This window comes from Equus asinus, chromosome 2 (assembly GCF_041296235.1).
Source record: "Equus asinus isolate D_3611 breed Donkey chromosome 2, EquAss-T2T_v2, whole genome shotgun sequence".
NCBI lineage: Eukaryota > Metazoa > Chordata > Mammalia > Perissodactyla > Equidae > Equus > Equus asinus.
Window position 1 is genome coordinate 162,927,543 of NC_091791.1, and position 72,089 is coordinate 162,999,631.

Genomic DNA, 72,089 nt, shown 5'->3' on the forward strand with positions numbered 1-72,089 from the left:
TCATTTACACATTCAAGAATCAAGAAATGAAGACGGCAATGAGGAGATTATGCAGACAGCTGGTGAATTATATGAAGATCTCTTAAGACATACCTTTATTGTGAAGAGCCTTCATTTATTATTGATGTTCATTATTGATGAAGCTCTTGTTTGTCACCTTGATTTGATTATACACACTGATACTGAGTCGATTTTGACTTTCACTGGCGAGGAAGGGACATTCACTACCGAAAAGAGATAAATTAGATTTAAAACAAAAGATTATAATAATCTTGTGCCTCAATTCCTAAGGAATAATATCTATAAGTAATTTTTAGAAATTTGTAAGAAAGCAGGCTGTTTTAAGGCAATCAGAAGAGAGAGAAGTATCTCCCAATTCACCCTATTCAGTATGACTTCATCTTGACTACAACTGCAAGCACTCTATTTCCAAAGATGGTCACATTCACAGGTACTGTGGATGAGGATTTCAACTTATCTGTTCTGTGGACACAAATAACCCCACAACAGTACTGTATGTAGAATATGTGTCTAAGTAAAAGAATGGTTGTTGTGTAGTTACCTATTAACTGGAGTGAAAATATATTTAAAATAAACAGTAGAAGGAACTTTAACTCTATCATGGTCAATGAACTGTATGTTTAAAATAACAGAGCAGATAAAGTTAGTATAAGTCACAAAAAATTATTCTTGTGAGCTAGAGAATCTCTGCCTAGTAGGAAGATTATAGAAGGTAAAGAGTAGAATGTAGGGGTGGGCACAGGGGGTGAAGGGGAGCACTGATGCGGTGACAGTCAAGAAATAATGTACAACTGAAATCTCACATTCATGTAAACTATCACACACTCAGTAAAAAAATACTGAGGCTCTTGGCCCATCTCTCAGAGATTTTAATTCAGTTGGTCTGGGGTGGGCATGGTATTTTTTAAAAGCTCTCTGTCTCTTCTCCTAAAATTTTTTACCCTGCACTTAATGTTCCATTAGTATTAAATGACTTTAGCTTCTCAAACATGCCAGACATGCCATATCTCATGCTGCTTGCTGTTAATTCCTGAAATGTCTTCCCAGGCACCCTCATCCCCAACTCTCAAGTTCTTAAGTCTCTATTAAAATGCTATTTCTCCTGGGAAGTCTGTCCAGATCTCTCCAGATAGTTTGATGAGTTCTTTCTTCTAAGTTCCTACTCATTGCATTGAACATGCATTAATACAACTATTATCCAGATTTGATTAAAATGCTTTGTTTGCATGCATATGTCTCCTCACTAGAGCCCAAAGCTCCTTGTCTAGGGACTGGCACATGGGTAATAGTAAAAAAAAATGTGTTGAATGAAAAAACTACATATCTAAATCCTAGCTTCCGATGGACTTACAATCCAAAGAGCATTTTTTTTCCAAGTGATTTTAGGTCTTATTGTAGAGATTGTATATAATATGCCATTTTAAAAATAGAATATCATTTTATTAGACATGTTTCTTCTTTCCTCCTGCAAAATTTTATTTTGAAAGCATTTCAAACACACTGCCACGATGAAGGAATCTTATGGCGAATACCTGCATACCCACCTCTTAGTTTCCACCATTAAATAACTGGATATTTCTATCATTCTAAAGACAGTCTCTGCAATAAATGGTCCTGGGAAAGTTGGGTATTTGCATGAAAAAGAATGAAATTAGGCCCCTATCTTACACCACTCACAGAAATTAACTTGAAATGGATTAAAGACTTAAAAATAAGATCTGAAACTATAAAACACTTGAAGAAATCATAGGGAAGAAGCTTCTTGACATTGTTTTGGCAATGATTTTTTGGATATGACATCTAAAACACAAGCAACAAAAGAAAAGTAAACAAGTTGAACTACATCAAACTAAAAAGCTTCTTCACAGCAAAGAAAACCATCAACAAATTGAAGTGTCAGCTGACAGAATAAGAGAAAATATTTTCAAATCACGTATCTGATAAGGGGTTAATATCCAAAATATATAAGGAACTCATACAATTCAATAGCAAAAACCCAAATAATACAATTAAAAAATGGGCAAAGGACCTGAATATACATTTTTCCAAAGATACTCAAATAGCCAACAGTTACATGAAAAGATGCTCAACATCACTAATTATCCAGCAAAACCACGAGATAACACCTCATACCTGTTAGGATGGCTGCTGTCAAAAAGACAAGAAGTTATATGCTTGTGCACTGTTGGTGAGAATGTAAATTGGTGTAGCCACTATGAAAACACATATGAAGTTTTCTTCAAAAAATTAAAACTAGAACTGCCATATGATCCAGCAACTTCACTTTTTGGTGTATATCTGAAGAAAATGAAATCACCATCTCAGAGAGATATCTGTAACCCCATGTTCATTGCTGCGTAATTCACAATAGCCAAGACAGGGAAACAACCTAAGAGTGCATTGACAGATTAATAGAGGAAGAAGATGTGGTATATACACACAATGAAACATTATTTATCCGTGAAAAAGGGAATCCTGGCATTTACAACAGGATTTATGAAATTTCAGGGCATTGGACTAAATGAAATAAGTCATAGAAAGACAAATAGTGTATTATCTCAATTCTATTTGGAGTCTAAAAAATACTCCAAGCTCATAGAAACAGAGAACAGATTGGTGGTTATCTGAAGTGAGGGATGGCAAGTGGGCAAAATGGATGAAGGTGCTCAAAAAGGAACAAATTTCCAGTTATAAGATATATAAGTTATGGAAATTAAATCACAGGCATGGTGACTATATTCAACAATATTGTATATTTGAAAGTTGTGAAGAGAGTAGATTTTAAAATTTCTCATCACAAGAAAAAAATTGTATGTGAAGCAATAGGTGTTATTTAAACTTAAGGTGGTAATTATTTTGCAGTATATGCATATACCAAATAATTTTGTTGTACCTTAAAGTTATACAATTTTATGTGTCAATTAAATCTCAAAACAACTGGAAAAAATTTTTCTATACTTGCTTTATCACACATATATCCAGCTAATCATGTATCAATAAATTTTGATGCATTTCAAAGTGAACTGTGGACATCTGTTTCCTGAATTTTAATAAATATAATCATCCATTCTTATCAGACATTTATCGTGCATCTACTCTGTGCTGGACATTATTTCATATGTACAGAAGGAGTCCCTTTTAAAAAGGGAATATTCGATGGAATCATTCTTTTATATAGTAAATCTTTCATTGACTTTATTTTTATGCACATTTTATTGCTGGGTTTGCTTGAGTTGAGGCCCTGAAAGTGTTAAAAAGCTATGGAATAATTGATATGTGCTGAGAGTGAACCCTGGGAGACTTCAGGAAAGGAGAACTTTGAGCAGAATTTGGGGGCAAAAGAGGCATGGCTCTCTCCTGCCTCCAGACTTTGTCTGCTGTTGCTCCTGCTAGAAATCTTGTCCATGCCCCTCTGTACCCCTGCTGGATCCTCCTAACCCTTCAGATCTCAGTTACCTTGACCACATACACGAATAATGGCCCATCCTGTTAATTTCTCCCATGCCACTTTTCGTAAGGTGAAGGAGATTCAAGCAATTTATCCTGCCTATTCAGCATTATGTGTGCTTAAGCTGATTGAAATTTATAGTGAAATGCATGCAACTTTGATTAAATGCTTTCACATGCCCCAGGTATTCTGCCTCATTTGAAATCACCAAATAAGTGAGACACAATTGACAGGTAAAATTGCCAAAGGTGGTACTCTTAAAACATCCAGACTCAGTTTTGTATCCTCTCCAGGACTTATTACAAAATTTTTTTTTTTTTGGTTGTTCTTACCAAACCAACTGGTTTCCAGGGACAATGCCCCAGACATCATGAGCTGGTTGTAAATCCTGGTCTCTGCAGCAGCATCTGGTCAATATTCTCCAATGCTGCCAATTCATTATCATTTTAAAATTCTTTCAGCTTTTTATATAGTATTAGTGGCACAAGCAGAAGGTCAATTGTCAAGGTATTCTACTTCCTTGAAGATGCTGTGGTCTGGGATCATATAAGTGGAAAGAAAAAAAGTCAAGCAACAGTAGGAAAAAAATAGACGTATTAAATTTGGTTTCAGAAAAATAGTCTTACTTGAAGAATCTCCATTTGCAGATATCAAATAAATTTTTGTGGTTACATAGGTTATAATGTAGGGAAGAAGGAACAGATCACATTAGGGAGTATATAAGGGCCTATAGATTGTAGAGAAAGACAAATAACTGACCTTGACTTTTACCTGGTGCTAGACATGAGCCTTAGGTTTTCAGGGTGAAGCTAAAGCTATGGATAAGGGTAAGGCTCAGTGCAATGTAATGTCTTTAGCAGAGGCAAGGGATTTGGGGATTCAAGTGATAATTTAGAAAAAATTGATTTACTTTTTATCTCATTAACCTTTTTGATTGGAGGGAAGGGAAATTAATAACCCATAGAAGTTAGAACTCAAGACAACTTGCTGTTTTATTTCTGTATTCACATAAAAGTTAAAAAAGGAAGAAATCTGCTAGAGACCAGTTCTCTATGGTATTAATTGGGACCAAAATAAAATGGTGCACACAGAATTTGGAGAAGGATTGACTGGTAAACTGTCTTTCTGAGAATTTACTTGACTTCATCTGTATGTCTAATTATACACCTACTATTATTTTTTACTATGATGTAGAAAAACACATATAATGGTACTAAAGGGGAAGTAATCCTTCTACTATGATGTATATTTGTTTGGAATTTAGTTGTTTTTTTTTTTTCTACCTCTCTAATTTTCACCACTACAATGTCAAATAAATGTAGTAAGGTTCAGAGACAATAACAAATTTAGGAATCCAGGGGTATGGAAACTGATCTTAAGAGGAAAGGTGAAAGGAAGGAACAACTTAAGTTGGTTACTTAATTCAACTATAATAAAAATTTATTTAAAACAGTTCTTGATAACATCTTTATTTCACTTTCACAGAGCAACATACAAGTGGATCCAGGCTTAAAATAAAGAACTAGAAAGTTCAGGTGGAAGCAAGGAAGATGTTTTGGACTGTTAAATTAATACAGCAAAGGAGTGGCCAAACAAGAGACATACTGAATTCTCGAATAGTATGTCTTAGATGATTTAGATAAGCCACCGAGGTATTTCATGTGCTGAACCAGAAATTTACTTTATATACTCACTGGTTTATTTCTATGGGTTTATTAGTAGGACATTCGTTCTATTTTCTTCAATTATAAACTTTAAAGTAGGTGAGGATGTCTTCTGGGAGACTAACCAAATCCTTGTAAATCCACAAAACAAATGATGGTGTTCAGAAAGCAAATGGTCAAGGATCATTGTAACTTTAATGGACTCTAGGTAAGAAGAGTATGGTGGTAGGTGAAAGTCCTGGAGAACAAAAGATTCAAAGTGTTCTTTTAGAATAAGCTCAGTTTACTCAGAGAAAAAATGGCTCAGAACCACTCTTTCAGGGTCAGTTGGGTGCCTTACTCTAGTTTGTATTCAACCAGGAGGAAATCTTGTCTTTGAAAGTCTGAAGACACAGCCATATACATGTTCATGGCTTCTGGTATTCAGTTATTTGCTTGCTTCCTTTTCGCTTTTAGATTGTCAGAATCCTATCCAGACTCCCTATTTTTCCTGTTTCTTTGTCCAATTGTTCCTTCCAATGTCTCTCATTTAGGTTCATTATACTTGGATAGTGCCAGAGTTTCCAAATTTATTTGGCGTTTTATGCTATCAAAACTCCTGGTTGCTTAAATACCTACCTTTGACTTAACTGCTGCTCCCAAAAAGTGATCAGAAAAAATAATTTACATAAGTATGTGAAAGACTGATCATTTCTTATTTTCTAACCCTTGGGGACATTAGTATACTATTTCCCATATTTATTGCTTGGGTGTCCAGGAAAATTCCATCTACAAAATTAGGGAATACAGTAGGTGTATTGCCAAGATTTTTGTGTAGAGAAAATTAATTCTTCCACAGAGTTTACCTTTTCATGGACTGTGGTCATTGTAGGCTCCTAGTGTGTCTAAAAATGGCTAGTTAGCAAGTGTTTAGAGATCTTTCTTCTTTTGCTCCTCTCGCATCCATCTATTTGTCCATTTATTCATCATCATTTCCTCCCTCCACCCATCCATACACTTACTCATTCACCCCTTCGACAAACACTAATTAGAAGTATTCCATGTGATGGGAATAGTCCTTGGGGACCTGAGGGAAGAGAATAATGTACTAGACTCTGAATTTTCCCTAGAGAAAGATGGTTTAATGCAGGGTTTCTCAACTTTGGCATTATTGACATTTGGGGCTGGGCAGTTCTTTGTTGTGGGAGGCTATATCCTGTGCATTATGGGTCCTGAACGACATCCCTGGCCTCTATCCACTGTGTGTCAATAACAGCTCTGCTCTCCCTCACCTTCACCCCATTTGTGACAACCAAAAATGTTTCTAGATATTGCCAAATATCCCTTGTGGGGAAGTAAGGCATTCATGGCAAGAACACTGGTTTAATGAAAGGGACTTAAAAGGGCATATTTCCCCACATTTGATAAGTCTTACAGTAAAGATGCACACATTGGGGATGTATTTTGAATATATTGTGAATTTTCTTCCCACCTCTGATCATTACTATTATACTCCTTCAAGGTAGTTCTTACTTCAATTCCAAAAAGAGATCTTATATTTCAGGAAATTACTTATCATGACTCCGGGTTGACTTCTTTTGCACTACAGTGACTTGTTATTCCATGTAATAGATCCTCATCCAGGTAAATTATTCAGCCAAATAGCTAATTAGAATTTATTGTTGCTTTTCCTACCACGCCACAGGGCTGGCCCCAATTTTTGTTGATTTTAAATGCACAATGAGAAAGTTATCTGTAAGTTTATCTTGTTAAGTAAGTCTTGTCTGGTTAGAGGCCAAATGATGACTTACCTGGTAATGTACTTTTACCTTTTTTGATTTCACTCATGCCAGTTATTACTTTCTATATTTTCAGTATACTTAAATATAGGTTTCTCTATATTACTTGGATTTTTATCTTATTTCCGTGTTTTATCTGTATAAGCCATAAATACTGGCTGCACTCCCACTGGATTTTAACTTTCTATAGTTCACTAATTATGAATGGGAAGGAATAACCCTCAAGTAAGACATTCATTACTTGTGATTTGCTAGGCTATTGGGAAAGCAAGAGGATAGAACATTGAGATTTTAAACAGTTACTCTTATAGCTGCAGCTAGCTACAAAGACAGAGAATTCAGTTATTTCTTCTAGCAAGTGGAGAAAAAATAAACTTTCACCTTCTCACATTACATTTTTATAATTTGTTCTACAGCTTTTCTGATCGGATTCTTATATTCTCGTCATGCAATTTTTTGAGATTCTTTTGGTGAGGAAGATTGACCCTGAGTCAATATCTGTTGCCAATCAGCCTCTTTTTGCTTGAGGATGAGTTGGCATCTGTGCCAATCTTCCTCTATTTTGTGTAGGATGCTGCCACAGTATGGCTTGACAACCTCTGCTAGGTCTGTGCTTAGGACCCAAACCTGTGAACCTGGCACTGCAAAAGTGGGGCACACAAACTTAACCAGTACACCACCAGGCCAGCCCTCAAGCACTGGATTTTTAATGAGTTTTAATGTGATTATATTTTTCTTGATAATCTGGCAATGTTACATAAATGCATTGTTTTATGAATAATAATATCCATGTCTGGAGCACAACAATTCCACCTTTCAAGAATTTGTGACTTGACAATTCTTTGTAGGGATAGATCTTTCTAGACCACCTCCTCCTCTGACTGCAAAATCTGCTTCTGCTTGTACAGCAAGAGCGTTTGAAGTGAAGACACTGCAAAACACATTGACAATATTTCTGTTTATCTCTATTATATCAATGTCAAATAGAGAAACTTGATTCACATTGGACCAACCTCAGGACTCAAATGAGTATTTATAACTTTATGTATTGTGGGATGCACTCAAACCAAATTACCTTGAGACAACACTTTCTGTATTCTTGCAGACCAATCTCTTTGCAGTGAGGCAGTTAGATTTGGCCAGGGGAGGTCCCAGAGGAGAATTTCCCTCTCCTTTCAACATCATTTCACAGCACTGGAGGAAAAACTGGTTACTCTACTTCAATTTAATCAGGTCTTGGGCAGGGTAATGGGGAAATACTTTCTGATCCAAAAGACTGAGAATGACTTGGAAGTGGGCAAAGAGATTATTGGATGACCTTTCAATGGGATACTGGATCTTGTCTAGGGGATCCTCTGTGATTATGTGGTTCTATAGGAATGTGGGCTTTTGTCTTTGAGTAGGCTATTTTACAACCGCGTAGAGATAGAAGTTTAGTTGTAGAAATCTGATAATAATGTACATGTTTCCTGTTCAGAGGAATGGAAGTGATTTCTGTTCATGGCAGTGCAAAGACATTTTGTCCAATAGACAGTATAAGTCTCTGTAAGTCAAGTCCACATTTGAACTGGTTTTAACATCTTACTAGTTCCCTCATTAATTAATGAATTTGTACGAGTATCATGATTTTAGTTTTTGAAAATTATCCTTTGACCTCTCTCTCCTGGCCAACTAGCCCTGCAGAACCCCGTGCAGACCTGAATGTGTGACACCACCTAGACTCTGGCACCTCACCGGAAATAGACCACCAACAGCTAGTCTAGTGGGTTTGTGCTTACTTAACCTATCTACCTGGATACTGCCAACCAATCAGCAAAATTCAGAGACTTCGTCTTCCCCAAAGGGGATGGAGTTAGATCGTGATCCCTTGGCTTTAACAGACTTACTCCTTTTTTCCACTTTTCCTCCAAACTACCGACCTTCGATTTTTCAGTCTGTTGCTGGATTGGATTTAATAAAACGTTTCCATTCAACACTTTTTTCAGTCTCTTAATTTTTATTTATTTTTTTGCCACACTAACAAAATGGAAATTGAGACTAGACAAAGGCAAAGGCAAGTGCTTTATTCAAGACTACTGCAGCAGTTCCTCCTTGAACAATTTTAGTTGAGGTTTTCATTGAGGCATGGCTTAGGAAATGTTTGTTAACTTAGAGTGGGGTAGTGCTATAGCTTGTCCATTTTCAACGTTCCTGTAATTATTTTCTTGACTGGCTACCTATGGTTCATTGTGGTCATTGCTTGTGATTTGGTTTTGCTCTTCAGAATTTATTATGCCTCATTGTTCCTATTTCCTTTTCCAATTCCTAAAACTGCTTTTACATACTGAAAGTCTGATAAAAGTTCATGAGTGGAAAAGTACAACTTTCACAGCATCATATGACCTTGTATCCTTGCCCAGTAATTGCAGGAATTTTCTTTTCCCTAGCTCATTAATGTTTCCAGCAAACTTACAGGGAAAAGAAAAAAAAAGAACACAACAAAACAGTTTGGCTCTATCCCAAATTAGAGATTGTCTGCAGAGACAGGCATCTCTTGCTGAAAGCCCTATATAAATGGTTCTAGCTTTAAGTTTTTGGCTTACCTGTGATTCAGTGCTAAACTAGTTTGTTCTATTACTCTGTGTTGGAAGTTGCTATCTGAGATGCAGATGCCATGTTCTGAAAGAAAAGGGCTTTGTGACGTTTGAATTGAATTTATTTGTTGTTTGTTACGCTGCAAACAAAAAAGTAGATTTGGGCAGAAGTTTTCTGACTAGCAAGAAAACTCAAAAAACTTAATGCTGATGGATTTACTTATCACAGAGGTAGTGAGTATTTTTATAGCTTTAGTGAACAAATTCTGCTTCTACGAACAAACACGTTTTATTACATCTGAAGTGAACAACTGCAATTCTCTGTTTCAAGTATGGTTTTCAAGTTGAACTGGTTAAACGATGACATTTATAGGTCTCTCTTCATTTCAACAAATATCAATAAAGAGAAAGAATCTTAAAATTAAGAAAGGTTATACATATATATGTATTTTTTCAGCTTTATTGAGATATTATTGATATATAACGTATGTAAGTTTAAAGTATACAATGTGATGATTTGCTGCCCATAGACAAATCAATAAGTGTGATGAACCACATTAATGGAATGAAAGGAAAGGATCATATGATAATCTCAATAGATACAAAAAAATTTTGATAAAGTTCAATGTTTTTTTCGTGATAAAAACTTTCACCAAATTTGATATAGAAGGAATGTGCCTGAACATAATAAAGGCCATATGTGACAAAACCACAGTGAACATCATACTCAATGTTGAAAGGTTGAGAGCTTTTCTACTAAGGTAAGAAACAAGACAAGGATGCCAACTCTCACCACTCCAACTCAACATCATACTGGAAGTCCTAGCCAGAGCAATTAGGCTAGAAAAGACTCCAAAGACTCCACCAAAACATTGTAAGAAACTAATAAACAAATTCAGTAAAGTTGCAGAATACAAAACTAACATACAAAAACCAATTGTGTTTCTATACACTAACAACAAACTATCTGAAAAGAAAGAAAGAAACAGTCTCATTTACAATAACATAAAATAACATAATAAAACACTTAGGAATAAATTTAACCAAGGAGATGAAAGATCTGTATACTGAAAATTACAAGATATTGATGAAAGAAATTGAAGAAGACACAAATAAATGGAAATATATCAGATGTTCATGTATTAGAAGAATTAATATTAGAAAATGTCTATACTACCCAAAGCCATCTTTAAATTCAAGGCAATCCCTATCAAAATTCCAATGACATTTTTCATAGAAATTAAAAAACAATCCTAAAATTCATATAGGACCACAGAAGACTCCAAATAGCCAATACAATCCTGAGAAAGATGAACAAAGCTGGAAACATCACAGTTCCTGATTTCAAACTTTATTATAAAGCTATAGGAATCAAAAACAGAGTGGTACTGGCATAAAAACAGACTCATAGACCAATAAGAAAGATTCAAGAGCCCAGAAATAAACCCAAGAATATACAGTCAACTAGTATTTGAAAAGGGAGCCCAAGAATACGTTATGGGGAAAGAATAGCCCCTTCAATAAATGATGTTGGGGGAACTGGATATTCACATGCAAAAGGATGTAATTGGACCCCTAGCTTACACCACCACAAAAACTAACTTGAAATAGATTAAAACTTAAATGTAAGACCCAAAACTGTAAAACAACTAGAATAAAAAATAGGGAAAAATACTCCTTGATCTTAGTCTTGGTAACAATATTTTGGGTATGACACCAAAGCACAAGCAACCTAAGCAAAAATAGAAAAGTAGGACCACAGCAAAAGAAAAAATCAACAAGATGAAAAAACAACTTAACAGAATTTAAGAAAATATTTGCAAACTGCCTATCAGATAAAGAGTTCATATCCAAAATATATAGAGAACACATATGACTCAATAGCAAAACAAACCATCGAATAAAAAAGTGGGCAAAGGACTTGAATAGACATTTCCCCAATGAAGAAATACAAATGGCCAACAGGTACATGTAAAGATTCTCGATATCACTAATCATCAGGGAAAGGCAAATAAAAACCACAATAAGATATCAACTCACACTTATTAGAATGGCTACTATCAAAAAGACATGAGGTAACAAGTGTTGGTGTAGATGTGGAAAAAAGAGAACCCTTGTGCTGATGGAAATGTAAATTGGTGCTGCCATTATGGAAAACAATATGGAGAGCCCTCCAAAAATTAAAAATAGAACAACCATGTGATCCAGAAATTCCACTTCTGGGTATTTATCCAAATAACACAAAAACACTAATTTGAAAAGATATATGCATCCCTATGTTCATTGCAGCATTGTTTACAATAGCCAAGAGTTGGAAACAGTGTAAGTGCCCATTGATGGATGGATATACACACAATGGAATACTATTCAGCCATAGAAAAGACAAAATTGTTCCATTTGCAACAGCATGCATGGGCCTTGATGATATCACACTAAGCAAAATAAATCACACGGAGAAAGACAAATATCATATGACTTCACTCATATGTGGAATATAAATAAACAAATAAACAAACATACGCAGAGATACGGAGAACAGATTAGTGGTTACCAGAGTCAAAATGGGGTGAGGAGAGGGCAAAAAGGGTAAAAGGACACATTTATATGGTGGCAATGGCAACGAGGCTTTTGGTAGTGAACATGAACTAGTCTATATAGAAGTCAAAATATAATAATGTATACTTGAAATTTGTGTAATGTTATAAACCAGTGTTGTTTCAATAAAAAAGGTGAATAATTTCTGGGGATCTAATGTATAGCACTAGGTTAACAATACTGTATTATGTATTTGAAAGTTATTAAGGGAGTAAGTCTTAAAGATTACCATCACATGCACAAAAATAGTAATTATTGAGGTAATGGAGGTGTTAACTAACATTATTGTAGCAATCATTTTACAATATATATTCAAATCTTCATGTCGCACACTTTAAACTTACATAGTATTGTACGACCATTATGTATCAAAAAAATTGGAAAAAGAGTTAAGGTATTTATAGGCACTATTTCAAAGAAATTTTAGCAAAATTGCTTAATTAGATATTAAACTGGTTAATCTTCAACAGGCCATCAGTCTCTGGATTATCTGCTTCTCTGAACAGAAATAACGAGCATTTCTACTGAGGAAAAAATTTACGAGTGAAAAAGAAAATTTACTGCATTTAATCAACACTTAGTGGGATGAATTAAGTACACTGTCCATGATAATCCTTGGGAGGCCCATGTCCTTACATAATGTTGAAAGGATGTACCCCAAACTTTTGTCTCAAAGTTTTGTACTTTTTACATATTTATTAACCTTTTAATATTCATCCTTTATGAATTGCCAATTCATTCTCTTTTTTTCTTTCTACTGGTTCTACTATATTTGAATTACTAGAGTAGAAGCAAGATGTCAGTAATTATTAAATTATACTCTAGAATTTAAAATGTATTTTATTTTAATGTTTTTCATCTTTAGTATATTTGAAATACAAGGGCTTTATTTTGAATTAAATAATTTTGTTGTCCTTCTTAATTGTGTGTCCTTGTATTAACAGTTTTTTGCTGAGTAATATTTTTTAAATTTGCTGCACTCTAACGATTCTTTTGCTTGATTTCCTATTATTTCTCCAGGAAGTAAAGGGTTGGTGTACAGATCTTTCCATCTCCATCTGTTTCTGCCCTGTCTCTCTTCTCCTAATCTGTTTCCACTCCAGGCGTCCACATTCTTCTCCAATATTCTCTCTTTTGTATATACTCATGCTCGTTAAACTTAATTGTTATTTGTAACATTGAACACAAAAAGAGACTTAGTTGACAAAGTATGTCAAGATTTCTGAGTTCAAAAACAGTTTTTTCAGGAGAGTTTTGGACTTTTTTCAATTTAAAAATTAGATTTTTTTTCATTAAATATTTCCCTGAGCCATATCATAAAATAAAGATAAACAGTGTATAATAAATAAAATAATAAATCTTTATTTTTATAAGAAAATTATATACTTATTTTCTCCCTCTCACACAATCCTATGAGGCAATTCCCTTGGCCTGATGATCTCAGTCTGAGAATCCCACAACTCTACTGCATTACTGGGTCACCACCTTCCACTGCATTTAATTAGTCTCCTCTCTCAAAACAGCAGTGTTTTATTAGCTTCTTGTCCTGGGGACGGTGGGTGGAAGGATGTGGGAAATGCTTGTGCATGGGAGGAAATTTAGTTTGTGGAACTTCTCTGACACTCTGACCCTCTGATCATGCTTCAGTCTTGCTTGATAGCTTGATAGATTAAGTATGTGGTGTTGGTAAAAAGGGCTAGGAGGGTTGGTAGACTATTCTCTACTACAAGAAGAGTCTCCTTCTCAGGTTCCCATGATTCCAGACAGGAAGGATGTAACAGAATGTGGAGCAGAAATTATAAAGGAAGAAAGAGTTGGGGCAATTGTACAGAGAAAGGAACATCAAAGAAAGTGAAGTTGATTTCTAATGGGAATCCATATTTGAAAATCAAGATAAGTGAGAAAAACTAAGTTGTTATCATAAGCTTACAATTGCTTTCTCTGATTTTAAGATTTCTGATCCATGTTCTATTTTCTCCTTAAATCAGCCTATCTTTGGCTTAACTTGTATTGGCCAGCATGTAATTTTGTCAGACAATTTCAATGTGTCCTTTAGCCCCTTTGGATCTTTGTCTGTTTTGATAATCCATTCTATTTGTTATGCCAAACAAATGTGCTACTCTAAAATTCTCAGTATTAAGTTCCTCAGCATTCCCAAATGATGTCTCAAAAATATTTCAGCTAGCTTTTGTCCAAGTTCCAGATGCCCATCTTCAACAAGATTCTCATAGTTGCTTGGAAACTGTTTATAGATTTCTGCCACTCTCCAAGTTTTCTACACATAATATATTGTTTTATTTTCCCACCTTTCCCCCACAAAAAACCTCTTACCCTATATTACTGAAATTGTTATCATTTCTAATTTTCCTTTCCCCACTTTGTCACCATTTATTACCTCCCTATAGTCTTGATTCTCTCTCTACTGGTTGATTTCACCTGCTCACTTCAATGGCACCAATGATAGCTAAGCCCTAAATCCATGCCTTTTTATTAGTCTTTTCCAGCTGATAAGTCTGTAGCATATGAAAGTGATCGTTATTATTTATCATTCTTTGATATTCCTGTCTCCCTTGTTTCTTGTTTTTGTGCACAGAAACATAGGTCCTTTTAAAGGCAGATAATATGTATAATATTAGTAATAGTAATATAGTAAGGATGATGATGATTACTATGTATTTGTTCTTTATTGGCCTTGTATGCTTCCTCTATTAACTTTCTTTTCTTTCTTTATATTTTATCCTTTAAGCAAATTTTTCTTTCTCATGACTTCAAATTTTGGATGGCTTCCAAATTTTGACTCTAGCTGTGATCTTTCTTGCGTGTTAATTATTACGCCTTTTTTGATGAAATGGCCCTGTGATATTGCTGAATCTTTTACTGGCATGAAAACCTTGATGTATTTTGGTTCTTTTCCATTCTAATCAGCAACTCTCTCTCCCCTCTTCTTTAACTTGTAGTAATAATATGTAGGTTTAATTCTTTTCTCTGCTATTAGTAACTATAAAATCTTGGGTAAGTTATGTATGTGTTAAATTTTTACGTGTAGGATGAAGTATTCCTCTGAGTAAGATGGAATTACCATTTTTTCCAGCTTTGAGATATAATTGACAAATAACATTGTGTAAGTTTAAGGTGTGCGTTATTTGGACTCCTTTGTTTAAAGTTTATAACAGGAATGATTGTTTTAGATCATGAACAAATAACATTTACATACGTAGTCAAATAGCGCTGAATTTGGAATCATAAGCCCTGAGTTTTTACTCCAAAATAAGTAACTCTATGTATTTGGATCCCTTACTAATTTCTCTGAACTTGAGATTCCTCCCAATAAATGAAAATAATTCTACTATTGGACATATCCACCCAACAGGTAATTATAAAAATCAAAGATTTGAAAGTACTGAGTAAATATATGCCATACAAATAATGTATTTTTCAAGATCTAAATCTCCATCATTAGTTCAGAAACTTTTAAAGTATGGTGAAAAAAATCTATATTTCATTCTTTGCCTGTAAGAATAGTATGAGATGACTACGAATTATATCATGAAGCCCAGAATATACAAACTGTGTAAGTTCTCTGCTCTGCTGGCTGCTTCTGAAATTATTGCTCCTCTCTCTCTCTCTCACTCCCTCTCTCCCCTCTTCCTCTTTTCCTTTTACATTCTTCTTCTTATTTTCTAAAACTTTATGAATTAAACCATAGACCATTATAAGCATTAAGGGGAGATTTTCCTACTTCTCGGTTGGAAATTTATAGCAAGGATATCAGGCATTCTTGGGAGTGATTGAGAAATGTGTTAATGCTCAGTTTTAAATTTGGAAACTCCCCTATGCATGCTTGACTTAATGGAAAAAGATGATAGAATAGAAATACATGAGCTGTGGAAAATTATAGACCGGAAGAAATGTTTTCTTTTCAGAGAAGTGTTATTAACTAAACAATCAAGAAATCTTTGCTAGTTATTTCATTTTGTATTTTAGGAAACACAAGAGCCAGAAGAAATAGTTCTTTCTCCTCCAACTTATGATATATTTGGGGAGAAAGAATCTATAAAATTAAAACCATTGGAGAATCGTCATTAGTCATTAGTAGTAAAGTATTTGTCTCTTTTAGTTTGTTTGTTTGTTTGTGGGTTTTTTTTTTGAGGAACATTAGCCCTGAGCTAACTACTGCCAATCCTGTTTTTGCCGAGGAAGACCGGCCCTAAGCTAACATCCATGCCCATCTTCCTCGAACACTTTATATGTGGGACGCCTAACACAGTATGGCTTTTGCCAAGTGGTGCCATGTCCACACTCGGGAGCCGAACCGGCAAACCCCAGGCTGCCTAGAAGCAGAAGTGCGAACTTAACCGCTGCGCCCCTGGGCTGGCCCCAGTATTTGCCTTAAATCAGGGATCAGTTTCTATCTCATCTCAGAATGCCTGCCCCTCTTCTTTCAGCTTATTAAACTCCTACTAATTTTCAAAAACTCACATCAAGTCCTTTCTCTCTTCTAAAGCTGACTCTGAAGTTCCCAGTGGACTGTTGTGTGAGTCTTTGTTTGTGTTTTGGCCAACAACAAACAGTTAGATCTTCTATGGTTCTATATATTGTGGTTTATTTTTATGTGAGGAATTATTACTTCTCAGTTAGAATTTAAGTTTCTTGACTTCTAGGAATAAGAGAGGAGAGAGATCAATGTACAGAGGAGTTCATAGGGAAATTTTCATGGAGGAAATGGGGTTTTGATTTACCTTTCAAAGATTAGTAGCGATTGGAAATGTTCTATATTGCACCATTCACTCCATAACCATTAGCTCCATGTGGCTATTGAGCACTCGAAATGTGGCTAGTGCAACTGAAAAAACAGATTTTTAATTTCATTTAATAACCACATGTAACTAGTGGCTACTGCTTTGGACTGAGTAGACCTAGAGTTTGGCTTCTCACTTCTCACTTTATTACTTTTCTAGTACGTAGAATCCAAAGCCATATGTGGGTTAGAACATCTATATTCTCTGTTTATGACTAGTTGTTTGTCCCTCACTGAGCCACTATATTCTCATTTGTAAATGATTAACTTGGACTACATAATAACTAATGTAATTTGTGGGATAAAAGTTTTATGACCAGTTTCATTCGTCATATACAATTGAGATGTGTATGCGTGCATATATAAACATGCATATTAAAAGGCAAAACATTGTGATTCTTTTTTTATTTTTTGAAGAAGATTGGCCCTGAGCTAGCATATGTGTCCCTCTTCCTCTAATTTATATGTAGGATACCTGCCACAGCATGGCTTGATAAATGGTGTGTAGGTCCGCTCCCAGAATCTGAACCACCAAACCCCAGGCCACCGAGGTGGAGCACGCAAACTCAACCATAAACCAGCAGGCTGGCCCCTGGGATTCAAATTTGTATTGCTGGGTTTCTCTTGCTCTTTCGATCCCAGGTCTGAGGCTTTTTGTGCATTCATATACCTTCATTTTACAAGCCTGTTACTGTTTATGCTCCAATCTTTCTCTTTTCTCAACTCCAACTTTTACCAACATATCTAAGTATTTTGAGAGCAGGAGGGTTTGAGACACAGAATTATTTGACCCACAGGCGAGAGATTATAACTTCCAGGTGGTAATAGTATTGCAGTATTCCCTGCAAAAGTGAATAAGAACTGGAGAGATTCATGTGGTAGCCCAGAATCAGGGTCAGGGAACTGTCAGACTTGGCGTTGGATCTTAGACACTTGGGAGGTTTGAAGCAGACAGATGACGTAAGAGGGATAAAAGGAGCTTAGGGAGATGAGAGGACAGGAGAAGGTCAATGATTATTCAACAACTGTGACATGAATGTGCGTTTATTCCCCCCCAGCGAAGTCTAAAAGCTTAGGACTCCAATAGCTATAACCAAAGTTCACAAACTTCAGATTGTGAAGAATCTGGACAGATAAATCAAATTGGCTTCCTTAACTTAATTGACCCCCTATAACCCTACCCCCAAGCCCCTGCTTTGCACATTTTGTCCATGTGCTGGCTGCTAACCATCCTACTAGGTACTCTCACTGATACTTCTGGGAGACTATGCAAATATCGTGTGCCATTAATACCTATTCTACCTTTGCCTTGGTCCTTTAATGTTCTTGAGTCACCTCTATACCCTATACCTAGTTCTTTTATGCTCATCTCTACTCTGGGATTTGTGTGGATTGCTAATGTAGTTGTAGGTAATGGTGAATGGATAACTACAAAAGATACATTATGTTCTTGAGATGAGTTCACGTTATGAGATGAGACAGTTTGAATAGCTGAAGAATTGCTCTATGAACGATTTGAAAATAGAACCAGGGACTCTTGGCTAATGTCATCTCCACCTCTTCTTTCTTTTTCTCTTTGTGTTGTACTTACCACTTTACCTACCCATCCCAGTCCTTGCTACACATAATTACTATGTTTTCATATTTGTTCCATTCTCTTGTTTATAGATAAATAGACCTGGAAGCCATGGTGATAAGAATATTGCATGTGGAAGTGACTCATCTGCTTTAGATACCACAGGTAAAATGCTTTTTTAGTGATGATATAACTCTGAGAAAGAATTGAGAGGATATATAATCTTCACAGTATGAATGTCCTTGAATTGTTATAATATAGAACATTATTTTAGTTTATTTTTATTTTAGTTTATTTTTTAATTTTCTTTTATCTAGAAACATTTCAGCTGATAAATCAATGGATGGAACAAATCGTTCTGTGGTGTCAGAGTTTGTGTTCCTGGGACTCACCAATTCCTGGGAGATCCAACTTCTCCTCTTTGTGTTCTCCTCCACCTTTTATGTGGCAAGCATGATGGGAAACTCCCTCATTATGCTCACTGTGATTTCTGACCCTCACTTACACTCCCCCATGTACTTTCTGTTGTCCAACCTCTCCTTCAATGACCTGGGAGTTTCTTCTGTCATTACGCCCAAGATGGTTTATGACCTTTTCAGAAAGCGTAAAGTCATCTCCTTTGGTGGTTGCATTACTCAGATCTTCTTCCTTCACGTCATTGGTGGTGTGGAGATGGTGCTGCTCACAGCCATGGCCTTTGACAGATATGTTGCCATATGTAAGCCCCTCCACTATTTGACTATTATGAGCCGAAAAATGTGCACTTTGCTTCTGGTTGCTGCATGGATAATTGGCTTGATACACTCTGTGATTCAACTGTTTTTTGTTATAAAATTGCCATTTTGTGGCCCTAATGTGTTAGACAGCTTTTACTGTGACTTTCCTCGGTTCCTAAAACTTGCCTGCACAGACACCTACAGGTTAGAGTTCATGGTCACAGCCAACAGCGGATTTATATCTCTGGGATCATTCTTCACATTGATTGTCTCCTATATTTTTATCCTGATCACTATTCGAAAACTGTCTTCAAGTGCATCATCCAAGGCCCGCTCCACTTTGTCGACTCATGTCATGGTGGTGATTTTGTTCTTCGGTCCTTGCATCTTTGCTTATATCTGGCCTCACCCCACATCACATCTAGACAAATTCCTTGCTGTTTTTGATGCAGTTCTCACTCCTTTTTTAAATGCAGTCATCTACACATTCAGGAACAAAGAAATGAAAGTGGCAATGAGGAAAGTATGCCATCAATTTATTATTTATAGAAGAATTTCATAAAGGACAAAAGTAGTTTGAAGTTGCCTTACTGACTTGGAATAGCATTAAATTTCTATTACTTCAATATCAGGAGTTTTAAGTGCCTTACTAATATTTAGGTGTCCCAGATTAAAACAACATGGTTCTTTTTAAAAACTTAATTGAGAAATTGTGTTGTTGTCTATGATGTGGTAAAAAGTATGTCCTAGAGAAGGCCAATTGCTTGTTTCTCAGAAGACATTACCTTGATGAATTTATCATTGTCTAGACTTCAAAATTGAGTCTCTTTAGTGTCAGAGTGGGTTATATAAGGGAATGCTGATTGACACTAAATAAATTGTCAATTTAGATAAATGTCTGTTCCCCCCATATTTTCTCTTTGTGCCTTTCCGTCAGATCTATATCTCTGACAAAATATATTCCCCTACTGATTAGTGACTGAAGATTTTCTGTACCATTGAAGTAAAATTTTGTTAAAGGTTATTCTTTTTACTCTACAGAAATAACTGTGTTTAGTGGACATCTAATGTTTTTTTGGCCCAAATCAGCAACCTTCCTCTTCTGATAAATGTGTCTTTCTATTTTCGTAACTATGTGCTAGTATTAGAAGATGACATGTAGGTCCTATCTCTCTGACCACTATTATTTGGTCAAATGTTGGACTTCTGAACCAGGGCAGAGAAACGTGTCTCTTAGCCACAGCTGAATGATACAGGTACGAAGCTCTGACTGAGATGAGCCAAATCTGAGCTTGTCCCCAAGATACTGGACTTGAGAATAGAGAGAAAGCAAGACTTACTCTTCCTTTATGTAGATATGTAAAAACTGTTGGCAATCATGTTTCCTGCTGTCAAAAATCAACTCTGGGATAATGAACAAAGATATTTGAGAGAAGAAGTTACAGGATTTAAAAAGAGAAGCTTGTCAGTATTCAAGTTCTTGCTTCCAAGTGTCTTGGGCATTCAGCTTCATTCTTGCCCTCCACTCAATATGGTTATTAGCTGAGCTAATAAATGATCCAGTACATACTCTCTCTTACCTAAATGTGTTTAAGTTTTGGTCCTGTCATCTACAGCCAAAAGAGTAGTGATAATTACCCGTCTAATTCTAAGGAGACTGTATTTTCAATTATTTCTGATATGAATGCTTTCATTATTTTCTTATTTCTTTGAGAAAATATTATTTGTTCTTCTAATAAAAAGAAGATAAGTTCACTATGTGAAATTTATTTATAAGTTAGAGATTAAAAAATGTAAAACACTCAAAGGCACTATATGGAGATAATTATTAGTAATATCTTGGTGTATTTATTTCTAGTGTTTTTCTATGCCCAAATATAAATACATATTTACAAAATCAGTATTTTTGATCTCTACATTTTTATTCTGCCTTTTTGAGAAATATTCTGAGAATTCTCTATTATTAAATTTTGAAGTACAAAATAATTTTAAGTACATATTATACTTCTTATTCTTCTATCCAACAATAAGTTAGATTGTCTAATTGTCTTCAAATAATAATCAGATTGTCCTCAATTCTTTGCTCTGACTTGAAAATTCTTGTGTATACCTCTGTCTACCTTTCAGATTACCTCTTTTATAGATTGATATATTTGGAATTAGTAATCAAAATACTATTGCTTTAAACCCTTTATTTTCATTATTCTTGCTCCTCAAAGTTTTGTACCTTCTGAGAAATATTCTAACTCAGTATCCATCCCAAAGCAATCAATATGATCAGTTATTAAATATCTTTTTCACTATAAAAGACAAAAACTGATAAAATCTTATTTTAAATTTCTTCAATTTTTTTATGCTTGTACCTGTTCATATGTTGTTATTAATCTTAATTCTTTGAATTACATGTGTCAGGAATCCAATCAAAACAAGCTTAAAATAACTAAAACAGAAAAGAAATGTGTAGTTTCAGTTTTACCAGAGGAAAAGGATCTAGAGAGCTGTTGAACAAAAATGTGAATATACTGACCACTGAACCGTACACTTAAAATGGTAAATTTCGTGTTATACTTTTTTAAACTACAGTTAATTTTTTTTTAATTTTTAAAAATGAAGATATCGACTCAGGTTATCTGGATGTCTAATAGTGGAGCCGACCTCGGTGGACTCAGGGATTCACTCAATTTCACCTTCTTAGATTTTACTCTCTCATTCATTCCTTTGTTCTTGCTCTTTTCTCCGTTTCTCTTTCTTCTCCTTCTATATCTTTTAACTCTGTTTATATCTGCACATTAGCCTTATTTTCTTTTTTTGCACATGGATTTCTTTATATATAATACAGGGAGATGAGAGAGGCTGCAAATAACTCCAACTTGAAATCATTCCAGAAGAGCAATCTCATAGACAATGGAAAGGTTTTCTTTCCCACTTAATAACCTATTGGGTTATTAAAACCCAATGAAATCCTAACTGGCATTGTTTTAGTTTCATGCTAGGTCTGTCATGGGCCAGGTCTGGTTCAGATACCCACTCCAGTGGTCAGGGTGCAAGGTTATCTTGTTGACAGCCTCCAATGCAATGCATGAATTTGAGAAGGAGCATTTCCTAAATAGGGGAGGTAGGGTACAGCCATCTGTGAAAGGGGAAAAGTGATTCAGGGCAGGCAAAAAAATTGTCACATTCTGTATAGAATTTTAGTTTTGTCATATTTATTTACAGTATCACATATATGTCAACAACACTATCTCCTTTATTACCATGTTTGTGTCCAAAATGTTTCCTCCAATTTGTGTCTTTTAAATTTTAGCTATCATATTCTGCAATTTTAAAGTTACAATTTTTGTTTTCTTTTTTTTTTTTTTTGAGGAAGATTAGCCCTGAGCTATATACTGCCAGTCCTCCTCTTTTTGCTGAGGAAGACTGGCCCTGAGCTAACATCGTGCCCATCTTCCTCTACTTTATACGTGGGACACCTACCACAGCATGGCGTGCCAAGCAGTGCCATGTCCACACCCGGGATCCGGGCCGGTGAACTCCGGGCTGCCAAAAAGCAGAACATGTGAACTTCACCGCTGCGCCACCGGGCCGGCCCCTAAAGTGACAGTTTTTGTAACTTAAACTCCATGAAGCTTTTTAATTGTGACTTCATAGTTTTATTCTTAGGAAGCCCTTTTCCATTGCAATACCTAGTGAATATTCATGAGATGTATTTTTTTTTTAATGATTTTTTTCTAAAGATTGGCACCTGAGCTAACAACTGTTGGTGATATTTTTTGTCTGATTTTTTTCTCCCCAAATCCTCTCCAGTGCATGGTTGTATATTTTAGTTGTGGGTCCTTCTAGTTGTGGTATGTGGGACACTGCCTCAGCATGGCCTGATGAGCAATGCTATGTCTGCACCCAGAATCAGAACCAACAAAACCCTGGGCTGCCGAAGTGGAGGATGCAAACTTAACCACTCAGCTATGGGGCCGGCCCCATGATATGTATTTCTAAAATAGATTTTCCCCGAGAAAATCTATTTTAGATTTAAAAAATAAGAGATGATCTAATTTTTTCAAAATCATTTAATTTTCTCAGTACCATTTACTGAGTAATCATTTCCTTTCTGACTTGTGATTTTTTATATTATTTACATAAAATATGCTTTGTCTATTGTGAGATCCAGACCCATCTGTAATATATCTTCTGACACCTCCTCTTGAATGTCTCATATGTACTTTAACTGAATACGTTCAAAACAGTGCTCATGATCATTACTGAAAACTGTGTCCTCCTCCAATATCCTCTCTCCAGTCATGAAAACAAGTAACCCAAGAGTGCTTCTCTCCCTCACTGTCCTCCTCCCCTGTTTTCTCTCTCTCACTCTCATTTTTTTATTCATGTAGCAAATATCAAGTGCCTACTAAGTGCTAGGCATTACTGTAGGCTTTTGGAATACACCAGTAAATAAAATATAAAAAAATAATTTCTACCATTTTATAGCTTATATTCCAGTAGAATTATCCAGAGAATACATAATAAGCAAAATAAGCAAGCTTTAAAGTAAGTTAAAAATAAAAGAGTGCAATAGCAATATAATAGAGTAGGCTAAGACAAATCTGAAACTCTAGAGTTGGCCAAGTAGGATGCACTTTAAGGAGGGTAGTCAAGATAGATATCGTTGGGAAGGTGTCATTGAGCAAAGGTTTGATAAAGGTCAGTGAGTTAGCAATGCAGATATCTGGTGTGTTCAAGAATCAGCCAGAAGGCCAATGTGACTTTGTCAATGTAAAAAAGTTGAAGAATAATAGGAGGATATTCAAGGAGGTAAAGAGGTGCCAAATCATGTAGTATTCTCTAGACTATTGTAAAGAATTTGGCTTTAATCTGAGGAATAAGGGGCTATTGATGGATTCTGAGCAGAGAGGTGACATAATATCACTTCCATTTAAAGTTCTTATTTATACCTGATTGTCCTGCTAAGAAAAGTCTGAGAAATGATGGGGCAATGGTCCAAGGAGTGATAAATTAGTAGTGTATTGCATAAACTGAGGAAGAGAGAGACGGTGGTTTTGGTAGCAATGAGATGGTAAGATGTGGTGAGATTTTGAAGGACTGGCTAATAAGATTTGCCAACTAATGGGATATTGCATGTGTGAGAAATGACTCCAAGCTTTTCGACTTAAGCAACTGGAAGGATGGATTTGTCATCACTTAAGAGGGAGATGCAGGTAACAGCAGGAGCTCAATTTTGTGTAATTACATTTAAGATGCTTATTGGATATCCAAATGAAAATGTAAAGTAGACATCTGGAAAGCAAGTCTGATATATAGGGTAGAAATCTGAACAACAGATGGACACATAGATGTTACTTAAAGGCCTGGTACTAGATGAGATATCCTAAAGATGAATACAGAGAGGAAAGACATGAGGTTAGGATACCTGAACCTTGGCATTCTCAAACATTAAGAGATCAGAAAGAGAGTGAATAATAATAAATGGAGACTCAGAAATAGCCCCCAGTGATATGTAGGAAAAGCTGAGATTGTGTGGTGCCCGGGAAGCCAAGTGAAGAAAATATGTGTAAAGATTGGAAGAAATAACTGTGATTAAAAGATGAGAACTGAGAATTGATCACTGGATTTAGACATGAAGGTCATGGGAGAACTAAAAGACAAGTGTTAGTGCAGAGACTGGGGACAAATTTTGATTGGAGTGGATTTGAGAGAAAACAAAAGGAGAGGAATTAGACACAGAGAGTAGAGACAACTCTTTTCAGGAATTTTGCTGCAAAAGTACTGAGAGAAATAGAGCAGTAGACAGAAAGGGAAGCTGGATCACGAGATTTTAGTAAGATGAGAGATATAATACATGGGGAAAGCTGAGGGGAATGATAGAATCAAGAGGGAAACATGGATGGTATAGAAGATAGAGAGAAAGCTCCCGTGGTTCTTGAGTGCACCGGAGGGAAGAGTAATAACGAACAAGGTAAGGGTTTATTTAATTAGATCCTGGTTACTTTGGCTTAGAAGGAAGAGAAGAGGAAACATTTTTTCTTCTGCCCTCTTAAGCTATAATTCTGTATCTAATTTCAAAAGTGATGTGGCACAAAATTTTCTTTGTTGTGATGATTTTTCTTGCCTGATATTTTGATGTTGACTTATAAAATAAAGGAGCAAAATTGCACCTTTGTACTGTAATTTGACATAATTTGTGTCAAAGAGGTATGCCATAGAAAAGAATAAGGAATAATTTTTCAGTTCTGGCTTTAAAGATGAAACCAAGTTTTATTAGTCGTACAATTTGGTTTAATTCATAGGATGAAATTATGCAGTGGTGACAATACTTGCTCTGCAATGTTGTTCTGAGGGTTCAATAAAATAAAATGCAAAAGGATCGATTTCCAAAATCACTTTATTTTCCCATTTTAAAATGTTCTTTCTCTTTAAAGGAAGCTAAAAAAATTCTGTCCTTAAGTTTTTAAAAACACTTTTCTGTATTTTCACATTTTTAAGATGGATATGTCTAATTCAAATTATCATAAAATGATTAAAAATTTTAAAATTTACTATAAACTTTTCTGTAGAATGCATATTCAGTCACCATAAATTAAAGATTCAAAATAGTTCCTGACTAGAGCAATAAGTCTTTTTGTCACATGAAAATTATGAACTTCTTATTTCCTTTCATTAAGAGATTCTCTGCTTGGCTACACTGGGAAAACTGAAATGATAATAGGCGATAATTTCCCAGGCCAAGTGCTCAGACTAGAAATCCCAGATCTCTGCAGCATCACTTGGTCACTGCCCTCTGGGGCTGTAATTAGCTTCCACTCTTACTGCGACATCATTTTATACAGCTATTTGTGTGTGTCTGTAATGTTCCTGAATAGCATCTTGTTGACTCTTCAGGAGACCATATCTGAATCATTAGTGATGCTGATCTCTTAGCTCCCTTGGCAAAACAGGTAGGTGAAGGGAATAAAAATAAAAATAGTTAGAAATCAGGTAGCAACAATTTCTCTGTTCTAAGGATAGAGAAGATTTTGGTGATGTGATAAAGATTTTCTCCAGTCAGATCCACTCTATTACAGCAGTCTCTTAATTGGGGTTCTTCTCTCTTTTATTCCCTCCTTCTAGATTATCTGTCATACTGTAAAATAAGCCATCTTCCTTCAGCATTGGCCTCATCATTAATTTCTTGCTCCTAAGTCTTTATTCTCCTTTATTTATTAACAATGTTCAGTCATCTTAAGTTAGAGTCTTAGGTCAGGTAAAACAAGTGTCAACTTTCTTTCTCATCTTATTTTCCACTGTTCTCTTAAACAATTTCCATTCTCCAGGCAGCCTGCAGTCTTCACCCTTATCTTAGATTGTATTGAATTTACCAGTCATTTTTCATATTGTACCATCTGTTTGAAATGATCCTTCAAAGTGTCTTTATATATTCTAGCATTTACTATTTGTAAAAGCTCTGAACAATGCCGTATTTTCCACTTCGTCTTCTCTGATCACCACAGCTGCAATCTTCTCCTTCTACTTGCCTCACGTATTACCAAGCCTGTGACATTCATCTTACTATACCTGTTGGATATTTACTTAAACTATTAGATAGGCATTGTCTTTCTAAGCAACTAACACAGAATAGATATTCGGTAAATACATTTTAACTAATAGAAAATTACATAGGAAGGCATGGTAGAATAGGAATAAACAGAACTAGGACTACATTGGTCTGAGTTGCCATCTTCATCCATAACTGATTGCTTGACATGCATAAACTATGTTTGTGTTTCCTACTTGTACAGGGTTAGCAACAGCTATGGCTGAAGAATGCTAAGTGAATCTTGAAAAAAATGGCTGTTTGGGAGCAAAAGTCTTATTTCCTAGGAGGCAGGTATTTGTGGGTTTCCCTTCTCTTCCTAGGCAAGTTTATGAAATTTTTATCTGGATGAGCACAATCTTCGTAAATTCCTAGAAGCACCACCTCCCCCATGCAGATGCAAATGACCAGCATTATCTGAGGTGGTCAAGAAAGCCTTCAAATAGTTTTTGTGAGAATTTATCAATGGCTTTGGCTGTTTGGAGAGGAGGGGTTGGGGTAAATGGCACGGTCTGACTTATTATTTATCACAGTGTAAGCTTCTCACAACGCAAGTCCTGAGCAGCGTCCCCACGTAGGAGCAAAATTATTCTAGGAGACATGTTCCCAATGAAGTCTTTCAGGCTACTGGGCACCAGCATAGACCTGAAAACCTAACTTTTAACCAGCTCCACTTGATTATCTCAGAATAATGAATTCAGAATTAAGGATTTTTTGATAATTAGAACTGAGAACTGGGACATACAGCTTGCTGGTTCTTTGTGTTAGGTACCACTTACTGTTCCTCTAAAATGTGATAGGCACCGCATTAGGCATACATTACATGTATAATATCACCCACTTTCCACCACAACCTGCAAGGGAGGTTATCTCCTTTTACAAATTAGGAAACTGAGGCTCAGAGAGCTTAAGTAACATTCTACATAGTCACATAGCAAGTGAGTAGTGGAGTCTGGATTTGCAAGCAGGCCTGATAGGCTTCAAAGCCCAAGCTACTCACTGTTCTATGTACGCTTCTCAAATCAGAATAGCAGTTATAATTTATGGATGATTTACGTTGACATTGCATTGTAAAAAGCAATCAGTCTATTCATTATCATGTGTGATATTCACAGAAATTGTGCCTGGCTGGGCAGCTACTGAAGGCGTTTGCCTTTTTGAACTGAATCACTTGATTAGAGATGGGAATTGGATCTTCCTATTTACTTTTATCTGGACTCTTCTGAACTTCTTCCCTCTGTCCCGATATGCTTTCTTTTCTCTCTGTCTCTCTTCGTTTTATTTTCATAGTGCTTTTCTTCTCTAATTGCTCCTTTCCTTGTGTCTTTCTCTCTTTTTATGTTTTTTCTTTCTACTTTCTGTCTTCCTTATCCTTTTATACCTCTCAGATTATTGCCAAACTTCATGAAACTAAGTTTAGTGTTGGATGAAGGTTTGCAGAGGAAAGTGTCCTCCTATCCCCAAGGCAGATATATGTTGTAGAGGGTGGGATGCCTATGGACAGAGAATATTAGTTATGATTACTATCAGTTTAAGATGAGAAATATTCCTCTTTTCAAGTGGAATCTATTGGAAAAGATGGTGGAGAGAGGAAAGCATTGGAGTCATGGCTCCTGGCGTGTGGAGGTCTTAGCAACTAACCTCAAATTCTGTAAATATTTATTCACTTTCACACCTAGTTATGAACTTTGGGTGATATACAAATCAAAATTTTCAAGCACTATAATTAATAGCAAAAGATTCTACAGATTACGGATTATGGTGTTTACCACTCATATTAAAAGGACAGATTGTATTACATCCTCTTCCTGAAATATTTGACCTCACTAGATAATACTGGTACTTACTTTGAATTTGTATTCATTTTTTTCTCACACATTTAACAAATAATTTTCTCTAATTTTCATATGACATATATTGTATACCATGCAATATTGTAGCTATTGATGTGCAATTTACGTCTTTGCAATGAGTTTATTGTTTGTGACTTACAGATGTTAGAAAAAAATAAAACCCTGACCATTATGAACTAGAACTGTCAAGGAAAGCCTAATGAAATAATTGAGAACTTTTGTTGCCTTTTGAGGAGATTAAAGTACAGAGAGGCAGAAATGATGATAGGATTACAAATAGTTCTTCAAATATTTTACCATTGTCCTGTCCTTCCAAATGAGCTCCAAAATAAGAAGAGTGAGCACTTAAACTGTGGCAGCAATGATTAATCTCATTTCTGTACATAGATTACTTCTAACGTTTAATTGGTCACTTTTTTTGTATTTAATTATGGTTGTCATGAAAAATAATTTAGTTCAAATACTAGGTCGTTTGTGTAAATACTGATGTTTAGTGTCAGTTTTAACTCAGAAAATCACATTTTTAATTTCATTTTTTACTCATCTTTCTTAGGTTATTTTCTACAGGATCTATACCTTCTGGATCAGGAATTCAGAGACCTGGGTTCTGGTCCATAGTTCTGGCATTTGTGTGACTATGAGCAATTCAGTATACTTTTCTGAGTCTCAAGTTTTTCATCTAAATAAAGGTCAACGTGAACCAGAACGTCTCTTAGATCAAAGTGTCAGTCTGATTCCACTGGGTACTTGTGCTTCCCCACACAAAAGTCTTCATGTTTCTTCATCAGTTGCTGAGCATTTCGGGCCCTTTCCCCAGTGCCTCAGTCATTCACTCACGCATTTCAATCCGCCAGTCCTCTTCATTCTGTCTGTCCTTCTTGCAATCAGCAGCACATGTAGTTCTCTGTTCTCCAGCCTAGGCTCACATGTCTGATGACTGAAGAACTTGAGGTTATAGAAGGCGTGTATCTTGGGACTATGGAAAGTAGGCTCAGGAGCTGACAGCAAAATTATTTGGATTAGTTGAGTATGGAGACACTCAGCTCAGAAATGGTGAGACAGAATTACGGTCAGATCACAGCAAAAGCTTCTGCAAGTTTTGAGTCAGAGAGATTTGTTAGGATTGGTGAGAGCAAAATCTGAACATGTGTTTTCGTGAGAAGATTCTTCAGATTTCTGGAGCTGTGTCTGCAAAAGGAGAAGAATGTCAGTAAACTTTTGCATTCCAGTACCTTCCAAGGGAATAAAACTTCAGGAGCTATTTTCAGGGTTCACTCTCTACAGGGAATTGAGTATGTTGGGTATTTGGACACAGAACAATGGAATCCTCTCCATCCCCTCCATCCCTTCTCCAGCTAAACAAGCATAATAAAAACTTAGAAGGCACCAACCCTTTAGACTCAGCTTTAGGTACATGTGATCAAACCAAGGAGAAAGATCTGGTGCCCGCCTATAAAGTTACTGAAGTTTAACATTACTCTCATTTCAAAATGGACTAAACTCTTAAAAATATAAACGATCTTGGAGATACAACACACCTGAATAGATGTCAGACACAGTAATCACGATGATATCAAATATCAGAGCAGGTTACAATAAAGGAAAGCACTGAATACTTTAAAAGAATGGAGATGCTACCAAGCAGAAAAAGGGAGTGTGTGAGTGAGGCTGAGGCACCGATGAAGAAAATTTAGTATTTCAATGTTTACAAGCACTGACCATAGACATCTTAATATGTTCAGACAAACAGAAGCTATTTCCAGGTGTATGTCACTTCCTGTGGTGGAATAGGCATATGCTTTAGTAAAAATTAGGGTGAAATCTCAAATATTTTTACGTATATTACGCCTTAATAAAAGTCTTGCAGGGCCAGGTGTAGGTTCCAGAGGGAACTTTGTTGAGTAATGTGGCCAGTAGAAAGTTCTGTGTAATTTTCAGGGAACTTCTGGAAAGATTCAGTGGGTGAACATGGAGAATATTATGGTAAGTGAAATAAGCCAGTCACAAAAAGACAATACTGTATGATTCCACTTATATGAGGTATCTAAAGTAGTCAAACTCATAGAAAAAGAAAGTAGAACGGCGGTTACCAGGGAGTATGGGGTGGGGGCATAGGGGAGTTGTTGTTTAGTGGGTATGGAGTTTCAGATCAACAGGATGAAAAAATTCTAGAGGTCTGTTTCGCAGCATGTAATGTGAATGTACTTAACAGTACTACTGAAATGTACACTTAAAAAGAGTTAATGTGGCAAATTTTATATTCTGTTTTTGATCTCAATAAAAAAGTAGAAGATTTAGAAGAGCAGTGTACCTGATGTGACATGATAAAAAAGTATAAAATTCTCTCTTGATAAAGCCCATAGGCTCTCTCTTTTACTACTTTTGCCTGGTTCTGATGTTTCATATTCCCCAGTTTCATGTATCTTAATCTCACTCTACATCCTATTTTATAATGTGTTTCTTCTTAATTCAGGCCCATCTCGTGTTCCAGGAAATTCTTACTCCTAGACAGTGATCCGTTTATTAATCTTAGATTTCCACTAACCTTTGTCTCTGAATGTAATGTTTTGAGAGAAGAATATGAAAATGACCATAAAAGATATGTGAAATGTTTTGATATGTAAAAGTACAGTAAAATGCAATATGTATACATATCCAGTTTCCCTTTGGAAAACCTTGGGACTAATTAGCTAACAGTATTTCCACCTATGTCTCCTTATCTTTGCAAGTGAGTGTATTTTCTTGCTTGTATATTCTGTTTCTTTTGAAGCTTCTGTTCTTGCCTATTTTTCCTATTAATTTAATTAATTTTAGGATATGAGGGGTTTTTTGTAGAGTTCCAATCATGATATGATCTGCTTGTATTACCATCACCATCATCATTTCACAAGTGTGAAGAATTAAATAACCAGGTAGTTCTCGTTTATAATGTGAACAGAGCAACATAAATAATTAATACCACTACCATTCCTAACAATCACAATTTCTTTTTCATTTTCTTAGTTCTCATAATTTCAGCCACAACTCAGTTGGTTGGATCAATGGATGGAGGGAATCACTCAATTGTTTCTGAGTTTGTGTTTCTGGGACTCACTCAGTCGTGGGAGATCCAGCTTCTCCTCCTGGTGATTTCCTCTGTGCTCTATGTGGCAAGCATGACTGGAAACATCTTAATTGTGTTTTTTGTGACCACTGATCCTCATTTACATTCCCCCATGTACTTCCTACTGGCCAATCTCTCCTTTGTTGACTTGGGAGCGTGCTCCACAACTTCCCCCAAGATGATTTATGACCTTTTCAGAAAGCATAAAGTCATCTCCTTTGGAGGCTGCATTGTTCAGATCTTCTTCATCCATGTCATTGGTGGTGTGGAGATGGTGCTGCTCATAGCCATGGCCTTTGACAGATATGTTGCCATATGTAAGCCTCTCCACTACCTGACCATTATGAGCCCACAAATGTGCATTTTGTTTCTGGCTGCTGCCTGGGCCCTTGGAACTATTCATTCACTTTTTCAACTAGCATTTATTGTTAATTTACCCTTCTGTGGTCCTAATGTATTGGACAGCTTTTACTGTGACCTTCCTCGGCTCCTCAGACTGGCCTGTATGGATACCTACAGATTGTAGTTCATGGTCACTGTCAACAGTGGGTTCCTTTGTGTTGGCTCTCTCATCATACTGTTCATCTCCTACATCTTTATCCTGTTTACTGTTTGGAAACATTCCTCAGGTGGTTCGTTCAAGGTCCTCTCCACTTTGTCAGCTCACATCACTGTGGTATTTTTTTTCTTTGGTCCAACCATGTTTATCTATACATGGCCACATCCCAGTTCCCAAATGGACAAGTTTCTTGCTCTTTCTGATGCTGTTCTCAGTCCTTTTCTGAATCCAGTCATCTACACTTTCAGGAATAAAGATATGAAGGCAGCAATGAAGAGATCTTTCAGACTACTAGTGAATTTTAGAAAGATTTCATAAATAATGTTATAAGGTCTTTTCCCTGACCATTATGTAGCCTGTATTTGGAATTTTAGAATCAGCTTCTTTAGTGCATCAGCAATTGGACTGGGTGTTACCACACTCTTAAGAATGCTCCTCTTCCTTAAGCAGAATGAAGATTTGGACAAAATCTTAATTCAGAATTTATGTTGATTTATGAGGTTGCATATATATGTGCTAATTATAGTTATTTCTTTCTAGCTGGTTTCTTCATTTTCTTTTCCTCTTAAGGTTAACAGTTTATTATTGTCTTTCAATTTATCCATGTATTTTCTCATAATCTGCCTCTTGAGGTAACCAAGATGCTCACTATTAACTTTGCCATTGGTAATCTCCACTTCTGGAAATAATTGCTCTTTTTCGTATTCCTTTTATGAGTTGGAAAACATTCGTATCTCACCCAAGTTATTCAGCCTTATTTTAAGCCATCAACTGTCTTTTTATGATTTGGAGAACATAGTAAGCAGGGAAATTTTCTGTTTAGATTCTTCTTCCAATAGGTAAAAACAATCTGATTTTCCAGTAGAGGAGTAGTAATCTCTCCCTCTCGATTGTGTTCTGCCTTCCTGCCCTTTCTCTCACCATTCTTTCTCTTATATAATTGCCTCATGATCACTCAATATTTTTTCTTTTGGTAATACAACCCTTCTTCGAAGAATTTTGAAAATCTTAAACTAATGACATCCACTGATTTCCTCTTGTGCACATACATACATATGCTCATGAACCAGTAATTTATCCTTCCACTCATCTGTCCCTTAAAATTAGTTTTTCCTTACTATTTATAAAAATATTATGCTTAATCCTTATCTGGAATTGTTTCTAGGCATACATGGAAGCACTCCATAATTAGTGGCCTGGAATAGTTGTAACTAGAGAGAGATATGAATCAAATATTTGCAACACAACTTGTACAAGTTTGTGGAAGGCTTTGTAAAAATCTAGTGTAAGATTTCCAGTGCTGGCTAAATGCCATAAACCCAGCACAGCCTATTTTTCCCATTAATTACACCTAAACAATCTTGAAAATTTAGAGGAAAGCTACCTGAGGCAAGAAAAACAAAGTAAGGAAAAGTTGGCATATTGCAGAGGGGAAGCAAAACTTGAAGAAGCAACCCATAAGCGAGTGAGTTTCTTTGTTTGTTTTTCTCTCATGGCTTTTACTTGTGAACAAACTCCAGATGCAGAGCTATTGTTGCCATGATACAGGCTAAAAAAACTCTAAGAGAAAACCAAGCCTTCTGGCCAGGGAACCAGGAAGAGTGATTTCTGCAAGGTGGAAAGTGTGGGGGAAATACTTTTAATGCCCACTTTCTCTCTTTGCTCTATCCTGCAGCAGTCCTTGTTGCAGAGCTTTGGCAGTGGAGCAGGAAGCTAAAACTCTGAGAAACAACCAATCCTTTTGGACAAAGTATCTGAGACAAGACGCCTGTGGTATGAAGGATGTGAAGGAAATTTCCATAATTTTTTTCTGCCTCTTTTTTCTTGCCTCATTACCCCAAGGACAAAACCTAGTTACAGAGCTTCAGCTCAGCAATATTCAGGCAGCTAAAACTCCAAGAGAAATTCCATATTTCAGGGCAGATGATGATAAAAAGAAGTCTTACAAGTCAAATAGTGTGTGAAGATTCTTGGAGATGAGAGAGCTGGAGAAAGAGAGACTCTAAATCAGTGTATGCTTCAAAACATATCCATGGCTGGTTCCTGAGTTGTGCATGCTTGGGACAGACGCAAAACAGCATAACAAGATCCTTGAGTACTTATCTATGTTATAAACTTCTACCAAAATCCCAGGCTAATCAACGAGTGTGACATGAGCAGGGCAGGCTTAAAGCAGCATAGTAAAGGCTTTGAAAGCAGAACTGACATTGGAACTACTACCAGCAAAAAGTTCAACAGAACTTACAGTCTGAACATAATTTATTGCCTACTAAAAGAAGCAATCAGCAACAAAAAATTCTCCAGGGGATTTTAATATTACACAGAGTCTCATAACATAATAGTCAAAACATCTGAGATAAAATCTAAAATTGCCTGACCTACAAGAATCAGGAATATATGATCAATTCCCAAGGGAAAAGATAATCAACAGATACCAACCCCAAGATTATCCCTAATTGCTGGAATTGGCAGACAAGCACTTTAAAGCAACTATTCTTACAATGATTTATGAGGAAAGGTAAAGATGCCTTAAATGAATAGAAATATAAAAGTTCTGAGCAGAAATATGGAAACTGTAAACAAGAATGATATAGAAATTTTAGAATTTTAAAGTACAATATTTGAAATGAAAATTTACTGGATGGGATCAATAGCAGATAGAGATGACAAGAGAAAGAGACATCAAACTTGAAGATAAATCAATAGAAATGATCCACTCTGAAGAACATAGGTTAAACATATTCACTCTGAAGAACAGAAATTTAAAAGATTTAAAAGGAAGTGAACAGATTCTTACAGAGCTGGGAACAATATGAAAAGGTCTAACATTCCATTCTTGGAGTCCTTGAAGGAGAAGAGACAGAGATTAGTGTAGAGAAACAAATGTTTGAAGAAATAATGCTTGAAAACTTTCCAAATATATTGAAAGACATAAATTTACTGACTCAAAAAGCTCAGCAAAACCAAGTAGGATATACTCAAAGAAAACCATGCCAAGAATCATAATAAAACTCCACAAAACTATAGACAAAGAAAAATCCTAAAATCAACCTGAAAAAAAAGACACATTAGGTAGAAGGAATTGATAGTAAAATTAGCAGATTACTCAGAAACAAATATAAAAGGCCAGGAAAGAGTGGAACTTCAGGAAGAAGAAGAATGGGAAATCTTCTGGTAAATATGACGAGATTATTTTTCTCCTCTTAAGTACTCTAAAATATGTAAGAATGTTAAGGGTAAAAATTATAACATTGATCATGAGATTTTCAGATTTGGGATATTCAGATCACAGAATTTGTAGATGTAATTCATGTGAGGGCCATAATATAAAGCAAGAAGTGTCTTGAGAACTATATCATAGGTCTTTTACATTTTGCTTGAACTAGTAAAATATTAAATCTAAGTAGACTACGAAAGGTTAATTATGCGTATTGTAATCTCTAGAGAAGCACTAAATAGCTACAACACCACCACCAACAACAAAGAGGTATAGCCAAAAGTCAATATAAAAATTTAAGTCTAAGCATAAAAAATATTTAAATAATCCAAAAAGTGACAGGAAAGGATAAAGAAAAGAAAAGAAAAAAAAAAAAAAACAGAAGGGGCAAACAGAAAATAAATGATACAAATGTAGACCTAAATGACCATGCTAATAATTTCACTAAATGCAGAGGCCTAAATACTAATTAAAGACAAGTGTTATCAGATTAGGAAAAAATATATATCTACAAGAAATCTGCTTTACATATAAAGACATGCATACGTTAAAAGTAAAAGGATGGGGGCCAGCCCTGGTAGTCTAGTAGTTAAGTTCTGCATGTTCAGTTCCAGGGCACAGCTTGGTTCAGTTCCAGGGCACAGACCTACACCACTCAGCTATCGGTGGCCATGCTGTGATGGCAGCTCACATAAAATAAAAAATAGAGGAAGACTGGCAACAGAAGTTAGCTCGTGGTGAATCTTCCTCAGGCAAAAAAAAAAAAAGCAAGAGAGAATTAAAAAAAGTAAAATGATGGAAAATATACCATACAAATAATAATCAAAAGAAAACGGGAGTGGTTATAATAATAACTAAGAAAGTAGACTTCAGAATAAATATAGTTACTAGGAAGTAAGGTGGACATTGCATAATTATAAAATGGTCAATTCAAGAAGACATGAAAATCATAAATGTGCATGCTTCTAATTATAGATGTGCAAAATACATGTGATAAAAACTGATAGAATTGAAAAGATTAGTAGACAAATCCACACTTGTACTTGGAGACTTCGACAAATCTCAGTAATTGATAGAAAAGGTATACATAAAAATCAGGAACCAAAGACCTATATAATATTACCAATCAATTTGATCCAGTAATCATTTATAGAACAATCTACCCAACAACAGGAGAATATACACTTTTTTTCAAGTGCACACAGAGTATTCATGAAGACAGATCATATTCTGGACCAAAAGGCAAAACCTTACCAAAGTTAAGAGAAATGAAATCATGCAAAATAATTCTCTGACAATAATGTAATAAACTTTATTTATTTATCTTTTTTTTGCTGAAGAAGAATGGCCCTGAGCTAACATGTGCTGCCAATCTGCCTCTTTTTGCTTGGAAAAGATTGTCAGTGAGATAGTGCCCCAAATCCCATGTTATATAAAACAGCTCCCCACAACCAAGACTTAGACTACTCATTAAGTCAATGGTGCTGATGATGGGATACCCTTCCTTATACCAGTTGGTTCTCTTCCTACTGTTTTGCAAAGCATATAATACTTTGTTATTCAAAACCATGTGATTGCTATATATTCCCTTCTTTTTGTACAATAGATTTCAATTGATTTCAAGACTTACAGTGTGTTTTTTTGAAAATCTTGTGATTTTGATAGCTCAAATTTTTTTGCTTATATCTCTTTGCTTTTAAAATATTACAGAAACTACTTACATATTTTTTTGTACTCCCTAATAATTTCTACACCCATGTATTTTGCCATCTATTGAAAGAAACGTAAATGAAATAGGTAACAGTGTACTAAATTCTATTATGAAGAGATAGGATACGTTATAGGAACATGATAATGGTGTCTATGAAAAACATCAGTTTTATTTATAACTTTCAATATTTACACATTTTATTTAGTATTCTTGCCTTATTTTATAGATGAGATGATTCATTAAAATGTAAAATAGAGGTAGTTATAGGAAGAATGTGGTCCATCTTAGCAATATGGACAAGGAAAGGTGAGACAATGTGAATATGCAATTACATGATTTATTATCTATACTTACCTGACAAAAGTCAGAAGAGAATTCATCAGTTTTCTGTGGCCAAGAGTTGAGAAATATGAACATTTCGATTCATATATTATTACTAAATAAAAAATCTCAATTTACTTTGTGTTCCTAATTTTATAGTATTGACTTTCCCGGAACAATAAATGACCCACATTTACAATATGTTTTATCCTTATAATGGGAGTTGCAGAGGTGATTTGGTGTCTGAAGCAAATTTGTTTGTTGCTTGACTAGTCATTATTTTGGTGGTAACCATTAAACTCTGGTGCTCTTATTATTATTTTGATCACAAATACTTTAGTGCTCAAAACTAGTGTGTTAGTGTCAGTTAATTTAGATTCATTTTCTCAAGATGGATACTTGGATCATTGATATGCATCTTTCTTTTTCTAAAAATATGTGCAAATATAATGAAGTCCCTGCAAGCATGTCTGTAGCTGCATTCTATAAGTTCTTATATACGCATAGTATTTTTATTATTATTCAGTTCAAAATGTTTTCTAAAAAAATTTACGTTGTGATTCTTTTTGAAACATGGATCACTACCAAGTGAATTATATGAATTGATGGTGAGTGAAATGAAATTCATATGCTTAGAAACCTGATGGACTGGAAGACCTTGGTTTGTAGTCTACCAGAAAGAATGACATATTCTAGTAAGGACCCAATCAAGATAGTGTTGTTAAATTTCTTCCAGAGAGAGGTATGAAAGGATGTTACATACAGGCTACAAATCACTTATGAATAAATGGTGGCTCCTAAAAGTAGACATGTATATCAATGAGCATAGCTGAGATAATTTCATCTTGAAATATCGCAAGAAGCCATCATGTGTTCCCATGCATGTTTATAGACAGGTCTAAGTGATGCTTCCGTAATCATCCTGTTTGTGGAAACAACTTATAGTTTGCACTTCTCATTTTTTATATTTGAGGAAATTAAAAACTGTAACTACAATTATTTATACATCTTTATAAGATCAGTTAGTTTGTCATGTGCACCTTAATTTATTGGCATAGAAATAAAGGTTGCTATGTCATTATTAACTTATTAGCTATTGGTATAGATGGGGTTCAGACCCAAGAAATCATTTCTTCTATTCACAAAAATAACCTAGAAATTAAAATATTGTAAAGCATGTGCCAAAACAATTTTATTCAGCAAATCACATACATCATCCAGAGGTATAAAAAAATGCAACATTACACAGGCAATTTCATTTAAAAAGATAATATAATGCTGACATAACTGATCTTCCCCAGGATCACTCCACTACAATAAAACCAAACTTCAAGCCTTCTCCTTCTGTATATATTTTACTATGTATTATGACATATGTGTAAATAGACATATACACTTTTGGAGGGTGTCATGTGAGGCCTTCTTTAGAAAGCAGAAATTGCCGGGTCCAGCCCCAGCAGAGTCCAGGGTCTCCCAAAGGGATGGACGGAGTCGGCGAGAGAGAGATGCAGTGAGACAAGGAGTGAGGTTTCCAAGTCCATTTAATATGAGTATCCGCTTTTCTTATAAAGGGTCCAGGTTACATAGGGTTCAATCAGGTGATATTATCTCAGCAGCTAATCTTTAGCACTTAGACATTATCTAGACATTGCACGTCCGGCAAGCAATAAATTTTCTGTGGGGTAAGTAACAAGTAGTTTCAAGGGTGTAGGGTATGGTATACAAAGGAAAGTATAAGATGTCTTGTAAACAACCGAATATATATGTCAAATATAGTTGGCATAACTATTAATAAAGTGAACTTTAAAGGTTGGACTTGTTTGCTTGTCTTTCAAAGGTCAGGAACGTGTTTGGCAGTAAGGTTTGTATTGCCCCCCTTTTTTCCACCAATTCCACCATGGGCCTTCTGTGGCCTTATGTGTCTCTGTAATACAGCCTACACAGATGTTTTATTGTATATGGATTCCATGTTCCAGGATCTCCCCACCGTGCATTCATATTATTCTAATATGTTGTATCTTCAGGTGCAATTCGTCTGTTTCCTTTCCACTTATTGGGGACCCAATCTTCATCATAGTCCCAATTAACTCTGACCAAAGTTTCAAGATGTTTTCACATCAAGTCTTCTGGACTTAAAGTAGGTCTATGTCTCTTCTTATGAAGGCCCCTATATGTACCTGGCTGCCATCTGTGTCTTCCTACAGTTAAGGGGAGCATATACCATTTTCCTCCTATAAAAATTTCCTGATTTGGCCCGGTTCCTCTTACGGGATGGCCACCAATGTTCCTCTGACCTACTTTATGAGGGGAGGAAGGAGGAAGCTGACCAGCAGAACTTCTCATCACTCCCCAGCAATTCCAGAAAAGGAAAAATAGATGCAAGAGCATAGTGCATATAGATATTGTGCGCTTTCCCTAATTTCCCTTGAGAAGCGCCTTGCACATTCTCACTCCACTGCCAGACCTTGTCACACTGCAGTGGTAGCTAAGCCTGGAGACTGGCTCCCAGCAAGAAATTAGTAAGGTATATAGCCTTGAAGCACATGGCCTATCTGAAACCTGCAGTGAATGAACAGGCAATTGTGTTGTGGTTTTTTTTTAACTTATTTTTTTATTTTTTTGATTTGTAGAAGCCCAAAGAGAAAGTCTTTCCTTTATTTTTCCTTAATTTTGCATTATACAATATTTGAAGTGTACAAAGCAACATAAATATGTTATGAAGAAAATGCACAAATGACCAATGGTACAATGGTAAATAGAACATGATCAATACCATTTTAATGTCTGGGCTCTTTCTGGGTCCATCCATCTCCAGCTGGAACATTGGCTCTGCTTCCCTCAACATGTGCCTTCCGTTACTGAGTCCAAAGCAGGCACACTAGTTGTTCTGTGTCCCAGACACTGGGACAGGAAAAGAGAATCTGGAGCTGATATCATTAAAGAGATGGCTTGGAATTTCACAAATCACTTCCTCTCGCGTTCTGTTGCCAGAACTTATTCATTTAGCCACATTTATCTACAAAGACTAGGAAATCTACTCTGTGGCTGTGTGGCCATATGTCCAACTAAAACTTGGGGATGTTCTCTTAATAAAAGGAAGAACAGGCATGTAGACATTGGGGAGGGGTTAGCAACCAGTTACAGACATATTCACACGTTCAGCTTTACAGGACAATGCCAAATTGTTTTTCAGAATGGTTAAATCAATTTATACTCACCAGCAGGGCATAAATTTCCATTAATACACATTTGCAACAATAATTGTTATTGTCATATGCCGTATTTTTGTAATCATTTTAACAGGTCTAAAATGGTATTTCATTATAATCTTAAGTTTTGTTTCCCTGATTACTAATGAGGTGGAGTGTCTGGTGTCTATCAGTATTTTCTCTTCCTTGTAATAAATACCCATTCAAAGATTTCACCATTTTCCCTTATGTTGGCTTATCTTTGTAAATTCAATTTGTAGGAGGTTTTTAGAGATTTGTACAGAATCATTGTGTTGTTTTTACTGATAGTTTCTCGTGGCTTTCTTCTCATCACTCTAAATTTCTTTTGCTTTGAAGGAACACATCCTTCTCCTTTTGCATCCTCACGTTTCTTGTTCTTATTTCTTTAATGTAAACTAAAATTATAATCACAAAAACCATTTATTAACATGAGAAAAGAAAGAATGTTTCAAGGCACTGAAAACACTTCTCCCTGTGTATTTAAGAAAAAAAATTTAAGGGAAACTCTACCTTTAAATCAACAGTTAAAACTTAAAGACTTGATCAATAGAGATTACATTATGATTATAAGGGCAATATGATTGTGGTTCAATTCATTTTCTTTTTGTTTTCTAAGTGGATGAAGATGACTCAAATATCTTTAGTATCCTTTCTAGCAAAGTTAGAGTCAGAGTTGATAAGTCATGTATTTTTAGAAATGAGAATAATAATTCACTCAAAATGATTTTGTAAGTAATACATAAACTAGATAAATTGCTCAACATAGTTTTGGGAACATAGGTAGTGTTTAGTAAATGGTGGCAATTATTTTTATAATTATTGTTATTGTTATCATCTGATCATCGTTGAACATATACAAAGGAATATTTATGCAAATTATTATTCTCTACAAGTGGCAAAATACAAGAATTGGAGTTTTGAACAAATTTTCATGATGGATTAAACACAAACCGTATATCTGAGAATATTTATAGTTTACAGATATAAACATGTCATATTTCCAGTTCAGTTTACAGATCAAAATCTGCCCAAATTGGGGTGCAACCAATGGATTTTCTGATTACATGAGAAATCTAAAATTTATCCCTTGAATCTATATGCTGATTTTTCAGCCTCTTTATGGCATTCTTAATCTCTTTATTTCTCAGGGTATAAATGGCTGGATTCAGGAGAGGCGTGATTACTGTGTAAAACACAGCAAGAAACTTGTCCACCCAAGTGATGCTAAGTGGCCACAAATAGATGAAGATGCAGGGTCCAAAGAAGAGCACCACCACTGTGATGTGGGAAGTACAGGTGGAGAGAGCCTTAGAAGCCCCATCCTTAGAGTGAAGGCAGACAGTTACCAGGATATAAGTGTAGGAGATCAGCAAGATAATGAAGCAACTTGTTGCCAAGAGCCCACTGTCGGCATTTATCAATATCCCCAGAGTATGAGTATCCATGCAGGCTAGTTTTATCACTAAAGGGATATCACAGAAAAAGCTGTCCACTATTCTGGGTCCACAGAAGGGCAGCTCTAAAATCATAGCCAGTTGACTCATGGCATGCACAAAGCCAATGATCCAAGATATCAAAACCAGCAGGATGCACTTTTGTCTGTTCATGATGCTGGAGTAATGGAGTGGCTTGCAAATGGCTACATAACGATCATAGGCCATTGTCACAAGCAGCACCATCTCACCTCCTCCAAAGAAATGCACACAGAGGATCTGGCTCATGCAGCCCTGGAAAGAGATAGTCTTATTATCCTTTAGGAAGTCTGTGGTCAGTTTAGGGGTGGTTACTGAAGAAAGGCAGAAGTCGACAAATGAGAGATTGGCTAAGAGGAAGTACATTGGGGAATGGAGATGAGGGTCTCTGATGATTAAGGACACGACAAGGAGATTGCCCACAATAGTCATCAGGTAGAGTATAGAAAATGGCAGTAAGAGGAAGGTCTGGAACTCCCTTGAATGACAAAGTCCACGAAAAATAAACTCAGACACCACAGACTGGTTTGCTTCCTCCATTTAGCACAGTATATTCTAATGCAGTGCAAAGAAAGAGGTGAACAAAGAACGTCTAGAATAGAAAGAACTTAATGTTCAGGTGCCAGAGAGTAGGTAACTACTATTCATGTGCAAAACTGAAATCTTAGCATTGCACTAAGCCCAAAATAGAAAAGAAAAGTTTCTTGAATTTACAGGGGGGCACAGCCTTATGGCTAAGAAAGGGAGCTAAGTGTTGAGGGGCAGGTCAAAAGCTTTACTCCTCAGAAGTATAGTTCTTATGGGTATCAAAAATTAATATACTGATTAAAAATATCAGTAGTAATGTATTCAATAAACAATTTCTCCAAGGCTTGTATCTACCTCTTCTGCAGGGAAAAAGCATAGCTCTAAAATATATTTGGCTGTATCCAGGGTAATAGTCTAATGCTACATTTCTGATACAAAATATGCTTCTCAGAATCAAATCTGTTGCTGAGTGGATACGTAGGAGTAGATTGAGTTGAACCAAAGCCCTCTACAAACTCTGGGAAAAACTGTTCATCAAATGACTTAAGATGTTTACCTTCCAAAAGAGACCCCGGAACTGACTACACATGTAGTACTACATATTTATCTACATTTTGAATCTCCTCATGAGAGCATACGTCCACAAAATCACACCTTCCTTCACCTGAGTAATGGGACATATTAATGTACATTTCCTGGTCCTTGGTCCTCACTGGTAACAGAGATTTATTTTTTGAGATTAATTAGCTTAAATGACAGACATATGAAAGCTACTTTTACTCCTGACTGTCCTTAATGGGATAAACACAAATTCAAAGTTCATTTATACTTAGATTATTTACTTACATTATTTGAATTGACCTCTAGAGAAATATACATATTTTCTATTTTCTATAATCCAGAAAGCCAAAGCCTTTTTTCCTTCCTTTCTCTCCTTGTTTTCTTCCATTTTTTCTTCTTTAGTCTCTCTTCATCTCTCTGTCTCTCTATTTTCCTATTACTTTTTTCAGGCTGGAAACAGAGGGATTATAAAGCTGAATAACCAGCATTTATTATGTACCAAGTCTGTGTTAAACACTTTGAAAACATTTAGTTATTTTGTTAGATATTACTTCCATCGGGCTTAAAACATTTTGTATTTCCTTCAGTAATGCATAAAATTGCCTGTTTTTCCACACTCTTGTCAACACATGTTTTCTCAATATGATGATGAGAAAGGGCAGCTGAATGTAGTTTTAATATTTTATTGTGAGTGTATTTTCTACCATATTTTAAGGACTATTTGCCTTTCTTTTTCTTTAAATTCTCTGCTCCCCCTTTTTTTTGTACATTTTTTCTTCTGGGGTTTGCTCTCTTTCCTTCTCAGTATCCTTCTCAGAAAAAGTAAGATTTTGTTATTTTTTAAATGAAAAGCAACCTATGGATTATGTCCTTATAACATGTGTCTCACCAGAAATCTAATTATTTTGCTTTTGTATTATTTTAGTGAGAACACAACATAGACCTAAGAAACTATGTACACACACATAGACATTGTCTATTTTAGTAATCATGTTTATTGTTATTTTCAGATGAGAAAGCTTGATTTTCCCAGGTCATAAGCTAGAAAGTAATAGAACTGGAATATAAAATGAGGTCTGTCTAAATGCACAGTCTCCAATTATATAACTTCCCTCATACAAATGGCTTCTGGTAAGAATCTTAATTTTGACAACACCAAGGGAATAAATAAGATTTCTGAAATAAGACATTTTGTCCTACGAATAGGTAACCCAGACGCAAACAAACGTAAATGGTCAATAACAATAGGAAAAATATGTGAGGGTTTACATTAAAATCAGTTCAGTTTCATTGTATGTCTTCCAATTGGATGGTACTTTGCCCTGTTAATTTTTGACTGAGGTTTTTTGTCCTTTTACTGCTTTGATCAAGTGGGGGAATAAGCACAATCTAAAAGGAATTATAAAATATCAGGACAAGTTGAAGGGTCTATGAGAACAAATATTCCCCAGCCTCGGCATCTGGAAACATCTAAGACTGCAGAAAAGCTGTGCTTTTTGTAAGTGTGTAAAACTACTGTTAGGATCCAGAAATCTTGGAGATTAATTTGGAGAGAAAACCTATAATTTTTCCTGTGAACACACTAGCTAGATAACACATTCAGAACTCTCAAATCCATAGGTAGATGTGGAAAAAATGCTACAGAGGAGGGGAAAAATTTAGTCTTAAAATAGGGGAGAGGCCTTAAAAGTGAAAGCTCAAAAATCATGTGTAGGGATATACTTACCCTACACGGATCACCTCTGAAGCCAGATCTTTTTTTGGTGACTGAGAAGGCTTATTCTAGTTTCTACCTTAAGTCTGAAATGAAGTCCAACCAATTTTCTGCCATGACCAGTGTTGGTGGAAGTGCATCCTCCTCAGTGTGGAGTATATACACTGTGAAGAGCAGCCTCTGCACTCAGAAACTTTCCATCTCTGTGTGTTTGGAAAGACTTTCCCTATCATACTGCTTGGGGATCTTTGGCTTCCAATTTTCCCTTAGGAGAAGTTGAGCATTGAGGACATGATGCAATATTCCACTCTTTTCAAAGCTGGATTCAATTTCATCCAGTGAAATACAACAATAAATATAAGAAAGGGAAGTTCAAAATATTTAAATTTTGTTGGGAGGATATAGCTTTCTTCCTTTTGCTCTGTATCTACAATGTCTTAAAGTTAACTAAGAAGTCAGTTCTGGTCCCAGCAGAAGTTGGATGAGTAACGTAGATGCGCAGGTGACAGCCAGCTCAGCGTTGGCATGTTGCAACTGTGCTCATAACTTAAGGGTCTAGCTGAACTTCTGCTTCCTGGGATTTCAGAGCAACATTAGCTCTCAACATTTTCAGTGCTTTATTGAACAGAGTTGATTGTACTCAAACTATTATAGGCATTTCTCTAAGTGAGATGATTATCGAAGGATACTTTTCAATTTACTACTTTATTAAAGGAATTATATATGGAGACAGCCTAACTTAATAAGATTCATGAAACTCATTAGATGTATTTGGAGCAAATATTTAAGGCCCCCTTCACCTGTCTGCTCCCAATCTCATCCACTCTTGGAGGTAACAATTATCAATGTTATAGTGCATCTTTCCATTACTGTTAATAATGATAAGTGTACCTATCAACAAATGTCATTAGGGCATTTTTTTCTTTCTACTTTTTTCTTTGCAGTTTTGATTTTAAATAAATTAGACGTGAAAGGCCATTCTTATTAAATCTCCATTTCTTTCTTTACCCTTGTTCCTTATTGTCCCTGCCTTTCTCTTCCATCTGTACTGTCTCATTTTCTCCATCTCAGAGTTTTATTTCTTTCACTTCTAGATCTCAAAACATTTAACTGAATTTTTTTTCTCTATAAGCCTTTTTGTGCCCACAGGTCAAGAGGGCACAACCATCTCAGTCAGAATGTAAATTTTTAATTCTCGTTCACCTTCTTGGGTGCTACTGTACACTTTTCAGGCATTATCTCTTATAATCATGTTAACACAGACCCATTTACAGAGGGCAAAATGATATACATACATTTACAGAGGAGTATGTGATTTCTAAGAAGCTTGAAAGAAACAATGAAAACCTTTATAATACAATAAAGTATTTCTTTCACTTAATATTTTTGTAATTTATTATTTATTTATTCATTCTTATTGATAGAAGTTACGTATAGTAAATTAAAGCTTTTAAGTATTCAGCTCTGTAGTTACACGTGTACATTTGGGTAACCATCGCAGCAAGATACACTACAGCCCCATTTCACATCAAATTCTCCTGTGGTACTTTACAGTCAACTGCACAGCACACCACTCTTTTAGGAAACCACTGACCTCTTTTCTGTCCCTGTACCTTTTCTTTGTCCAAGAAACCGTAAAAATGGAGTCATATAGTATGTTACCTTTTGCGTCTGGCTTTTTTCACTCTGCTCTTGGGATTCATCCATTTTATTGCATACGGTAATTTTTTCTTTTTATTGGTAAATAGTATTCCATTGAATGGATGCACCACAGCTTATCTACTCCCCAATTTAGACATTACAGTTGTTTCGTTTTTTTTTTTTTTGAGGAAGATTAGCCCTGAGCTAACTGCTGCCACTCCTCCTCTTTTTTCTGAGGAAGACTGGCCCTGAACTAACATCCGTGCCCATCTTCCTCTACTTTATATTTGGGACACCTACCACAGCATGGCGCGCCAAGTGGTGCCATGTGCACACCCAGGGTCCGAACCAGCAAACCCAAGGCCACCAAAGCGGAACATGTACACTTAACTGCTGCACCACTGGGCTGGCCCCTAGACATTAAGGTTGTTTCTTATTTTTAGTGATTAAAAGTAAAGCTATGTGAACATTCCTGTAAAGGTTAATGTGTCAACTTTTTCATCTCACTTCAGTAAATATCGAAGAGTGGGATTTTTGGGTCATAAGACATTGTGCATGTAATAATGGAAGTCTTCTTAAGAATTACTTTCAAAAAGGTGAATGAATGGTTAATATTCATATGAAAAAATATCCTATGAACATATTTATCATTAGCGAGTGTACAAGTTGATTAAAAGTTTTCCCTAATTTAGTCTGTACTCACCTTCATAGTATGTAAAACTTTTCTTCCTTCAACAGTGTTGGCGGTTGGCAATTTTGGAAAATGAGACCTGAATTAGAAAACATCAGATGTTGGAGGGACGTAATTTCCTTTGGTGAAGTCAAAAGAACTTACTGAACATTTACATAGGGCATAGACTATTCCCTCCTGGACACTTGAGATGAAAGTGATCCTGCATGCTATGGATGATACCAAAGCCCATGCCTGCTACTCGCCTTACGACATTCCTTGAAAAGTGTCACTAATATTTTAAGTTTATTTGCAAATGACAGAGTAGTAATAATACTATAGAATTAATTCATGTTAATAGCCAGATAGAGAATACTATTCTAATTAATTTTTAAAAGCACAGGATATTTAAGTTTAGAGGAATAAATCTTTAGGTTCCAAGAGTTTATATTTTTATATTCAAATATTCAAGATAGAATTCTCCTTAGAGAGGGAGTAAAAATATGTAAACATCAAAAAGAAAAATCACAGAAGGGGAACTTGAATATATTTCACATGCCAGGAGCTTCCACTCACATTGTGTGATCATGAAATTTGTCTTATGTTGAGAGGTCGTATCTCAGTGTATGTTGCAGAAGTCACAGCTGGGAAGCAGCATGGCTATGGTGCACAACTAAGGTCCTCTGACTCCTTCTAAGATGCCCTTCTAATTCCACTGTGTTTTAAAAGCTTAATTCTATTTCCATGGAAAATAACTGATTTTCATGGCATTCTGGAGGACCCATGGTTCATTCAATTTCTTCTTGACATAAACTGATGGCAAAAAATAACATGAGCAACCAATCTCCTGTTTGCAAATTTCTTTTGTTAATGATATATATCTCTGACAAGGGCTGTTTCTTACTATTGGAGAATTGTGAATCATAAAGTGAGAGCACTCCTTCCCAAATCTCAGTATCAAAGCTGCTCTAAGACTGTATAGAAATCCTCTCTTTCGGGGCAGAAAATTTTTTGCTCCAGGAAGCCCAGAAGTTCCAGGATTAACTGAGAAGAAATCCTAGATATCTTTATAAACTTTACAAAACTTCCAGAAAATCAAGTTGGTTATACGGAAAGTTGATATTGAAATAGCAATATTTTTGGTTTAAATGTGAAGGAGGAAGAGAAGTAATGAACTTAAGAATTTATTAGAGTATAAGATATTTCACATTTTAGAAACATCATTATCTGTGATTAGATTCTTCTTCATGGATAAAACTGATTCCAAATTCTAACTGGGGCCTGAAATGCACTTAGAATGCAATCAAACAATATACATTCTCTTTGGACAAGTGCTTATGGGATAATGTTATCCTCAGTGTGGAATATATTTACCGTGGAGAGCATCTTCTTGGGTGGGAAATTTTAGAGCTCTGTGTTGTGGGTAGAGCAAGACTCATACACAATTTATCGATGCTGTGTTCCTTGAGACCTCTTAGTGTCTGAATTTTCCTAAATTGAGAGCATCATCTGAGAGTATGCCTATTCTCAAAATCAAAGCCAAGGAAACAAAGTAAATTCAATCATAATGATTCTAGAGATGGAAGTAAAGCAGAATCTTAGAATCTCCTTTGGTTCATTTGATTTTTTTGTAGGAGTGGGAAAACTCTTACATGCATGAAGTGAAAAGCAGAACCACCACAGTGATGTGAGCTGACAAAGTGACAAATGCCTTAGAAAAGTCTCCTGAAGGACGTTTTCCGACAGTGATGAAAATGAAGATGTAGGAAAGGTTTAGCAGGAAGAAGGTGCCCATGCTCGTAAAGCCACTGTTGGTAGCAAAAACATTCAAACTTGGCTCCACCTGCCATGCAAGATTTATGATCTTAGGAAAGTCACAATAAAAACTCTCTACTTTAGGGGCTTGCCCCGTGGCCGAGTGGTTAAGTTCGCACGCTCCGCTGCAAGCGGTCCAGTGTTTCGTTGGTTCGAATCCTGGGCGTGGACATGGCACTGCCCGTCAAATCACGTTGAGGCAGCGTCCCACATGCCACCACTACAACGACCCACAACAAAGACTATACAACTATGTACTGGGGGGCTTTGGGGAGAAAAAGGAAAAAAAATAACTCTATACTTTATTAAGACCACAAAAAGGTAAATTTATAACAAATTGAGACACAGCATGGATCACTCCAATTACCCAGCCAGTGATTACAAATGAAACACTTATTTTAGGATTCATGATGTTCAAATAATGCAGAGGCTTACAGATTGCCGTGTACATGTCAAATGCCATGATTATGAGTAAAACTATCTCCACTCCTCCAATGATGTTTATGAAGCATATCTGTGCCATACAACCTTAGAAAGCAATGAACTTGTATTCATTTAGAAGGTCTGTGATCATCTTGGGGACTGTGATAGAGGAAAGGGCCACATCAGTGGAGGACAGGTTGGCAAGCAGGAAGTACATAGGAGAATGTAAGTGAGAATCAAAAAGTACCAAAAACAAAATGAAGACATTTCCCAGGATGATCCCTAAATAGATCAAGGAGAATATCAACATGAGAAAAACTTTAGTTTCCCAAGAACTAGAGAGTCCCAGTAACACAAACTCAGAAACCACAGACTCATTTAGTCCATCCATTGATTTGGGCAGAAGAGCGGAATTTTAAATCATTTAGGGTTAGAAAATGATGAAAAATTAGAAACAGTGGTATGAAAGTAGACTTCCTATTTATTTTGCTAGTTTGTTCTTTGGGTTACATATATTAGAGTTAGAAATAATTTGATTGGATAAGAAAAAAGTAAAGAATATGGAAACATTATGATCATTAGGAGAATGATTACATAAAAAGAGAAAACAGTAATGGATAGTTTAGATGGAGGTAGATGGGATTACTTTTCTTCTTGTTCCATCTTCAGAACTTTTTGCTTTGTTTTGCCTCACCTCCCAAGGATTATAGATATTTTTCCTGACCACTTACTTAGGTGTTCTCCCATCTGAATAATCTCAGCCATTTCCGTCACTTTCACACTAATGTTCTGACATTATCTTGCAAATTCTCCTTAGCTGAATTTCTTATTTCACTGGTGAATTAGAGATCTTCAGGCCAAAAGCGTTTAATGCATTTCACCCTGCTTCACCTTGTATGTGTGTCTTGTTTTTGTCTGTACAATTTACCAAGGAAGTCAGGTGCTCAGATTGTGATATTTTTGTAATATTTGAATCTTGACACATTATCATGATGCACACATAGACTTCTAGATTCAATAAAAATTTTTGATACAAAGACTGTTAATAAGTAAAAAATATTAGACAATTAAAATATTAATCTAATCTAGCCTGATCTAATAAATACACAATATTAATAAATGAAATTTATTGATGCATCCTCCATGCAAAGCTTTGTATTAAGAACATTATCTCATTTATGCCTCACAGAATTGCATATATATATATATATATTGTTTTATTAGTCTCATTTTACTGATGAAGAAACTGAGTCCTAGAGGGATCATGTGTCAGAGCCAGGGCTTTATCGAGAGCTGTAGGCCACCATAATCCATGCTCCTAATCATTGCACCATGCTCTTCAAGGCCAGGACCTTCAAGTACATTCTGGATCTTCTTCAAGTATCTATCAGTTAAACTTTCTTCAATATTTTGCTGCCTTTTACGTATTAACATAGTTAACTTCTTTTTAAAAACATCAAATGTCTGAATCTTGTGTTCTCTTTTAATTTTCCTTTCTCTCCCTAACTCTTCATTTGAAATCCTCACCTTTTGTTCACCAATAAGCCTAACAATTCAGTTTCCAAGATACTTTGTTTATAGAAAGAATCCCTAGATTCTGAATATTTCATGCAATAATTCATTTTCAATCATCATTTTCGTGGGTCTCCCTGCAGCACACGATACTCATTATCATAACTCCCTCTGCTCTTAGCTTCATTGCTTTTATAAAGCTAATCTCCTTCCTACTTCTTGCCAACAAAAAATCCATTAGTTCCAGTAGTGGGATGAAAGCTCTAAATCTTAGAAGAGAGTGTGTGTTATCCCAAGCTGAGAGCATGATATATGATTTTTCTAAACGACGTACTATAATCGCATTTTCCTTGGCCATGAATTAACCTAAGATGGCATATGTGACCTATAGCTGTTCAACGAGATATAAACCAATGTCATGTCTGGAGGGCTTTCTTTCCCAAATGAAAATACTAGGCTTCATGTAGAGAAGGTTCGTTTCATGGTCCATTTTTTCCTGGGTTTAATGCTAAAGATATGCCTAAAGGTGCAACAACCAGGAAGTTCTAAAGCCCATATAATACAAACAAGGCAGTCGAGTTACTGAACCAAAGACAGCAACAGTTTCCCTTTAGATTTATTCTTGTAATGTGAGAAAAATAAACTCTAACTTGTTTGATCCTCTATAAACCAGATCTGTTAATTCGTCGAATGCAGTCAGACAATTCTATGACAGCCCTTCCCTAATTATTCTACTTGTCCGATTTCTCTATACCTTTCTCTAACACGGTGATCATTTTTCCTCTGCTCACCCTTAATTTCTGGTGTGATTCAGAGTTCTGTGCGAAGTATTTGTTTTTTATTCAATATTAATTTACTCATTTTAGACAGTACCTACATGCTGAATTCTGAATCTGTAGCTTTATATTTGGACTCCAGAGTAATATATCCAAGCACGTACATGGCGTACACAAATGGAAGTGCTACCTCCACCCTCAAGTTCACATGTCAAAACTGAATTAATAATATTTAATCTACTCCAATGCCTTAATAAATATCATTACTATTCTCCCGGGTGGCCAATATAGACACCTGTGTGACTTCCTTCTCTGTCCTTTAATTTCTGTCTCTAGTTGTATAATTTTTACTCAAATATTTCTCAATTCAGTTCCTTCCTCATTTTCATTGTCATTTTGTCTTTTGTTTTTAGTCTATGTATTTCCCATCTTGACAATTGAAAAGGCTACTGAGTATTTCTCTGCATCATTCTTCCCCAAGTCCAGTCTGTTCTATGGTCTCTTTTCATATCTGTCTATCTAGAGATCAAATATGATCACATGGCTTTCCTACATAAGACTTTGATGAGTCTATGGAGAAAATTCTTGTTCCCACAGCATTGCGCATAAAGCCTGAGAATAGATGAACAATATTTGATTTTAGAGGGTATTTCCATAAAAATTTTAGGGAATATGTATACTAAAAAGTCATTGAATAAATTTCAAAATTAATTTCTGATGAACTCAGTAAAATAGGAAGAAATAAGAAATACTTTAATATGATAATTCAATAGAATTTTTAAACTAAAAGTCAAAATCTGATTATAGATGAAACATCAAATTCAAGAACATAAAGAAGGAAGCCTGTTTCAATCATGTACTATAGGCAAGAAGATTAAATCAAGTAACACTATTGAAAGGAAGGTGTCAAAACTACAATCATTCACAAATCATAAATTTCCATCTCAAAAACATAAGACAATTAAATTGAAAATGTTAAATCTAGTAATATTCTTTTAATATTTAATATTAGTATTTAATATTAATTTAATATTACTATATTTTAGTAAATATGGTAAAGTTAGTAATAACGTGTTAAAATATGATAAAACATTTATATTTATAAATGAAACAAATGTTCAATGTATGAATTCTATTGAAAAAACAAACTTTTCTGAAATGTTTGAAACCCTGCTTGAAATCAGAGATAAAATCATGCTAATTGAAAAAGAGAAAACTCAAAGTTATCAAAATATCAATTCTCACTGAACTAATTTGAGCAATAAATGCAGTGCTTCTTAAAATTCCAGTGGAAATTTTTTGGAACATTACAAAGTGATCCAGAAGTCTATTTCAAAGCCCAGGGAAATTTTGAAAAGGAAACAAAATGGGAATTGGGGTAGAAAAGAGAATGCTTTCTATAGAAGATATTTCTTTCTATGAAAGAATAAATTATAAACCTGTGCTAATTAAACAGTGATCAATTTGAGTAAAGTCAAACAGATAAATGTGACAAAAACTCAGTTAACAGAGATTAAAAGTAGGGAATTTAGTATGTGATAAAGAAGGCATTGCAATATGTAGGATAATGAAGGATTATTCAACAAATTCAGAGAATTCAACAGTTGTTAAACATGTAGCTCAACATTAGAAACATAAAATTGCATCTTACCATACACCTGGCAGCAAAGTAAGTTCCAGATGATTAGAGGGGTAAAATGTAAAATTATGAAGTTGTAATAAAATATGTATGAATTAATTCTTAAAACTTGAGGTTGAAGGGACCTTTCTACGATTGCTCCAAATTCAGAGAGTAGATTCCATCTTTGTATTTTTTTTCCTCAACAGAAGGAATAGACTTGTTGCTGTGGGATTGAGGAAGCAGAGCTTCTTGTTCCCAGCTGATGGGAATGTGAAGTGGCACAGTCGTTCCAGAGGGCAGTGGAGTAAGAGAACTAAAAAATATTTTAAGTGTGACTCAGTAATCCTATGTCTTGGTATTAATTGAAAGGAAATAAACAGACAAATAGACAAAATGTGTAATGTTATTTTACTTCATTTAACATTTCTTATAATAAGAACTATTTAAGAACAAGGGATTGATTAAGTAAGTGGATATATTCATTCAACACAGGGTGACAAAGGGAGGAGGGATGAGATAAGAAAGAATGGTTGGTAGTGGTGTGGGGCCTGGAGGAAAGTTTGGTGGTGGCCGTGCAAATGAGGAACCCATGGCATTCAATTCTGGTATGGAAGAAGCTTCCATAATTTGGTTTGGCTGTTTAAAGTTAAAATCGTTAAGAAAGTTATGTAAGAAACAAATAAATTAATATATTAGATTGAAATTTATAATATTGAAGCTTAACCATCTTTGAAACTAGAGAAAGAAGAATTTCACATGGTTCAAGGTAATAAGTACATAGAAGTCCAGAGATTAACAATTTACTGATAAGCATTAAAGATAAGCATCTTTCTATTTTTTCCTGGAAATGTTAAGTTTTAAAATGGGTTTCCTGTACATTTTTTCTCGTAACCATCTCTTTTGATTCAAATGTCCATTATTCCTGTATTTCCAAGGCACTGATATTTGTTTCTATGTATGAGGACTAATACATTTCCCAATTGGAATTACCAAGCATAATTGAATTCTCTATTGTGGACATATAGGTGATTTCTCATATTTGTTTTTATAAACATTGTTGTAATAGGTAGTTTAATTTGTAGTTCATCTATTGTTGTTAAACTAAGCAAATCTTCTTGACATGGAATTCTCAGTCATAAGTTAAAGAAAATTTTAGACTTTTGTTATCTATTTTGAATATACTTTCTAGAGAGTCGTATCAGCTTTCACTATGATTATCAGTGTATGAGTGTCTATTTCCTCACAACTTCATCTATGATAATTTGTTTTTTAAAAACTTTGAAATTTGTTTGTACAAAGTAGCACCCCAAAGCAAACTTATTTACATTTATTCGATTACTATTTTAATTTTCATGTGATTATTGACTGTTAGAATTTCTTCTTATGTTGATAATGTTTATATGTTTTGCTCATTTTAAAATAACTATACCATAACTTTATCTATTTGGAGAAACTGATTTCATATTAAAAATGCAGGGGCCGGCCAGGTGGCGCAGCGGTTAAGTTCGCATGTTCCGCTTCTCGGCGGCGCAGGGTTCGTGAGTTCGGATCCCAGGTGTGGACATGGCACTGCTTGGCACTCCATGTTGTGGTAGGCGTCCCATATATAAAGTAGAGGAACTTGGGCATGGATGTTAGCTCAGGGCCGGGCTTCCTCAGCAAAAAGAGGAAGACTGGCAGTAGTTAGCTCAGTGCTAATCTTCCTAAAAACAAAAAATAAATGAATAAAAATAAAATTGCTAATCATCTATGTGATAGTTTACAACTATTTTCCACAGTGTCTTTTTACTTTTCTTTTTCCAGTGTTTATATTTCCATATAAAGATATCTGTATACACTACTTTATAATTTTTATGTATCTATGTATAATATGACACATTTTTGATTTTAATATTTTGGACACTGTCAATTATTTCTTCCCTAATTTGTTAACATTTAAAGACGTATTTGAAACTTTTTTGAGTTTATATTGAGAGGAGAACATCTGCACATTTCCAAGTTGTATGTCCTGTGCAAACACTATTGGTTGAATAGTTCACCCTGTCCACACTGATGTGATTAGGCTTTTCAGTGGTCTCCCAAGAGGTCAACCTAAGAATTCTCGAGCCCTTTCATTCCATTCTTTACATTGAGGCTTTTGTGACTGTTTGAAAGCAGGAATATGATCAAGTTACTACATAAAATCACCAATAACTTTATATTGCTCTTAGGATATAAAGCAAAGTTCTTATCATGGACACAAGACTCTGTCCTGTCTGGACTATTACTCCAGCCTGATCTCCATCAATCATCCTCTTGCCCCACTGGCCTTCCTGTCTCAGGGTCTTTAACACATAGTGTTTTCAAAGTCTGGACTACTCCACTTGCTCTTCAGTAGTAACTCCAGATTTAGCAGAGTCTTAAGAAGCACCACTGTGAGGAGTCACACTGTTCTCTTAGTACTCTATTCTTTTCCTTCCAATTAATTATCAGTGTTGCATCTGTATTTAAAAGTGTTTAATATCTATATCCACTATTAGCCTATAACCTCCCTAAGTCAGGGTAAGTGTTTTACATCAGAACTTGACAGAGTTCCAGGCTTATGGGACATGCTCATTAGGAATATTAGTTATGCTCCTTAGTGTATTAGCTGAATGTGTAAGTTTTTCAAAATACTTTATGACTGACAGTGAAGACTTTTTCTTCTTGAAGTCAAATTTATTAAAAGCTTAAATGTTTCTTTAAATAAGAATTTTTGATAAATTCCTTAGTAGTTACTTTGTTTTTGGTCTTAGGTGTCACCAAAGAAAGCCAATGTATGAAGCAAATTACTCTGAAGTGCCACAACCTGTGTTCATGGGACTATCTCCAGACCAGTGTAGCATTTCCTCGCCTTCTCTACAGTGTTTTAAGTAACAATTGTTCTGGGAAAACTCCTCGTTGTGTTTGCGGTGACCTTTGACCCTCATTTACATTCCCCCATATACTTCCTTTTAGCCAATCTCTCATTTATTGACATGTGTCTTTGTACATTTATGGTTCCTAACATGACTTCTGACCTGAACTCTGGGCACAACACCACATCTTTCCAGGGATATGTCATCCAGATATTTGTCCTTTATGTCCTGAATTAATCTGAGATGGTGCTGCTCATTGCCATGGCCCTGGACCACTATGTGGCCATATGTAAACTCCTCCACTACCTGATTGTCATGAGCCCACAGATGTGAATTTTACTTCTGTCTGGTGCCTGGGCTATTGGCCTCGTTCACTCAGTGACGCAGTTAGCTTTTGCTGTCCATTTGTCTTTTTGTGGTCCTAGTGAGGTAGATTGTTTTTACTATGACCTTCCTTGGTTTATCAAACTTGCTTGGACAGACACCTACAGAATGAGATTCATGGGTTACTGACAACAGTGGGCTCATTTCCACAGGCACCATCTTATGATTATCTTCTGTATCTTCATCCTGGTCACCATATGGAAACATTCTTCAGGTGGTTTGTCTAAGGCCCTTTCTAGTCTGTCAGCTTACATCACTGTGGTGGTTTCATGTTTGGACCATGCATCTTTACTTATGTGTGGCCATTTCCAACAGTGTCAGTGGATAAGTTCCTTGCCATTTTGGACTTTATGATTACCATCATTCTGAATCCTGCCATTTACACATTTAGGAACAAAGACATGCAGATGGCAATGAGGAGATGGGGTAATCAACTCTTGAATCTGAGAAAGATCTTCTAAATAATTCATGAGAGCACAAATAGTGTGTTCTGTAAGCATGATTGTATGGACAGATATTAAAAGGTTATACTATCTTGAGACAATTTATTGTCTTTAATTCAGAAGCTCAAAAATCTTGGGTAGTTTATTCCATGTTAATGGCCACTGATGTCATTATGTATTTAATTATTTATCTAAGCCTATGTAAAATATTTTAAGATTTTAAAATACTGAGAATTCACTTTTGTATGGCTTTTTTTGACCTGTCTATAGGATCTTGAAAAGTTTTATGATTCCAGCCCACAGTGCTGTATTTGCAGAGCTTCTGGTATATGCTGATATTTTCCTCTGTCACTGGATTGAAAATATTCTTATATAAAGAGAATGATTGGTTCTTATAACAGTTATTTTTGGTGAACAAAACAGGCTTGTTTCTAAGTTGATTGAGGTGTGCTATTGTTTCTTTTCCTTCCTTTACTCTATTACTTAAGTTAATAGATGTACTCAGTTACATTAATGTAATTTTTGAAAGATATCTAATCTAATTCATAAATTAAATCATAAATTAAATATTGTCTGATATTTATATATGCAAAAAATAAAGTGGACAAATAAATACTTAAAAACTTATTAGTATTTTGACTGACATTTTAGCATGTGGTCACTAAGAGAGCAAAATTATGTCCCCTTCTTAACTCTGCTTTTAACTATTTTCTTTAACTGTGTAATGACAGTAAAATGATATGAATGTGGTAGTAACATTCAGCCAAAGAGAGTAGTACTAGGCTGGGATTGAAAAAATGTTAAATTAAAGAACTTAGATGTAATCTTGTCCAACAATGGATCCAGTACAGCACTGGACACCACTCTGTTCAAGCATCAAGCCTGAGCTTTTAGACTTGCGGGCAGCTCACAACCACGTAAAACAAAACAATGCCTTTTGGAAAGCATAACTTGTTGAATTTGTATTCTTATATCGAGATGGAATTTGCTTCCTTGCATATATTTTATGTCATATTCCTCATTTTGTAATCTGGAATTAAGCAGAATAAAATATCTTCCATAATGTCTCCCCTTTCATGTTTGAAAATAGAAACGATCCTAGTATATCTTCTACTTTTAAAGTTAGATAGTCCTTCTGAGGCTAACCTATTGAATCTTACAGCTTTTTAGGACAAATTCCCCATTTTACAATTTCACCAGACTTTTCTATTATGAGGCAATAATAATAACGTCTATGTATATAGACAAATTCCCCGAGATGATCCAGATGGTACTCTCCTTAAAGAGCACACTGATGACTACCACTCTATTGCTAATTTACTCCACCCTACCCTCCTTTAATTTCTTGCTATTCCTAGAACATGACAGTCATACTTCCACCTGATGGCCTTTGCAGTAGTTGTCCTTCTATCTGGGACATTATTCTCCTAGTTTTCCCTATGTGTAATTCCTTCACTACCTTAAAGTCTTTGTTTAAGTATTACCTTCTCAATGATACCTTCCCTATGGTGACCATTCAATTTGATACTGCAACCATCCTGAACCCACATACCCACCATCATCTTTCCCTGCCCTACTTTTAACTTTTTTCCATTGCACTGATTAGCTCTAACATGAGAATGTGCTTATTTATTATATTAATGTGTAATGAGTATTTTGTCCACCAGCTAGATCCTCAAAGACATGAGTCTTTATTTTGTTCTCTAATTTATCTCTTATAATCTAAACAGTAAAAGAACGTATGTAAGGTGTAATCAGTATCTGTGAAATTAATAAGCAGAATAATTATGCTATATATTTTGGGCAATCAGAGTTCATAAAATATATGTGGCATCCTTTGATGGGTTACATCAGTATTTCTTAGTTTTGCTGTTAAGTTCTGGGTTAGGAGTAGCCTGCAAGAACATCCTTAAGCTCATTTGATAGAATATAGCGACAAATGAGGCAGCATAGAATACATGTAGACATGCCATTTTGTAATAAGCTATTCATGAGTTAGGGTGAAAAAGAAATGGTTGATATCAATCAGTTTTGAAAGCACTGATCTTAGTCAACCAGAAAGATGTAAATGGTAAATCATCACTTAAAGAGCTGATAACGTATGATGTTTTATTCAATTAGGTAGATTCCATGTTAGCATGAAATTGAGTCATACCTCAAAAATAAAAGGTTGGTGAGAAAACGTTAAAATATAATAGATGCAAGTTCTTGCCAAAAATATTTTACTAAGTGTTTTTAGGAGAAAAAAGATACAATATTTCATTGAGTACGACTAAGGCAGTTGGACAAATTTGTTTTTGTTTTTGTTTTTGTTTTGAGGAAGATTAACCCCCAGCTAACTCCTGCCAATCCTCCTCTTTTTTCTGAGGAAGACTGGGCCTGAGCTAACATCCATCCATCTTCCTTTACTTTATGTATGGGACGCCTACCACAACATGACTTTTGCCAACTGGTGCTATGTGCGCACCTGGGATCCAAAGTAGTGAACCCCAGGCCGCCGAGAAGCAGAATGTGCAGACTTCACCACTGCGCAACCCAGCCAGCCCCGGGCAAAGTTTTAAAATACATTTAACCAAGGAGGTGGGAGCTCTGTACAGTGAAAACTATAAAACATTGTTAAAAGAAATTGAAAAAGACACAAATAAATGGCAAAATATCCTGTCCTCATAAATTGCAAGAATTAATATTGTTAAAATGTTCATACTACCCCAATCCATTTATAGATTCAATGCAATCTCCATCAAGTTTCCAATGGTATTTATTCCAAAAAAAGTCTTAAAATTCCTATGGAACCACAAAAGATTCTAAATAGCCAAAGCAATCCTGAGAATGTCCAAGGCTGGAGGCATCACATTTCCTGATTTCAAACTATGTTACAAAGCTATAATAATTTAAACAGCTTGGTACTGGAATTAAAAATAAGACACATAGAACAATGGAACAAAGTTAAGAGACCAGAAATAAACCCATGCATATACAGTCAACTAATTTTTGATAAGGAAGCCAAGCGTACTCAAAAGAGAAAAGACAGTCTCTTTAATAAATTGTGCTCGGAAAATTAGATGTTCACATACAAAGAATGAAACTAGACTCCTATTTTACACCACTCATTAAAATTTACTTAAAACGGATTAAAAACTTAAACGTTAGACCTGAAATCTTTAAACTTCTAGGATAAAACATAGGTAAAAATCTCTTTGACTTTGGTCTTGGCAATGATTTTTTGGATAAGACACCAAAAGCACAGAAAACAAACAAGTGGAGCTACGCCAAACTAAAAGACTTCTAGACAGCAAGGAAACAATCAGTAAATTGAAAAAACAATCTACAGAATGGGAAAAAATATTTTCAAATCATATATTGAATAAGTGGTTAATATCCAAAATACATGAAGAACTCATGCAAGTCAATAGCAAAAAAGCAAGAAATCCAATTAAAAGAATGGGTAGAGAACCTGAATAGACATTTTCCCAAAGAAGGTGTACAAATGGCCAATAGGTATATGAAAAGCTGCTCAACATCACTAATCATCAGGGAAATGCAAATCAAAACCACAATGAAATATGACCTCATAACGTTAGTATGGCTATTATCAAAAACACAAGAGATAACAAATGTTGGTAGGGATGTGGAGAAAAGGGAACTCATACATTGTTGGTAGAAACGTCAATTGGTACCGCCATTATGGAAAACAGGATGACAATTCCTCAAAAAATTAAAAATTGAACTAATGTATGATCCAGCAGTGCTACTCCTGGGTATGTATTCAAAGGAATTGAAATCAGTATCTCAAAGAGATATGTGAACACCCACGCTCATTTCAGCATTATTCACAATAACCAAGATAAGGAAACAATGTAAATGTCCTTTAGCAGATGAATGCATATAGAAGTTGTGGTATATGTCTACAATGGAGTATAATTCTGCCATAAAAAAGAAGGAAATCCTGACATTTGCTACAACATGAATGAATCTGGAGGGTGTTATGCTAAGATTATGCTGAGTGAAATAAGCCAGACATAAAAAGATAAATACTAAATGAAATCAGTTGTGTGTAGAATATTAAAAAAAAGAAAAACAAAAACAAGAGACTATTTCACAGAAATAAAAAAATAGAATAGAATGGTGGTTTCCTGGGGCCAGGGGAGGGGGCAGTGGAGTGATGTAAGTCAAGGGGTACAAATTTTCAGTTATAAGAAGAATAAGTTCTGAGGATCTAATGTGCAGCATGGTAACTATAGTTAATAATATGGTTATTGTACACTTCAAAGTTGCTGAGAGTAGATCTTTAACATTTTCACCACACACACAAAAATGAGTTAACTATGTGAGGTGATAGATGTGTTAATTATCTTGACCTTAGTAGTCATTCCACAATGTATATGTATGTCAAATCATCACATCATACATTTTAAATATATCCAATATATTTGCCAATTATTCCCCAATAAAGTTAGAAAAGAAAAAATCATTTATATCAATGCAGACCCACAGATTTTCATTTTATAATTTGGGTAATGATACAATACTACTTCATTTTCCTGCAAAATTTGTTCCAGCTTTGGCCATTGGGAACCCCTCATTTGGCTCCTATGCCTCTTTGAAATACCCTCATCATTTTCTGTGTGTGTGTGTGTGTATGTGTGTGTGTGTGTACATGCACTCATTTTCTGACACATTGAGATGCTCCAGGCTTATCTTCCATCTTTTCTACCCCATTACTAGATTCGGCATTTCTCTAAGCAGCTCTGGTTCCTTTTACTGGAGAATGATATTAGAAACCAACATTTGGGCACTAGGAGTGCTCCTTGCTGCTAGGGAGGCATTTCTTTTAGGATCTTGAAGATGACAGCAAATACATAAATCCATATATCCAAAATTATACTGTCATACGCAATAGTTTCATTTCCCTAAAATTCCCTGTTCTCCACCTCTTCATCCCTCCCATGAATCTTCTGAACCTTTGTAACAACTTATCTTTGCACTGTATACATAGATTTATACTTTTCAGAATGTCATAGAGATGAAATCACACAGTACGTCACCTTTTTAGATTGACCTTTTTCACTTAACAATATTCATTGAAGATTCCCTCATGTCTTTTGCGACTTGATCGCTTATTTCTTTTTATTAATAAATAATATTCTAATATTCTGTTGCATGGATGAAACATGATTTATTTATACATTCATCGGTTGAAGCACTCTTGGTTGTCTCTAGCTTTTAGTGAATATAAAAAAGCTGCTATAAACATTCACATGCAAGGATGTGGAGAAAAGAGAACTCTTGTACACTGCTGGTGGCAATATAAATTAGTGCAGCCACTATGGAAAACAGTATGAGGATTTCTCAAAAAAATTAAAAATAGAGGTACCATATGATCCAGCTATTTAACTTCTAGGTATTTATCTAAAGAAAATGAAACACTAATTTGAAAGGATGTATGCATCCTATGTTCATTGCAGCATTATTTACAATAGCCAAGACTTGGAAACAACCTAAGTCTCCATCAGTGAATGAATGGATAAAGAAGATGTGGTATGTGTATATATATACTCTGCTCAGCTTTAAAAAAATTGCCATTTGTGACAATATGTATATGCTTTCAAAGTATTAAGTTACGTGAAATGTCAGACAAAGACAAGTACTGTATGATTTCACTCATATGTAGAGGATAAAACAACAAAACATAGATACACAGAACAGGATGGTGGTTACAAGATGGGAAGGAGAGTGAATGGGGTAAAGGACGTTTATACAGTGGCGAATGGAAACTAGACTTTTGATGGTGAACATGATGTAGTGTATACTGAAGTTGAAATACAATGATGCATAGCTGAAACTTATATGTTATAAATCGATGTTACCTCAATTAAAAATATATTCATATTCAGGTTTTTGTGTGGACATAGTTTTCAACTCAATTTGGTAATACCTAGGAACATAGTTGCTTTATCATGGGATAATACCATCTTTAGGTTTCTATGAAACTACCAAAATACCTTCCAAAGTAATGTCCCAGTCTCCATTCCCACCAGCAATGAATGAGAGTTCTTCTTGCTTTGCATTCTTGCCACTATTTAATGTTGTCATTTTTCTGAGCTTTAGTCATTTTAATAGCTGTGTAGTGGTATCTCATTTGTTTAAATTCGGAATTCCCTAATGACAAATGATCTCAAGCAACATTTAATATGTTTTTGTTGCTGTTTGTATACCTTCTTTGGTGAGGTGTCTTTTGTCCATTTCTCAATTGAGTTTTTTGTTTTCTTTAGTGTTGAGTTTTAAGTGTTCTTTGTATATTCTGGATACAAGTCTTTTATCAGATATATGTTTCGCAAATAATTTCTCCCAGTCCATGGCTTGTCTTTTCATTCCCTTAACACTGTCCTTCACAAAGCAGAAGTTTTTAATTTTTATAAAGTTCCACTTGTCAATTTTTTTCCCATGGATTATGTTTTTGGTTTGTATCTAAAAACTCATTTCCAAACCCAGGGTCACTTATGGTTTCTCCTTGTTAACTTTTAGAAGTTTTAGGGGTTTGAATTTTTCTATTTGCTCCTTTGTCAAAGATGAGTTGACTATATTTTTATGAGTTTATTTTTCTCCCACTTGTTTTAAGCTTAATTTGCTCTTCCCTTTTCACTTTCTAAGGTAGAAGCTTAGATTATTGATTTTAGGTGTTTTTTTCCTTTTCTAATATAGGCATTAAATGCTGTAAATATCTCTCTAAGCACTTCTTTCATAGCATCCCACAAATTTTGATAACTTATATTTTCATTTTCATTTATTTCAAAATATTTTTAATATCATTTGTGACTTTTTCTTTGACTCGTTATTTAGAAGTGTGTAACTGAATCTTCAAATACTTGGGGATATCTTGGTATCTTTTCATAATTTATTTTTAATTTAATTCCATTGTGATCTGAAAACATACTTTGTGTGATTTCTATTCTTTTAAACTTGTAATGATGTGTTTTATGGCCCAAAATGTCTATCTTGTTGTTCTATGTGAGACTGAAAAGAATGTGTATTGTGGTGGTGTTAGATGAAGTAATCTGCAAATGTTAGATCAAGTTGGTTGATGGTTCTCTGGAGTTCAACTATGTCCTTACTGATTTTCTGCTTGTGGAGTCTATCAATTACTGAAAAGTTTCCAGCAGTAATAATGTTTTTGTCTATTTTTCCTTGGAGTTATATCAATTTTGCCTCATGTTTTCACACTCTGTTGTTAGGTGCATGCACATTAAGGATTTTTATATTTGGCAGAATGAATAATTTCTGTCAGTGTTTTTCTGTGTGAGAATATCCAGAAAAATACCAATGAAACATATAAAAGAACCCAGAAATAGAACCACATAAATATAGTTAACTGATCTTTGATAAAGGAGCAAAGGCAGTACAATGCAGCAAAGCCTTTTCAAGAAATGGTGCTGGGATATACCCACACACAAAAAGTGAACCTAGACACAGACTTTACACCCCTCAAAAAATAACTCAAAATAGATCACAGAACAAAATGTGAAATGCAAAACTATAAAACTTCTAAAAGATGACATAGGAGAAATTCTAGATGATCTTGAGTATGGTGATGGCGTTTTAGCAACAGTACCAAAGCCATAATCTATGAAAAAAATGGATAATCTCAACTTCAGTGAAATTAAAAATTTCTGCTCTAAAAGACTCTGTCAAGGGGCCAGCCTGGTGGCGTAGCAGTTAAGTTTGTGTACTCCACTTTGGCTCCCTGTGGTTCGCTGTTTTGGATCCAGGGTGCGGACTTATTCACTGATTATCAAGCCACACTGTGGCAGGGATCCCACATATAAAGTAGAGGAGGATGGGCATGGATGTTAACTCAGGGCCAATCTTCCTCAGCAAAAAGAGGAGCATTGGTGGTGGATGTTAGCTCAGGTCTAATGTTCCAGAAAAAAAAAAAAAAATGTTATAAGAGACATTGTCAAGAGAATTAAAAAGTAAGCCACAGACTGGGAGAAAATATTTGCAAATGACATCTCTGATAAGAGAATCTTATCCAATATACCAACAACTCTTAGAACTGTCAATAATAAGAAAATGAACAACTCAAAAACTGGGCCAAAGATGTTAGGGGACACTTTATTAGGGAAGATATATAGATAACAAATAAACATATGAAAACATGCTCCATGTATTATGTCATCAGAAAAATGCAAATTAAAACAATAATGAGATACCACTACCCACCTATTAGAATGACCAAAATCCACAACATTGGCAACACCAAATGTTGTCTATGATATGGAACAACTGGAACCCTCATTCATCGCTGGTGGAAATGCAAAATTGTACAGCAGCTTTGGAAGACAATTTGAAGGTTCTTATAAAACTAAACATACTCTTACCGTCTGATCCAGGATGATGCTTTTTGGTATTTACCCAAAGGAGCTGAAAAAATTATGGCTGCACAAAACCTTGCACATGGATATTTACAGCAGTTTTATTCATAACTTCCAAATCTTGGAAGCAACTTAGATGCCTTTTGACTGGATAAATAAACTGTATACATCCAAATAATGAAATATTATTCAATACTAAAAAGTAATGAGCTATCTAATAAGTAATTTATTTATATTATATACAACTTATATATTGCTTAAACACACTTAAGTGTATATTACTGAGTGAAAGAAGCCAATATGAAAAAAAGGCTTTTTACTATATAACTTCAACCATATGACACTGTGGAAAAGGCAAAACTTTGGATATAGTAGAAATATCAGTGGTTTCCTGGGGTTGTGTTTGGAGGGAATGATAAATAGGCAGAGCACAGAGGATGTTAGGGCAGTGAAACTACTCATTATGATAGTATAATGGTGGATAGACATCATTATTAATTTGCCCAAACACATAGAATGTACAACATCATAACTGAATCTGAATATAAACTATAGACCTTGGATGATAATGATGTCTCAATATAGGTTCATCAGTTGTGACAAATGTTCCACTCTGATAGAGGATGCTGATAATGACGGACGTATGTATATTTTGGGAACAGTGGGTCTATAGGAAATTTCTGTACCTTTCACCCAGTATGTCTGTGAACCTAAAACTGCTGCAAAATATAAAGTCTATTTTAAAAGAAGTGTAAGTAGTATGTAGATAAAATAATTTTAAATAAATTATTTAATAGTGGTTACCTGGTGGGTGGCTAGTAGGAGAAGGGTTTTACTTTTCATTTTACAGTATGTTGTTCTTTTAAAATTCTTTTAAAGTGAGTAAGTTTATCTTTGAATGAAAAAAAATCAAAGAACAAAATTGGAGAAATCGCACTTCCAAGTTTCAAAACTTACTACACAGCTGCATTAATCTGAACAGTGGGACTTGCATGAAGATAGACCAATAGACTACTGGAATAGATTTGAGACTCTAGAAATAAACTCATACATGTAAGGTAATTAATTCTTGACAAGTTTGCCAAAGACTGTTCAGTTGGGGAAAGAAAACCTCTTCAGCTAATGGTGCTGAGAAAACTTAATGGCCACATACAAAAAATGAAGTTGGATCTGTACTTCATGCCACATACAAAAGTTAACTTAAAATGATCAAAATTAAATGTAAAAGCTAAAAATGTAAAACAGATAAATCTTTATGACCTTAGATTTGGAAGTGGATTCTCAGATATGACATCAAAGGCACAGGTGTACACACACAACACAGACCCACACACACAAGGTAAATTGGACTTCTTAAAAAGAATTTGTGCGTCAAAGGACACTATAAAGTAGATAAAAAGACAACACACAGAATAGGAGAAAATATTTCCAAATAACATATCTGATAAAGGTGTCTTGTATTCAGAATATTTAAAGAACTCATACAAATCAATAATAAAAATATGAACAATCCAATTAAAAATAGGCAAAGACCCTGAATAGACTTTTTTCTAAATCTATACAAATAGACAGTGAACACATAAAACAATGATCAACAACACTAGTTATTTAGAAAATGAAAATCAAAATGTGTATAATATACTACTTCACATCCATTAAGATGTCTATTATAAAAACAAAACAAAAACCAGAAAAGTTTTGGCAAGGATGTGGCGAAAATAGAAGCCGTTGTGCATTGTTGGTGGGAATGTAAACTGGTGCAGACATTTTAGAAAATAACATTACAGTTCCTCACAAAGTTAAACACAGAGTTATCATATAACTCACCAATTCCATTCCAAGATATCTACCCAAAAGAACTGAATATAGATATTCAAACAAAAATTTGTACATGAATGTTCATAGTAGCACTATTTACAATAGCCAAAGGTGGAAACAATCCAAAAGTCCATAGACTGATCAATGGCTAAATAAATGTGGTATATACACAGAAAGGAATATTATTCAGGCATAAAAAGGAATGATGTACTGAAACACACTCCAAAAACGTTATGCTGAATGACAGAAGACAGAAATAAAAAGTTACATATTGTATGATTTCATTTACACAAAATACCCATAATAGGTAAATCCATTGAGACAAAAAGTAGATTAGTATTTACAAGGGACTAGAGGAGAGGAGAAGGAAGAGTGATGTTCAATGGTTACAGTTTCCCCTTTAGGTAATGAAAATATTTTATGTGTAGATAAAGGTGATGGTTGCATGATATTGTGAGTGTAATAAATGCCACTGAATTGCGCCCTTAAAATGATTGAGTTATGTGAGTTTTATCTCAATAAAAGTAGGTAAAATTAAAGAAATAGAAAAACACTTGAAGAAATTATATTTTCTGTTATGAATTAATATTGGAGTCATCAGTTTGGTTTATCACATAATTTCCAAATCCTACTTGGCTTAGGCTCACCTTTCCCTTTGCTTGATAACTGGCTAAAAATATACTTTTGATGTAAAAGAGTATCTCAAAATTTACACACTGAGTTTTTGCTAATTTTCAGTTATTCAAGTTAAGTGTTATGTAGAACTTACTTCAAGATTATAAAATGGGAATACTCAATATCAATCTAATTGACACAAATCAAGTTGGTTGAAATAATGTTGAAATGGAGTTGTTACAATAATGTTAAATGGTTGTGATGAAGATGTGTGGTATCCAGTCTCCTGTGAGTTTACTTTTCGTTGCTGAGCAGTACTTCATGCATTCAGTAAGTCTGGCATGAATTAATGAATAAAAAGATCAATGGACTGAATTCCAAGCATCATAAATTCTAGCCCCTTTTCTACAATTAACTGTATATAAATCACAATCTATTTCTTCATCTGATAGGAAGGAATATTGCATTTCAATCTCACCATTTTGTTAGGAAAATTAAATGAGATGATAAATGTAAATATACTCAGAAAAGCTAAATAGACTTGTGAACTCTTATTTGTATGTTATTGCAATGATATAAAAGAGGGAGTATAATGCAGGGATTAAATTCACAGACATTGAAATCAGAAAATAAGTGTTTGATAATTGGATCTGTCTCTAGCAGAGTGACGTTTGCCAACATATTTAATTTCCATGTTATTTAATATTAGTATCTCTATAATGGGGATGGGAATTGCATAAATGAGGTAAAAAGGAGGCACAGTGTTTCCAAGGATATTCCAAGAATATGCTTCCAAGAGAATTTTAAATGATTCTTATTAATGAGTTTGTTAAAGCTATTCCTTTTCCACTGGCATTGGTGAAAATGATAATTCATTTATAAACAGGCATTAAAATGTTAGGAGATGCTGATTTTTCTTGATATTTTGCTGCCATCTTTTATTAGACATAGTTTCCTTTGCTTTCCATTTACTTTCTTAACCAAACTTCTATTATCTTTTTCTTCTCTAGATGCTATGGGGATTAAAAGCTGAGCTCCCATGATGAATGGCCTGGGGACTCAGGTCATGGAGCCATGAAGTGGTCACCAAAAGCTGTTAGGTTTTTAGAAGTGGAAGAGTTGTGAGAAGATTGAACTTCATAGATAAAAGAGGGAAACATTTTTTAAGTTGTCCAGTAATCGTGAAAATGTTGATTCCTTGGGTCTGTTTTTTGGGCAGGTAAGTGAGCACTATATAATTTAATTGAATAGCCTCCTAAAATTATCAGCTATTTTTCTTATACAGGTAATGCATACTACCTATGCCATGACATTACAGAATGTCTCTCCCTCTCTCTCGATCCTTTGCTCCCTTTATTGCCTATCTCCATTTGTGTTTTTCAGTCCAAAAAGCATTTGTTGAACACCCACCGGTCACAGTCTTTCCGAGGGGAAATTAGAATTTTCACATTAGGTTGCATGCATTGCTCCATATGCCTATACTGTGTCTTTATTTACAGGGAAATTTGTGGGGTCAGACTGTATTTCACTAGGGACTAGAAAGGCCTTGAAAATTAGTTTTAATGTAAGTAGTCTTAGAACTTCCCTATGTTTATGGAAATTTCTAGACTGGCAATTGTTTTAAAATTGCATTGGCATTAATTTTCAATAGGAATAAGATGTAAAATATAAGTCTATACAAAGAAACCATTACTATCAATTACCCATACATTTATATACATACGTTGCCCACATCCATCCAACCACTTGCTTTCTCTCCCAAACACACACTTACATGGGCCAGGATTTATGACTAAAACACAGTCCCTGCTCTCAACAAGCTCACAGACCTAGTACGGGAGAAAGAGACACTAGTAAGTTGTAAATTATAGTGTCATGAAAAAAGCATTATGAGAGGTTTGCAAGTATGATGTGAGAGCATAGAGAAGAAATATCTAATCCAGACTGGAGGAGAGAGAGAGACGTCCTTGAGTAGTTGTTGCGTAGATGGAGTTTTTAGCATGAGATGTAATCAGCCAAATGAAAAAGGTCAGAGATACCTTTAGTGCAGAGCAAAAGTATGGGTAAACTTGAGCATTCATGAAAGAACAAGGAGTGTCCCTATAGTTCATGAGGTTTGTGAGGTGGAGAGGCAAGAGGAGAGGCTAGGGAGATGGGCTGTAGACAGATGTCAATACTTTATGTGCCGTGCTGTGGTGTTGGGAAGGCAGGAAAAGTGACTGAGAGATTTTAAGCAATGAGTAGACAAGAGAAGGCACAGGAAATACTCCCTCGATATGCTGTTTCAACTTCTTCCCTTTTAACTTCTGTGATATTCTTTCTTGCTTCCATTCTTCTCGCCTTTTTCTTTCCTTTTCTTGTCTCATCCCTTCTCTCTCCTCCCTTCTCCTTCCTTTCCCTGTCATCTCCTTCCTTACTAGCATCAATCAACTAAACAACAGATATATTTTAAAGTGATTAGCAATACACTGATCATATATATGAGGTTTCTTCTTGGGGATGAATCTCTTACTTAACATTTTCTGAACAAAGGCCATTGTGATTTTTTTATATGTAAACAGTTTTTAACACACTAGTAAAACTTTATTTCAATTTTTAAATGCTTATTTGAGTGGTGTTAACGTCACTACAATCTGAATTTGTAGGGTTGTGGATCTTGAACCTCTTATTTTGTATTTAACAATCCATTTTTAAGTAAAAAACAATATATGGTTATTTCAGACCATTTAAATAATACAGAAACATGACCTCAGAAAGTGAAAGGCACATGTAATCCTACTTCAGAATGCACCATTGGTAATATTTGGTGTGCATTCTTGGGAAATTTTTTTATTCAAACTTGCACATGGTATCGTAATATTAATTTTTTTTGATATTGGAGTTTCTTTCTTTGATTCAATATTCTAATGGTTGTGTCCAAATACTTAACCACATATATTTAACTGACCTCAGCATTTTACAATTAAACACATGCTAGTGGTTATCACAGAACAATTCTTGCAGGAATTAATGTTGCCTATTAATATACATAAACAAACATCTTAAAGTCTAATACTTTTGACATCACAAATGAGATCATCTGGATGATGATAATCTTGCTATTACTCATGAAACAGGAGCTCGTTTTTTATGTAACGTCAAATTTAACTAGATTAGTTTGTGGATGGCATATTGTTGTGGGTGGAAAACTCTATCCAGGACTGAACAAGTTAGAACAAATGCTGACTGGACATTGTTTTGTGTGGCTTACACTAAGTTATGCTGCAGTAACAGCCTCAAAACACGTGGCTTACAACCAGTATATTTTTTCAGCTTTATTGTGGTATAATTGACAAATAAATATTGTATATCTTTAAGATATATAATTTAATATTTTAGTATATGTATACATTTCGAGTGTCAAATAATTTTTGATATGTGTGTACATTGTATATATCACGTTACTTCACATAGTTACCATTTTTTCCTGTGGTGTGAACACTTAAGATCTACCCTCTTAGCAAATGTCCAAGTATACAATAAATATGTGTGATATATGTGTACATTACACATATTACAATCATATGTGTGTGATATGTGTATCACACAATATATGTGTGACATGTGTATATTACATATATCACAATCAAGCTAATTAACATATCAGTCACATCATATAGTTTTTTTTTTCTATGGTGTGAACACTTAGTATCTATCCTCTTAGCAAATGTCAAGTTATACAATAAAGTTTTGTCAACTATAGTCAGATTGATGGTTAGATCTCCCGAACTTATTTATCTTGGTAAGTGAAACTTTGTGCCCTTTGAGCAGCATCCCTCCATTTCTCCCTCAACCCTACCCCTGGAAACCACCATTCTACTTTTTGCTTCCATGAGTTTGACTATTTTGGATTCTGCATGCATGATACCATACAGTATTTTTCTTTCTGTGTCTGACATTTCACTTAGCATAATGTCCTTTATGTGCATCCAAGTTGTCGCAAATGGCAGAATTGTCTTCTATTTTTAAGACTGAATAATGTCCCTTTGTGTGTGTGTATGTGTGTGTTTGTGTGTTACATTTTCTTTATTTATTCATCCATTACCAGACATTTAGGTTGTTTC

The 72,089-nt window shown here is 35.2% G+C and overlaps 3 protein-coding genes and 2 pseudogenes across 3 annotated transcripts in view; 4 read left to right on the plus strand and 1 right to left on the minus strand.

Annotated features, from left to right (window-relative positions):
* LOC106833430 (olfactory receptor 4F3/4F16/4F29-like) overlaps positions 1 to 86 on the plus strand; it is a 939-nt gene extending 853 nt beyond the window's left edge. Inside the window, exon 1 of the mRNA XM_014844621.3 lies at positions 1 to 86. This exon is cut by the window's left edge and continues 853 nt beyond it. Coding sequence (XP_014700107.1) covers positions 1 to 86 — 86 coding nt within the window.
* Positions 87 to 18,792: 18,706 nt separating this feature from the next.
* Positions 18,793 to 19,731, plus strand: LOC106833429 (olfactory receptor 4F3/4F16/4F29-like). The gene has a single exon (XM_014844619.3). The coding sequence runs from the start codon at positions 18,793 to 18,795 to the stop codon at positions 19,729 to 19,731; it is 939 nt and encodes a 312-aa protein (XP_014700105.1).
* An 11,914-nt stretch (positions 19,732 to 31,645) lies between these two features.
* Positions 31,646 to 32,584, plus strand: LOC106833428 (olfactory receptor 4F3/4F16/4F29-like; annotated as a pseudogene).
* Positions 32,585 to 41,818: 9,234 nt separating this feature from the next.
* LOC106833350 (olfactory receptor 4K3-like) lies at positions 41,819 to 42,757 on the minus strand. The gene has a single exon (XM_014844542.3). It carries the CDS (start codon positions 42,755 to 42,757, stop codon positions 41,819 to 41,821), a length of 939 nt encoding a protein of 312 aa, XP_014700028.1.
* Positions 42,758 to 56,271: 13,514 nt separating this feature from the next.
* Positions 56,272 to 57,199, plus strand: LOC123276346 (olfactory receptor 4F6-like; annotated as a pseudogene).
* The last annotated feature ends 14,890 nt before the right edge of the window (positions 57,200 to 72,089 follow it).

What these genes read in the sequence shown, in the direction of transcription:
- LOC106833429 (XM_014844619.3), top strand. Translation starts at nt 18,793, where the DNA reads ATGGATGGAACAAATCGTTCTGTGGTGTCAGAGTTTGTGTTCCTGGGA.
- LOC106833350 (XM_014844542.3), bottom strand. Translation starts at nt 42,757, where the DNA reads ATGGAGGAAGCAAACCAGTCTGTGGTGTCTGAGTTTATTTTTCGTGGA.